This window comes from Ambystoma mexicanum, chromosome 8, assembly GCF_040938575.1.
Source record: "Ambystoma mexicanum isolate Mex_15411 chromosome 8, UKY_AmexF1_1, whole genome shotgun sequence".
Classification (NCBI taxonomy): domain Eukaryota; kingdom Metazoa; phylum Chordata; class Amphibia; order Caudata; family Ambystomatidae; genus Ambystoma; species Ambystoma mexicanum.
Window position 1 is genome coordinate 1,471,399,197 of NC_090929.1, and position 72,089 is coordinate 1,471,471,285.

Here is a 72,089-nt window from a genome sequence, read left to right on the forward strand (position 1 = left end):
GGAGAGCTGCGCTTTGGCGATATAGTACATCCGCTTTTGGTGTATCCAGGAGCGGCTCTTAAGCCTGACATTCCAGAGTTTTAATCGCGGATGGGTCTTTTCAGCTCTTCGTCCTTATTAGGTTGTTTTAGGTCATGCATATTATTAATTGGGTAATAATAGCAGCGATTATCACAGCACATAGAAGTGGGAGGAACCTGCCATCAAGCACTATATAAAACCCTAACATTATACGCGTACATAACGAGAGTACATGTTCATAAAATGCATGATTGCTTATATCATAATAAGCAGCATCCCAAATTGCACCAGACATGCAGCTTGGTCCTGCTGAGACCATGTGCCAACAGTGTGCAAACCCTACACTGGCCATGCACTCTCAAGATCCAATCTGCACGCCAAACCGCTCCTCTGTGGGTCTTCGATGTCCTACCCATCATCATCCCCGCCTGAGTTTATAGGCTCGGCTGTGAATATGTCCCCTAATGGATAAATGTTGTGGCCCGTTTAGCCTCTGATAAGGACTGTGATAGATGAGGTAGTTATCCTAGTACTGATTGCACCTTCGTAGTCCACACTATTACACATATATTAGAAACATGAAACAATGAAATGACTCTTCTTTCATCACATATTTCAGTGCCCTTTTAATTTGGTATGTCTTCTTTAATGAGCGTTAACAATGGGCAGGCATTGTTGGCCATTGCATTTCGGACCAGTCGAGTCCTCTGTCAGGGCACTGTCTGTGAACAACATAACACATACATACATAATAGTAGTGATAAACCTCAGAAGAGTTTTCTGTGTACAATCATGAATATAAGCAAGTAGTATGGTACCCCGTGAACAACTTAAACATGATTATAGGTTGGACCAGAAGATTGAATCTGTATGAATTCAAAGGCAAGAACCATAAAGGATAAGCCAAGGATATATGCATGAAAAAAAGAAGGAGTCACTTTGCAAAAGAGAAAACAGAAAACACGTACCTGGCCAGAGGTCGTGCTAGAGAGCACTTGAAACAGATTACAGCTATGTGCTTGTGTCCAAAATCTGTACACAAGCCATAATGCACATATATAAAGGTAGCTTATAATGTTTGAGGCCTATGGGAGAATGGCACTATATAAGAAACAATATAGATAGATAGATAGATAGATAGATAGATAGATAGATAGATAGATAGATAGATAGATAGATAGATAGATTGCATATTTAGTTTATTTAGTTTAAAATGTTAAATGAAAGAAGAATATGCAGAGGGATTGTGTGACGGGATTTGGATATGGGTTCTTGCAACAACAGAAAAACACTGTGGGAACAGAGAGAACAATTACAGAATATCTAAAAAAAGAAGATCTTGGGGTGGACAAAACCAGTAAAACAATTATAAAATTTAAAAAAAATAACAAATCATGGTAAAGTCACCAACACAAAATTCGAGCTGAGACGGCTCAACACGAGCAGAATGGTCTACCAAACAAAGCCTTTGTAAAAAAAATGGCCATTATCAAAATTAATGTCTATTGGCTATTGCCACTATCAATGTTAATGCATTATGGCGTCATCACGCACACTGAATGCGATAACGTCCTCATATTAGAAATAAACAAAAAAAGAGGACCGAGAGAAGAAAACATTTAGTCAAAGTACTATTTTAAAAAATATGAATAGAAAATATTAGTTATTTGAAAAAAGGTTGTAATGGGAGAGAAGAGTAAGCGATCCGGAGGGAATGGGGAGAACAAGAAAGAGGGTAAAAGGGGTGAGGGACGGGACTAATGGGAAAAAAGGGAGGAAACATGAACAATAGGAGAAATGCAGAAACGGGGATAGAGGGAGAAATTAAGCAATAGTGTATTAAATAGGGTAAAGGCTGATTATTAAATCCCATAAATACAGTTAATTCCATTCAATAGTCTCAATGATAATAGGAACCAGATTTCATCAAAGTCTATGAAAGTAGCAAAACACATGACTCCTGTACACAATGTAATCGATAATGTCAGGCATAGATGCATATTAGACAATTGGCGTGTATATAAACCTAAATTACATCAATCCGAAACACAGTTCATCCAGTGATTGAAGTGAGCTGGAACGGTCGGGACCAGTGTTCCACTACTTTTATTGTTTTCTGTTTACCATTCCTGGACTTGTTACAACCATATTCACCATTCTATATAGATGATATATCCATTCATGTCCCTGTGCAAGTGTAAAGTTGTAATAGGAGCCTTAGTTATTGGTCACTTAGACTATTGCAAAGCCCCGGCTGCAACACCTTGTCACATGTTGCACTGTGCTTCTGCCTACCCTCTCACCCTCTGAGGCTACAGTTCCACTACTTTTTTCGGTACACTTCTACCACTGAGTTCATCAGATATACAGTGTGGTGCCAGAATTTCATATGCGAAAATGAGAATATAGAGAAAATGTTAACAACACGTGTATATAGCCATACTGGGGGCATAATCCATCAAAGTTATAACTCACAGCATATTAGTATAGAGTCATATCAATAATGTAGGAACACTCATGTGCGGTCACTCTACACATTCTCCCAATGATATAAAAATGAGTCCATTGTATATCCGGAGCAACCTCCTGGTTATCTTCATAAGCAAGTCCCAGTTTGTTGTACATGTTATTCATATTGTGCTACTAATTTATATGTGGCCATACACCAAAACTGGAATAAGAGGAAGGGAAGAATTACTCCATTACATTACCCAGAAATACATTCTAGGCAGAATGCCCAAAAGCCGATACATCTTTGCAGATATATTCACAGCTAAACACTAATACGGTCAATAATCTATGGCAGAATACATATCTTATAAAAAAAACAGTGTAGGTTGACTTCTTCATGCATACCTCCTGGAATCACGCTGTTTGATCTATGTATCCAACATGCTTCTTTTGCTCTAGTTTTCTACGTATGCAGCAGAAGTGATTTCTGATATCAGTGGCATCCAGAATCTGAAACTGTTATTGACTAGTAACAATATTTTTTAAAGTGTCTGGCTACTGAGGTATCACGATTATTTTGCTTTAGGGCAGTCACGCATACAATATAAATAAGAACTGTGATGTAAATCTCAGAACTGATTATTAGACGACTTGTAAATGACGAGAAAATGCAAATAAATTGATTCACTCACTTTTTTAGGTAATCAAATGCTGGTTTATTCCTTAGTTTGCCTCTGTATCCATAATGTAGACCCTAATCAAAACAATAGCCAACATTTGTTTAGACCCTTTGGGGTCTTTTTTCAAGGCTGGTGGCATTGGTAATTGTTGTGAAAATCAAACAAAAATATTTTTAAAAATATGGACATATTAAAATAATTATCAAATACAAGAGGAAAACCATAATTCAAAGCATGGGCATACATATAGAGAAGAGAGACAACAAGGTGAGAAACACAAGAGAATTATTATGAGCAATATTGTGGCACAATCAATCTAGCAAAAAGATAATTCATCGAAAGTCATTAGCCTGATGTGCAGTTCTTACCCAAATGTGGATCTGTTATCTTTAAACACCTGTGTGGTTTCCAGTAGCAAGTCATGGAATAACATTAATATATATCCATAGTTGATCCTAATGGCACAGGATCTAAAAATGGATGAGAAAGGTATTATCTGTAGAACAAGCTCATATGATTGGTCCATTTTGCATGAAATCGCATGGATAATTTACCTGTTATGGTGTTGGTTGGATAATTGTCCTCTTCAATACGATGCTGCTCTGAAAGATAATTGTCCAAGGAGAACGTACAAAGTGCAGAGCCAAGTGCAGTTTGACTGTAAACAGGCTACAGAGAAGATTGCTTACCCGGCGTTCTTTCAAGCTGTTCAGTGCTTGTGAGGAAGAGGAGGAGTCATGGTACAAAAGAGCCGTGTGGTGGGCAGCACCAGCGTGGAGTGCGTAGTCAAGTGCAGTTTGACTGCAGACAGACTACAGAGAAGATTGCTTTCCCAGTTTTCTTTCAAGTTCTTCTGTGCTTGTGTGGAAGAGGAGGAGTCACAGCGCAAAAAAGCCATGTGGTGCGCATCGCCGGTGCGAAGTGTGCAGCCAAGTACAGTTTGTCTGTAGACAGGCTACACAGAAGATTGCTTACCTAGCATTTGTTCAAGTTGTTCCGTGCTTGTGAGGGAGAGGAGGAGTCACAGTACAAAAGAGCCATGTGGCAGGCAACACCAGCGGGAAGTATGGAGCGAAGTGCAGTTTATCTGCAGTTTGACAAGGGATGATTGGAAGAGAGGAGTGCTCAGCTGGTTTCAGCATCAGGCAAACCAAATCACATCAAGCATACTTTCATAGATTCAATCAGTGGTATCACAACAGCTTCATAGTTCTTAGCACCGGCAAGGTAGGATTCTACTCCAGCCTACATTAGACTTGCACTATTCCTTATGCTACTTGATCCATAATCTAATGAACAGACATTTTATGAGTCTCTTAGTAATTTTGTAAAACAGATCCAAGAAAGAGGAGCATTAAGAACTTGGCATTATTGACTAAGAGGTGGAACGCATTTGAAAGGAGAGGATTTCAACAAGTGACTGGCTGGTCTTTTGCCTTGCTTATCGTGTTACTTTGGAACTGGCTGGCAGAGTTGTGTCGTGTGGATTCTGCTCCCTAAGTTATAGGAGTGAGTCCACCATACGAAAGGACTATGTTGTTGCTGCCCTTGGATCATCCTTGTTGTTCTTCTAGCTTACAGTCCACAATGAAGGACTCTGGGAAATGCTACAATTTAAGAAGAAACGATGTTACTCCTCTAGACAGACAGAGAGGTGGGCCATAACTTAGAAGAGGCTGGGTCATTGACCATAGAGCAGGTTCCTCCTCATTCCAATATTACTTGATTTTTTCCAGAACAAAATATCCACACTCTATAGTCAAGTACTGCAGGATCCTCTTGAGGTTGAGCATCACACGGGTCTTGTAAGTGGGCCCCCTGTTATGCCTTCAGGCACTTTGCTGGTAAATGAACTGCACAATAAACCTAATGGATCCTTATTTGATGCGTGCCTGACTTTGGAGTAGGAAATCTTGGAGTTGGGAATACCCTCCACCAATCTAAGTGCCTCTCCATGCCTTTTCATGCATTCCGAAAACCCCCTAAAAGAATCAGTGGAGGAACTGAGTGGAAGAGAACCGGAAAGGTCTAACTTGGGCACAGGATCCTCAATACATTTCAGTGGTGAAGATTCAGTCCACCCGAATCTTCCATCTTGGGGAGAAGTTTGTTAACTCCCTTGAATCTTATTCTTCAAGCCCTTGTATGATTATATGACAATGTAAGCTTGGAAGTGAGGTTCCAGTCGCTAATGCTGATGGAAATGAAGGCAATGACTTGATTAGCCAGCCTGTCGATACTGATCAAGTAACGGAGCACCCGGACAACAATGCTAGTACCAGGCTACCTGATGTCACCTGCATGGTTATGCACCACTGTGAGAAACCTGAAGTTGTCTCCCTGGCTAGTCACTGGGGATCTGAACACGAAGATCACACAGTGCACTCCCAGTGTAACAATTGGTAATGAAGTCTAATCTTAATATTTAGAGCTATAATTAGATGGAACTTAAGTTGCTGGTGAGAATAGATTGATCCTGGCACATGTACCAAAAGTACAAAAGCAACAAATAAAGTTCCCAATAGTTAGGGAACTCCCGTCCCCTGCACACTATCACTAGCTTATCAAAAAGCCAAACAATTGTGTATCAAATTTGTGTCAAATTAGTAGCAACAATTTCATGCATATATCAGACATGCGTTAAACAAATCATTTAACATAATATTTATTTTATTAGTAGTTGGTGACCCAACGCGTTTGAGATAAATTCTATTCATCAGGGATCTTCAAATAATGAATGATCTAAGAAATACTCAATTCAGGTCATTAATATTTTCTAAGAAGAATACATTTCCCAACATTTTAATTGTTACAATACCATATTAATCATTCAATGTGAGGACATGCTCCTTAATTAGTAAATCATCAGATGTCAAACACAATTGTATAGGTAAACAATTGCATGCATCCATATTTCATAATATACCCAGTGAGCTAATAGGTCATCAGTAAATGTTAAAATGGTGGAGACTTGTATCACCAACATTTAGGTCATCAGTTTACCCAATATGGATATATGTACCCAATCTGTCCCTCTGTCCACAGTATGATATCAATACTGACTGAGTCAAGTACCTTTCCAGATGTCGATCATAAGGGAGATAGTGGCACATTAAGTTCTGTTTAGATGTCCAGTGCCAGCAATCTTCTAATTCCATAGAACTATCCTATAGTTGTGTATGAAAATAATGTTACTCCAAAGTATGCCCATGGAGTGTCTGGGCAATGCAAATCAAAGCAGTTAAAACTTACCTCGAGGTGTAAATGAACTTTCCCCTGAAATCCCATGAGTTAGAGACTGATTATGAGTTGAGAACCGTCTTCTCTCTGTTGATGAGAGATGGTGTATGGTGTAAGGAAGACATTCTCTAATATGGAGATTGTATCTCTAAACCAAATAGCATAGATTAAATAGCACCATAGTAGTGCTTCCACTAATGTTAGCGCTGTGGTAGTGGAATGCAAGCCGATGTCCCAATATTGTCATCAGCCACAAGTGTTCTTCTGTAACAACAGAGAACGTTCCTCAAATAAGAATGCATTCAAATATATTGAAAAATAGTCTTTCTACACTTAGAGTAAGTGCAATCTCCCCAGTCCGGTCTTACCTATAAGGAATAATATTCCTCGCAAAGTCAGCATCAGCGGAAGGGACCGCTGCTGGATTGGCTGCTGTGTTTATCAGCGTCACCGAAGAGCATGATGATGTCACGCCACAGTCACGGCCGTAATGTCATGTATGTCAACAAAGCCGTGTTATGGTGTGGTTTTGAAAATGTTACCCAGCATGTATGCTGTGATAAGAGCAAGAGTGATTACATGATGCTCCCCAACGGAAAGCATTCCCAACTCCACTGTAATGTGGGAATAACTACCAGCTGCTTTGAAAATGGTACACAGCATGCATGCTGTAATAGGAAATAGAGAGAATACATGATGCTCCCAAATAGAAAGCAATCCCAACTCCATTGAAATGTGGGAAAGTCTAAACATTTTAAAAAATAACCAGTTGTAGCCTGGTGAAGGAATCACATATTGGGCAGTTCCGTGGTACTTAAATAGTGGATCAATCACTCGGGTATGAAGATGTTAAGATGCTAAGGAGCATATCAGCTAGCAAGCATGCCTTTCTTACACATGATAGTCCTCCAAAGTAGGATACTACCACATAGAGATGTCATGGGGTTCTTGCTGAAAGGCATGTCAAGAAGGTGAGGGAAAGTCGAGGATGAGGATACAACAGCGACGTTGCTGTGTCTTAAAATCAGAGATTAGTAATGAGTCAATATTGTCTTATTGGCGTAAAGGTCTGTCATACTAGTATGATCCACTATTTAAGTACCACTATTTAAGTACCACGAAACTGGCCAACATGTGATTGCGGTGTGACGTCATCAGGGGGCAAATTCTATTATTTGTGAACACTTCTTTCTTTTCTCGAAAACTATCCAAAATCTTTTTTGTATTAGTTGTACGGTTTGACAATAAGTTTCTTAGTATAGGCCCTTTTTATTTGACACAACACAACTAGGCGGCCTTATTTTCATTTGATGGTCGACGCTTGCTCCCATCTTAGATGTAGGTTTAGATTAGGCATTTTTCCAACCGGCAAACAGTTTAATAAACACACTTGAACTGTGATCACTTGTGTCTGTCTTTACCGTTGCCACCATGAGTTCCTTATAACCACTCTCTGGAAAAGGGTTTAACTCTACAACATAACCAGGCCTCTCAGAAAGCCTGGGAAGATCTGGAAGGGGATTTGTCCTGTATAAAAAAAGGGAAATGAAAAAATAACTGGCTGTTCAAAACACAGTCCAAAAAAACAGAAGACATGAACTACCCTAGAGACGATCAGAATCAAGAACATTTTTAAGGACCATATTAAGAGCCTCTCATTCTCTAGTTTATCAGAATTTTAAAGCTGACTCTAATATTTGCTCAGAACAGGAAGTGGTGATTATTCCGAATACCCAGAATGAGTCTTGGGTGACTTCCCAACTGCCGTAGTCTGTCGAAGTGACAAAATTAGTTACTAGCCCAGCCCAAGGATGAAACAGAGAAATGGGCCTAGGAGAAGGAAAACAACTACACATGCTAAGGATATAAGGAGCCACTTTCAACCTAGTATGTTGGAAACATGACAAGGCACTTCTGAATCTGACCAAGCAACTTTGGGGTCCAATTAGGCATTAGAGGGGGAAGACAGGTCTCTAATGGATGATCAAATGAAAGAACTGTTTGAAGAGGGGTCTGGTATTAGTTTGAGGGATGACGTGAAGCAAGTGGAAGAGGAGGCGATACAAAGAAAGAGGGAAAAAGCACCTAAGATTGCTCAACAAGGTCATGTGTCCTGGGGGTGAAGTCTCTCACTCACACACTTTTAGTATTAAGTCTGAATACATTTTTCAGGATGATCAGGACTATCCCATAAACAGATCAAGAATCTTGGCTGTACTTAGAGGTGTTCCTCCCTTGCCTGTTCCCTCCTCAGCAGATTTGGAACTGATTGAATTTCTTGAGGCTGGATGTTTTAGCAGATGCACAAAGCACTGCTTGGGGGTTACTGTGCTCTGCTCACAAACCTTTATTGCAAAGTGGATACCAAACATACATGTTTGGGTTATACAAAAATATTCCCTCAACTGTTTGATTCAGGGATAAAAAAGAAGAAGCGAGGACTAACCTACTTCTAAATGTTTCAATGTGAGATGTAAAATCAAAGCGAGAGTCAAAGGCTGGCCTCCTCATCAATCCCAGACAACGGATGTGTTGGTGACTGGACATGGCTCCCAGTAACTTTGTCATCCCACGTTAGTGTCCATCCAGGATGCTAATTTTGAAAACATTATCGCTGTTATGTTGGAACACACAAGGTTTAATAGTTTATTAAATACCAACTTGATAGAGTATTTTAACGAGTTTGATATATTATTCTTGCAAAAAATATGGCTACTAGAAATTCCTATAATTCATGGTTACAAAACCATAACAAAGAATGCTAAAAAGGGCTCAGAGGGCATACCCTCAAAAGGGCTATTGATTTCTATAACTAATAATCTGGATGTGGGCTTGGAATTTTGATAACTCAGATTCCACTTTGGTTGCAAAAGTGAGTAATCAATCAGGGAACAGAGTGAACAACATGTTATATATTAATATGTATTGTAACCCTGGCACGGAAAGTTAAGACCATATAAGATCTGACCTGGATACAATTGTACTTCTATGGGTCTCAATGGGTCTTCAATGGGTCTCAACCTGCACATTACCGTTGACTATCTGTGCAGTTAATTTTAATTGTTTTTTCCCCGACATATTCGTTGCAACTGAAGACCTAAGTGGCATCCGCACTTCGAGCCAACCAATTCCAGCGGCACCACTCAATAAGATGGAGGGCAGGGACCATACGTGGGCAAGGTTTTGTAAGTGAGTGGAACCTTACCAAAAGTAATGGGAATGTGCAAAGGAATTGCCCTACCCACCCTACTTGGTTTGGACCAATGTCTAGTTCAACCATTGACTTCATATCTGTTTCGAATTCCTTCCTAAGCAGTATTAGTTCTGTTATAGAATCAAAAAGTGATAATATTGATGTTGTCCTTAGGAATTAGGCTCAACTCAGAGTGTACTAGACTGGTGAGTTCAACATGTAGAAAAATTGTGGTTAATAATTCTGGGAACAGGCTCAGATGTTTAAAAACAAAAAAGGTTTACATTTGAGGGTAAGCATGGGCTGGAGAAGTTGGTCACCAGTACAGAGATTCAATAGATGTTCTCTTAAAACCTTCTCAGAGACTCTAAAGAATTGGCAACTACACACTTTAACTCTTAAGTGGTAGAAGTAGCGCCCGTTCACCACTGTACATAAACACTCATTTGATATATTGGTAAGAAATTGTAAAAGAGAAATTATATGATATGATATGATGTGGCATTTATAACACACCTATTCACAAGTGTTTAAAGGTGCGACAAGGCAAGGGAGGGGAAACAGAGGGAAGATAGACAACAATCCTACTAGGCCAGGTGACATTGAGATTGTGCAAGTGCAGGGGAGTGGGAAGGGGAAAAGTGCGGGGGGAAAGGGTCGAGGGCAGTGCAGTACATAGGATAACAGTGAAATAAATAAGACAATAAATAAAAGGGAGGTCAGCTGATGGCAAGTGCAAGGGTAAGTGCAGACAACAGGGGTCAAGTGCTAGAAAGGGCTGTAGGGATACAGAAACAGTCCCTGAGTGCAAGGGTTGCCAGGAGAGCAGTGCAGGTGTGCAACTGGTGGGGAGGGAACTTGGGCCCTAGATCAGAGGGTAGCCAGCTAACTAGTGTAGTTTCAGATTCAGTCAGGAAATCAGCAGGGGAGAGGAGTAGAGAAAGCAGAAGCAAAGAGGAAGGTCTTGAGGTGCTTCTGGAACCGGAGATGGCTCTCAGAGAGGTTGGGAGTCTGTTCCAGAGGGAGACCCCAGCAGAGAAAGAGATCTAACACCAACTTGCTGCTTGGAAAAGCGACTTATTCTGAGGGAGTTGTAGGTGGATGAGCGAAGGGCTCGAGAAGGAAGATATTTAGGAAGAGAGAGTTGAAGGTACCGAGGTCCCAGGCCCGAGAAAGCCTTATGACAATGCAGAGGGTTTTGAACTTAATCCTCGCAGCCACTGGGAGTCAATGCAGAGATTTCAGTCCTGGAGAGATACGATTCCTGGGCTTAAAGCCAAGGACAAGTCTCGCAGTCCTGTTCTGGATGAGTTGCAGAGTGCGGAGAGTGGAGGCGGGCAGATCTAGAAAGAGGCTGTTGTAGTAGTTCATCCTAGAGAGAACCAGAGCTCTGGCGACAGTGAGCTTCTGGGGGAAGGAGAAGAAAGGAAGAATACCTCTAAGGCGGTGCGGCTTGTAGTGTGACTTTTTAGAGAGGAGAGTGTGGAGTTGAAGATGACCCCAAGGTTTTTAGCCTCACAGGTGGGAGCAGGAAGAGGGCCAAGAGAGGCTGGCCAGTGAGTGACAGGAAAGGAATGAGCAAGTGTGCTAATGAGGAGAATCTCGGTCTTACTGGCATTAAGAAAGAGATCATTGGCGGCACACCACTCCTGGATGGTGGACAGACATTCAGAGATGAGGGAAGGAGAAGAGGTGGTGGAGGGGAGTCTGAGTTAAGTGTCTGCATAGCACTGAAAGTTGGGGCAGAGAACGGCAATGCTGTGGGCAAGAAGTGCCAGGTATTGGTTGAACAGCCAGGGAGAGAGGTTAGACCCATTGGGAGCAGCACAGGTAGCGATAGAGATAGAGGAGAGGAAGGATGCAAGTTGGACCTGGGAGGGTCGATCGGAGAGGAAAGCCAAGCCAGGGCCTGATCGTTGATGCCCAGGTTATCATGGAGACGGTTGAGCAGGATGGCATGGTTGACCATGTCAAAGGCAGAAGAGAGATCAAGTAAGATAAGGACACAGGGGGTGTTGGAATCAAGGTTGGAGAACAGGCCTTCACGGATGTTCAGGAGAGCAGTTTCCGTGCTTCTGGTGGCACTGAAGCCAGACTGATGGTCATGGAGACAACCAACAGATTCAATGTAATGATTAAGCTGGGAGATGGCCAGCTTTTCCAGGAGTTTGCCAAAGAAAGTTAGCTGTGCAAGAAGGGTTGGCAGAAGGTTTTCTAAGCAGAGAGTGCACAAGAGAGTGTTTCAGGGGGAGGGGAAAACTCCAGTGGTGAAGGAGTGGTTGCAGAAATCAGCCAAAGCCAGAGTCAGGGTGTCAATGTGGTCCTTGATGGTTTTGGAGGAACAGGGGTGAACCTGTTTTGATGAGAGTTTCATAGATCGGAAATTCTCTAGAAACATTGTCTGAGGAGAACAGGGGAAAGGCAGAGAAGGCAGAGAAGGAGAGAGGAGAGATGGCCGAAGAAGGGCCAGAGGAAGAGCAGGGAGTAGAGGGGAGGATAGGGAGAGGAAGAGAGAGAGGATAGGATGTCCTGAGTTTTAGAGATGAAATGAGAAGCCAGGGCCATGCATAGGGTCTAGCAGGGCACAGGAGAGGTAGAGATTGCAGCAGGGTTGGCCAGCTCCCTACAGATTTTAAAGAGTTCAGCCGAGTTGTTAGATGCCGCAGAGATGCAGGCTTGGATGAGGGCTCTCTTCCTGGTGAAGACAGAGAGCCAGTATTGTGAATTGTGCTTGAAGCTGAGTAAATTGACTTGGGATAGGACACCACTCATAGAGCAAAGAGTCGCAGAATGCAGGCAGATTAAACAAAATCATAAGAATTGGCATGAATTGCATAAAATACAAAACTACATAGTTGATCAAAAGATGATGAAATGATTCATTCAAAATGACAATAGAGGAATCTGGCGAATATTGAATGTACACGAAAACAGTCAAGTCAATTGTATTTTGGAATAACCTTGGTTTCTTCACTTTCATAATCTCTATACCAAAGTGTCTCATGCACCAATTTCGATATATATCCTCAGTTCATTGGGTAATTAATTTTTATTTAGAGGACCTGGACTTAGCCTTAACGATTTAAAGAATTCAAGGGCTTGTGATTCCAACAGTATTTCCTATATGGTTCTAAAAGAAAACATACCTTTTTGGGCAGACATATTGCTAACATTGTTTGCACAGGTTTAGCCATTCCTGACTCTTGGTATGGAGCAATTATTGTGCCTATTTTGAAAAAAGGGTCACCCTCAAGCTATAGACCAATATCCTTTCTCCTGCCTTGTTTTCTCGTTCAATAACAGGTCTGTCCCTTTATTTTTTGTTCACAGGGCGTGTGTGTTAGAAACAGGACTATAGTATATGGAGAGAACAATTAACACACACTACCATCTCCTCCTGTTTTTAATTTGATTTCAAACAGTGACCTCATAGCTATTCCAGTTTCTTAATATTTTGTAGCTGCACATGGAACACTCCAACCAGTTTTTTAGAAAAACATACATAGATTTTTAATATTCATTCTTATTTCAACATATTTCCAAATTCATTATAAAAGTACCATAAGGCCTTCAGTCATACAAAAGTGTGTGCAAATAAAAGGGGGTTAGCAAAGTGCTTTTTCATATAATGCTGTTACAGGGAGTATGATATGTTGTAGATATTCCACTTTTAATCTTTTTATACATGAGATTCCCTTATTTTTTCCTGTTTAAACAAAAGTATTAAAATAATTCAGTCTCGTGATTCAGTCTCTTTCTGTAATGTCATATCTTTCAACTTTCTTAGAGATTTGTTACTGCATCCTATCTCTTTGCTTTATTAGAACAATTTCAAAACATTAATCGGATAAAAAAACATGTCGACACCCAAAGCGTTTCGGTCCATAATTAGAAAATCAGTTCATCCACTACGGTTTCTGTTAGTTGATACTTAGGCCTTCGTCAGGACAGTGATTATTTGTATCTAGATCCAATCACTCAGGCCCTAGGCATCTTGTCTCTAACTATCATAGCAGTTTCTTATTACTAATGTTGTCAACAGTTTGGAGTGTTCAATGTGCAGCTGTAAAATATTGAGAAACTGTAATCGCTATGTGGCCACTATTTGAAATCAAATCAAAAACAGGAGGAGAGGGTAGCGTGTGTTAATTGTTTTCTGCAACGAAACTGATGCCCGAAGGTAAGCCTAGCAGCAGGGCTACAATGTTATTCTATGAGGTCTTTACCATCAGAAAATGACCGCTGCTTGTACTATTGGTTATCCTTCCCTCTAGAATGAGACAGCCCTGATTCTCCTTATGAAAGGCAGGAATGAGATATAGCTATTTGGGCACAGGAAGTCAGAATATCAAGCCAAAATACATGGACTCTTAACCGTGTTTACACTGAAGTTAAAGTATTCTGAAGAAGCTTGAAAGTACCAACAACGAAAGGATAAAATAACAACAAAGGATGGTTAGAATGGAAGCTAGACCGAAGCGGAATGAGGAGCGCTCTAGTGCCGGGGTGGTGCACATACTTCAGAGCATTCGAATGTGCACCTAGGTGTCCAATAATACTCCAGTAGTGATGCAAGGAATTGTGGTAGGAGTAGTATGCACGTTTTCTTCATATGTCCACAATACTCAGCTAGAAATCCCAAAACCAGAGTAAAGAGTTAGAAAGCAGTCCATGTTATTATCCGGGGTTCGATACACAGGAAATAGTATGAATTAGAGCAGTCCGTGTTAAGCAGCCATGGTGCGGTACACAGTAGGTCAATAATAAACACAAGGGCAGGTCCAGCGCAGTCTGTGTTCAAAAGCAGCAGTTCGGTACACGAAATATCAATGGGAAGCAAAGCGCAAAAAAAAGACTCTCTGCCTCTCTCTGATCAACAAATACAACCGCCCTTTCAGCACAATACCATTCTGCCTTTCAGTTTCAAAACCATCTCAATCATTGATACTGAAAAGGTCCTTCTCTCCTTAAAACCCTCCAATTGCAAGGGCGACAGTTGCCCAGCGCAAATAATAAAGGATGCAGCCAGAGACTTAGCCCCTTTCATCTTGAAGCTTATTAACTCTTCCTTTAAATCAAACACAGTACCTACCAACCTGAAAGAATCCTGGGTCCTCCCCTTACTCAAAAAACAAACCCTCGATCCCTCCATCCCCACTAACTATAGACCCATCACTATCGTAACTTTTCTACTCAAAATTATTGATAGAGTAGCCTACCTACAAATTCAAGATTACCTGGAAGCTAATCATCTGCTAGGCTCTCGGCAATCAGGATTCCGCCCTCTCCATGGTACCGAAACAGCCTTGGTAGATCTTAAGACAAAAAGTGAGGAGTTAAAGGATAGTGGCAAAACAGCTCTGCTACTTCTACTGGACTTGTCAGAAGCCTTTAACTTAGTGGACCATGCAGTTTTGTGCAACCACCTCAGGCTCGCTGCCAACTTCACGGGAGATGCCATAGCCTGGGTCCAATCCTTTCTAGCCAACCGGACTATGAGAGTTTTCTCTACTTCCACCTGCGCTTATCCTATCCAAATAACATGTGGAGTCCCACAGGGATCCTGTGTCTCACCCACCATGTATAACATTTTCACTAAGCCACTATTCGACAAGTTGGACAGACTGGGCGTCACCTACACTAATTATGCAGATGACACCGAGATCCTCATACCCCTTTTGGGCAACTATGAAGTGGACCTGGCCTTGGTGAATAAGATATACACCCTCATTCAGGCATGGATGGCGACCCACAGCCTCTGCCTGAATGACGAAAAAACTGAGATTCTCCTCCTCGGATCTGACCCCAACCTAAAAAAACTAACCTCAAACTATGCATCCTTCAACATTGACAACAATGTCATTAAGGTTATGCCGGAGGTAAAAACTCTAGGATTCTATCTGGACTCCTCCCTCACCCTGAAAAGCAAGTCAACTCTCTCTCCTCTACAACAGCCTACACCTGTAAATTAATCCGAGCTGCCAGACCCTTCCTCTCTAGTGCCAGCTGCATCACCTTGGCTAACGCTCTTATCATGTCTAGACTAGACTATTGCAACGCCCTGTATTCAGGAGCTAACAAGTATGTCACTGACAAACTCCAAAGATTGCAAAACAACGCCTTAAGAGCAGCGTTGAACATCCCACAAGGAGAGCACATCTCTAAATTCCAGAAAGAAGCCCATTGGCTAAAGTAAAGGACAGAATCCTCCTTAAAACCCTATCCATTACGCCTAAATGTCTCAACAAATTAGCACCTCCTTACCTATCGGAAAAAATCATCAGGAAATCCACAACCCGACCTCTGAGATCTGCCAACAAATTCTTGCTCGATATCCCTAGATTTAAACTTACCACGGCTGGAGGAACCAGCTTCTCTGTCAAAGCTGCGCAAGCATGGAATACACTCCCAATAGACCTTAGAAGTCCCTTACCTTACGTCAGATTCAGAACCAATGCTCTCAAATGGCTTCGCTCTAATGACCCTTAACTACTGCACCCTGACAACCACTGCACCTGACATTACTACTGCAACTTACACGTCGGCCTTGCCTGTCCATAACTACAGCCGTAGGCACTCACTAACTTACGCAATGTTAAGCCGGACCGGTGTCTTGTATCTAACTAACTATATCTTTCCATGCTCCATAAATGCTAATGTTTATACTACGTCATCTACTGTATTCATATTGTAATTACTTGTATCCACGTATGACAAATGTCTGTACTGTTTCATTTACTGTACTACACACTGTATCCACATGTATGCAAAAGCCTGCGACAGGCAATGTAACTAAGCTTTGAGAATTATTGTACTGCTGCACCCAGCTGCCCAAGGCCTTGGTGTGCATTATCAAATTAATAAACAAACAAACAAACAATGTAATTGCAGTCCAAGTCCAGAGCTGAGGTTTGGTACATGGAAAAACAAGGAAGCACAATCGCTGTGTCAAAGCAGTCCGTGTTCAGCAGCTGAGGTTCGGTACATGGGAAGCAAAGGTAGCACAAGGGTAGATTCAAAGCAGTCTGGGTGCAGATCAGAGGTTCGGTACACGGACGTATGATTTAAGTGATTGTAAGATATGTATGAAGACGGGACTTCAGAATGCCGGTAACAACATTAATCAGAAGCAGCGCTTGGAAGAAGTGCAACTTATTTGTCTTGATGGGGACAAAGGTCTAATTGGACATTGGCTGCTCCAGACATGTGGCATGGGCATGATGGGAAATGTAGGTAGAGTCGTTGTGACAGGCGGCCTCTTCAGCCCGTTTCCATGGCAATCTTCAATACCTAAGGAATGGGGCTGAGAAGCACTGCAAGCCGCGTCGGACATGCGATTGCAATCCTTTGTTGCTGAGTCTGATGGCAGTGTATCTACCTGCATGCACCCTGCGGGTTCTTGCCATAGCCAGCCTCTGAGTCATAACATTATGTGTCTTCAATTGAGCCTGCCCCACTATGCTGCCATTGTCCTTACCAAGATCCATAGGACCAATCCGCAGAGCCGGCCGGCAAAGATCACTGCCTCAAAGATCACTCTTAGGGCCCTTTCCTATCCTTTCTGGCCTTTCTATGCTTTTCCACTTCGGAGGAAGACGGAGGTCCTCATAACTGCTTTATACATCTCTTGCCTGCCTTGTTTTCTGCAACAAAGCTGATGCCCCAGGTAAGCCCAGCAGGGCTACAATGTTATGCTATGAGGCCTTTGCCATCAGAAAATGGCTGCTGCCATACCCTGCATTGCAGGCTTCGTGTGTCTTCAGTTGAGTCCAACCCGCTCTGCTGCCATTGGACTTAGCAAGGTTGAAAGGGCCAATCCGTGGGGCTGGCAGGCAAAGCCGGCTCCTCCCTCAAGGCCCACACATAAGGCCCTTTTCTGTCCTGTCTGGCCTGTCCCATTGTCGGTGTGCCGGTTTGCTGACCAGCTCCTTTTTCAGTTCGTTCCATCTTCACTCACAGCAAAATCGGCTCCTCTTCCACCTGATGATCACAGTGCATTTACTGGCTCTTCCTGGGAAGTGTTGCATCTGGGGCCTAAACCTACAAGGTGGGTAAGATTACTTTCTTCATCTTGCCCGTTCTCGCCTCTCCACCCTGTGCACCCTCATTCACCATTCCTGCCTTCACCGGTTTGTGCAGCTGCATAATGTCACACCTGAAGCCCCTGAGGTTTCACCACCGTCATGCATCAGTAACATGTGCTAAACCCAGCTGGCCTCCTGCTCCTCCTTGTATTTGACCCTACCTCAGCCTTACAACTCGCTGGTCACTTTGCTTCATAGTACTGTGCGCAACTCCTTAGGCATGTTCTACAGCTGGCTGACTAACTCTGTTACATGGTGGAGCCCTCTGATCCTCGGGTTGCTGCTCTCCACCCTGCAATCTCAACTACTGGAATCAATGCTGCTCACCCTGCTGTATCAACTGCGTCTGAACATTACTTCCTTCCAACTCCAGACAGATACTCTCATCCCTGCACTGCTTTTTTGTAACCTACCTGAGTTCAACTGTTGTCATTCTTGCCTTTACTTGTACGACTCATCCGTAGCCTCATATCTCATGTTGCCCCCCAGCTTTGGCAGTCCTTCTACAATTGTCCTCATAATTTTTACTTCTGCTGCCCTGTCGGGTCATTGCCACTCTGTCTCATCCAACGTTTTTGCTACTGTTCTTGCCTTTGTATGCTGCCTACTGTATTCCCTGTGAAGCCTGTAGACCTCTCTGTGCAAGTCATGGTGGTGAATTATTTGTTGCAATATCTGCCCAACATTAGGTATGCCGTCTCAGACTTACTCTGCTCTATCACAGTCTTTTGCTGCCTATCCGCTGCTGCTTATTGTTGCTATAATGTGCTTCTTGGCTAGTACCCTCCTTCATGGCCTTAGCCCAGTCACTTTTTGCTGCTTAGTCTTAACTCTTGTCTGCTTGCCTGATGTAGCCCCTCATTACATGAGGCAGGGATTTTTCCAGTCTGCGGTCACTCATACCTGACTGCCATAACTCCACATCTGTTTTTTTCTTAATGCATTTTACCTTCTTTCCTGCACTAGTATCTTGTTTTGCTTGTATCACCTCTCACCTTCTTCTCCGCTGGACTTTCTCTCCCTCCTCCTCTCCCTCTCTACCCTTTTTCATGTTTTAGCACTTGCACATTCCACATCGTATCTTGACCTAGTCAGAGCGTTTTGTTTGTTTTATCTCCCTTATACCCCCTCCTGCACTTCCCCTCCTCGCCCTCTCCCCTGCTGTCATTCTATAGAACTTGCACATTCTGAATGTTTCAAGACCTTTTAAGAAAGTTTTGTTTTTGTTTTATACATTTCTTCCTCATCCCTATTTCCCCCAAACACAATTTGCTGTATAGTGAGCAGTACAAATAACCAATAAATAAATAAAATAAATACATCTCTAACAGCACATCTAGTAAGGTGCTAGCAGGTTTTGTCTTAAAAGACTTGACCAAATGGATAGAAAAAACAAAGAGACTGAGAATTTATCAAACCGGTTTCCATATGGGTATGGGAACCACATTGAATGGCCTAGTATATACATTCTGACAACTCAAAGCATGTAGATCGAAGCGGCAGCCTCTATTCGGTTTAGTTCAGACATGTCTGCCGCATTTGATAAGTTTGAAAGAGATCTTCCATTGTTAAATCTATCAAAGTGGGATATCCTGCAGGCTCTCTTAAATATGCTAATGCTATTCCATACAGATAATAGCTTGAGAATTCAACTAAACTCAGACGGGGCACTTTCTAGGGATGTACCGGTTGAATTAGGTTTAAGACAAGGGTTTGTCTTAGCTACTTCCCTATTCAACCTGTAAATCCCGGAACTTCAGCAAACACTTCAGATATCCAATCGCTTTCCATCAAAGTTAGTACTACTTGAGGTTGGTTGGCTGGCTTACGGCGACAATGTGATCCTACTTGATTCCACCTCTATTGGGTTACAAAGAGGATTGGATTATGTGGTAAATTATGCCATGGAAAATAGATTAGAGATCAACCCAATCCTTTCTCGTCTCATCTTGTCCTGGAATGAGTTTCTTATTACTCAAATGAAGATCAGCTGGGCCAAGTTTTGGTGTTACTCCTTGGGGCCCTTAGTAGAATTTTAAAAAGCTAAAGTGGTGCCTACTATTACACATGGCCTGGAGCTGTTACTGGTCAAGAAGAGGAGTTGGATGAATATATTTGAGGGAAAGATTTGGTGTACAGTTTTGGGACTCCCTCCCTCACTGCATATAGCGATTATAAGCTTAGACCTTACACTAGAGTCACAGTGATCCCCGTATGGATGGAGCGAATTGATTCTACATGCAAAGATTAAGGAGTAAGGGGAATCTCTAGTTACTAGACATGGGGAAGTTTTTCATTTAGGTGGTGATTTTTTCCTGAATGAGTTTATGTGGACGTGTGAGAGCTTTTTAGTTAAGGCAGGCATTGATCCAGAGTCTAACCCCCTCATTGATCAGGAAGAAGTTAAGAGACTAGGATCATATTAAAAATAGAGAAAGTCTCCCAAATTTGAAACTCTACGAAGAGTATATTAGTATGTCTCAAGGTATCAAGTTGCCAATGGCATGTACTTACAAATCTCCTTCTCATGGCCATACAATGTGGTTTCTTAGATTTAAATACAATTGTCTCCATACTCTTGAGGTTGTTGGACTACCTGCGGAAAGGCATACATGTAGACTTTGTAGATAAGATAAATTGGAAATGCTTTGCCATTTGAACTTGGAATGTGGTCAACTATTACATATAAGATTGTTCTACATTGAAAGATTCATTAATTCAATTTTGGCTGTTATTGCGCAAAATCTTTGGGGGAGGCTGATGAACAGCAAGCAGCTATCCCTTACAATTGTACTCATTGGGGAAGTTTTTCATTTAGGCATTGACTTCTTTCCGAATGCGTTTATGAGGACATGTGAGAGCTTTATAGTTGAGGCAGTCATTGATCCAGAGTCTCACCCGTCATTAATCAGGAAAAAGTTAAGAGACTGGGATCATATTGAAAATAGAGAAAGTCTCACACATTTGAAACTCTACAAATAGCATATTAATACATTTCAAGGGATCAAGTTTCTGATGGCATATGTTAACGAATCTCCTTTTCCTAGCCATAGAATGCGGTTTCTTAGATGTAGATGCAATTGTCTCCATACTCTTGAGATTGTAGGACTACCTGCTGAAATGCATGCCTGTAGAGTTTGTAAAAAAGATAAATTGGAAGCTCTTCGCCATTTGATCTTGGAATGTCCTCAACTATTACATAGAAGATTGTTTTACTTTGAAAGATTAATTAATTCGATTTTGGCTGTTATTGCGCAAGATCTTTGGGGAGACTGATGAACGGCAAGCAGCTATCCCTTACAATTTCACTCATTGCATTTTTAAAGGGGATCTTCTCCCAAATATGGGATATTTCCAGGTTAGCTGACCTTTTATTGAGTTCACAGTATTGATAATGCCATGCTAGGAATTAGTATTCTGGTACTGAGCATATACTCTGGAACCTGCACCATTGAATTTTCATGCTTAATGTAAACAGTGTGCATCAGGCAGAAATATTATAGTGCTAGGTAGTATTAACTATTAAATTGGGATGTATGAATTTTGTGAAATTAACTTAAGTAGCAATAAAATGAATTCCTTAGCTGTGCCAATAGCACTGAAGGAATAGCCACTCCAAAGCTTCTAAGCCCAAATAGGATATTGAGGTACATAAGCTATTCACATCAATGGTGATGTATTTAATTTAATGTAACTGTCATTTGTTAAGCACCTTTTCCTATTTGTATGGTCTCAAAGTGCTGTAGAGGAATGCCCTTGAAGGACTGAAGTTAGATATCGGAAATATTGGAATGTGTCAGAGGAGTTTAGAATGCGTTTGTGCATTTCAGCCAACAAGAAGATAGGTAGGGGTGGCCAAGTCCCTGCTAGAAATCCATGTCTACCTGGCATGTGGATGGGGGCTGTGAGATAGTATGGAGAGTATGCAAGAGCAGGAAACACATAATGTGTGCAGATAGACCGAATTTGGGTTGTTTGGGACAGCTACATTGTTATGGCAGAGGTGTTGTGCAAAGTGTCTTCTTGGAGTAGTGTATGATAGCAGATGCCTGCGGGTGGGTGGCCATAGGTGTTATCTTCCATAAGTATGCAGTGAGATACATACCCTTGTGTCCTGGCTCGTTTCGTGTTTCATAAATGCAGCTGACTTTAGAAGGGTTTGAATTCCGAGTGCAGATAGTTCTAAATAGTGGCTATATTCAAACTGCGACTGATATAAACTCAGTGTCTATACTCAGAAATGCAGCTACATTTCACAGTGGCTATACTAAGGAATACAGCTAAATATAACCCTGTGGCTGTTCTAAAAGCAGATAAGTATAACACAATGGCTAAAGTCAAAAGGCAGCTGAATGTGATAAAGGAGACAGCTGAATATAACACAGTAGCCATACTCAAAAGTGCAGCTAAATGGAACACAGTGGCTATACTCAGAGGCAGCTAAATATGACACAGTGGATGTACTAAAAAAATGTAGCTTAATATAACAGTGTCCAAACTGAAACATACAGCTAAATGTGACATAGTGGATGCACTCTAAAAGCAGATAAATGTAACACACAGGCTATACTAAAAAATGCAGCTAAATATGACACCGCTGATGTACTCCAACATGCAGCGAAAGATGACACAGGGGCTAAACAAAACAAAATGCACCTAAATATGGCACAGTGGTTCTACTCTAAAAGACTGCTGAAGTTAACAGTGGCTATACGAAACAAATGCAGCTAAATGTAACACAGTGGCTATAATCCGAGGCATCTAGGTAAAAATGGCGGTGAGCATTAAGCGAGGTTAGATCATAATCATTGGCTACACTCAATATGCCACTAAATATAACAAGGTTGTACAAAAAAAATGCAGCTAAATATCACACAGTCGATGCACTCTAAACCGCCACTGAATGTAGCACAGTGGCTATACTCAAAAGTGCAGCTAGGAATACATGGGTGTAAGTTTTAAGCGAGGAAAGATTGTACTCAGTTGCTATACTCAAAATGCAGCTAAATATATCAGTGGCTAAACAAAAAATAAAGCAGCTAAATATGACACTTTGGATGTACTCATAACGCAGCTAAATCTGACACTGTGGATGTACTAAAAATGCAGCTAAATATGACACAGTGATTTTACGGAAAAAAAGACAGCTAAATATGACACAGTGGATGTACTAAAAAGCAGCTATATATGACACAGTGGATGCACTCAAATGCAGCTAAATATAACACAGTGGTTATCCTAAAAAATGCAGCTAAATATGACACAGTCACTATACTCGAAATGCAGCTAAATATAACACAGTGGCATCTGATTGTAAATGTTGTGAGCATTAAGGGAGGTTAGATTCTACTGAGTGGCTAAACTCAAAAAAAGCAGCTAGATTTGACACGGGGGGTATCATCAAAATGCTGCTGAGTTTGACACAAGGGCTGTTCTCAAAAATATTGAATAGTGGCTATCCTCAAAAGTGTATGAATTCAACATAAGGGCTGTACTCAAAATACAGCTAGATGTAACAAAATGGAAAAACTGAAGGGTGCAGCAAGAGATAAAAACATGCTAGCACAATAGTCTAGGTAAATACAAGGCATTGACTGTGGGTATACAGAAGATTATGTATAACTCATTTTTACTTTTACTTAGCATGAATCCCTCTTGTATCTTTTTGATATTATTTCTCTGCATTATTGGTTGTATCCATATTCTTCTAATTGGAAGGTGTAGCGGGCTTAAGAATCAAGAATGTACCTGATCTTCCAGAATGAGTAAAGAATAAGAGAATAAGAACGAAAATGATAAACACATTTAAAAAAAAGATACTGAGGGAGGAGGAAGCGAAAATGAGAGTAGAACGACACCAGAGAGGAGAGGTAAGCCAGTGCTAAGGCATAGAGACATTTGAAAACAATACAAAGAAAGTTGAAGAGCTAGCAGGATTCAAATGACAGCAAATGTAGAGAGTGCAAAGCAATAGAGATGGAAGCGCAAGGAGATAGACTACATAAGGCAGAAACCAAAGAGTAATAGATTGAGCAGAGAATAGCAAGTTGAAATGCAGGAAGAAGGTTAGAACAGTAGAAAAGACGAGAACAAAATAAAGAGGAGATAAGAAGTTTAGAAGCCTCAAAAGTAAGAAACCAACGAGCCTTGTAGATGTTAAATAGTAGCAAGCAACAGTAGCAATAGATTAATGAAAAGTGAGGGAAGAATCGAAGATTACTTGCAGATTGCCAGCAGGAGAAATTGAAATGGCTAAGGGGGGAAATGAGATGGAAAAAGGTGGAATATGGAGGGGAATCATTGAGGCAGGGAAGAAAAGAACATCAGCCTTGGAAGGATTGTGGTGCAAGTAATGATTAGACATTCAACATTGGATAGAATGCAAGGAAGCTGAAAGAATGGAGTGAATAGAATCAGAGAAGGAAGAAAAGGAAAGACGAATCTGGGGAGTAGTCTGCATAAAAATGGTCAGAAATGCCAAAAGGGGAAATAATAGATGCCTGACTCTGTTCTTGCTAACATCCACCTCTATATGTCCAACACTCTGGACATCCTTGCACATGTCATGAGGATCCGCATGAAGCCTACCTTCAAATGCAACTCTTGGTACGACTCCGACTTGGCCGCTTTGAAAGGCAAGTGCAAAGCTGCTGCAGAACAGAAGTGTCTGGCCTCTAGCTCATCCTCTGACAAACTGGCCTGCCGCCTACTTCAAAGGCAATATAGCCTACCCATCTGCTCCAAGAAGAGGGCTCATGTCCAAGCCGGTATCTCTAGAGCCACCAACAACATGGCTGAACTCTTTAAAATTTGCAAGGAACTTGCCAATACTACCACAGTCTCCTCTTCCCCTCCCCCTCCCAGGCCTTCTGCCCTGCGCTTGTGTCCACATCTCCTCCAAAACTTTGAACCTCCCATCCTCCCTGTGGTCTGCTCCCCTTCTAAACCCGCTCACCACCTCTTTTGCCCCCTTGAACCTCCCTGCCCCATACTCTCCTCTTTCTCTCCCATTGTGCCACATTAGATCTCTAGAGTGGTCTGCTCTATGAATGTCTCCTCTTAACAGGTGCTCCCATGCTCCTCCAGAACCTTCATGGCTAACATCGCCTCTCTCGTTCCAGCCTTGGCTGACCTCTGTAACCACTCATTTGCTACTGGCCTCTTCCCGCAACCCCTCAAGCACTCTCTTGTGCACTCTCCCCTAAAAAAGCTGTCTGCTGACCCTTCTTGTCCAGCTAAATATCACCCTATCTCCATCACTCCTTTCTTGGGAAAACTCATGGAGAAACTGCTCATCCCCCAACTTACCCTCCACACCAAAATGGCTGCCTACCTCCATGGGGCACTGGCGTGGCTTACCTGCTTCCTTTCAAAGAGACCCTCCCAAGTACAAATTGGTCTATTTCTCTCCTCCACCACACTCTCTACCTGTGGCATTCCCCAGGGCTCATTTCTGTCTCCAGTGCTCTTCAAAATCTACCTGGTCCCTCTGGCCTACCTGATCTCCACTTTCACACTTCATTTCCAGGGTTATGCAGATGACACACAGCTCTCCTTCAATCAGCCATCCTCTACCTCCTCCTCAAACCTTACTGCCTGACTGCAATTCAGTCATGGTGCTCTGCCAATGATCTCTACCTAATGCCAGTAAGACAGAGATCCTACTTATTGGGACGCCTGCTTCATGTTTTCCCCCTCTCTGTGGCTACACTCCTTGGGTCCCATCTCCTCACCCACCTGTGAGGCAGAAAACCATGGGATTCTCTTTGGCCCCTCTCTCTAACTTTTAGCTCCACCTCCTCAGGGGCAATCTGTCTTTCCTCACCTTCCCCCAGAAGCTCAATATCTCCAGAGTCTTGGTTCTCTCTAGGCTTAACTACTGCAACATCCTCTTCCTCAATCTCCCTCTCTCCTCCCTTCGCCCCCTCCTACTAATCCAGAATAGGGCTGCAGGACTTATCCTTGGCCTCAAGCCCAGGGACCGCATCTCTCCTGCTATAAAGAAATCTCTCCAATGGCTCCCAGAAGAAAAGGGGACCCTGCGACGTCAGATCCGACATGTGTTAGAGGGACACATCTGACACTGCAGGGGTGCAGGGAACGTGAAGGCAAGCAAGCAGGTAAGTAGGGGGGGCAGGTGGGGGCAGGCAGGTTTTGGTTGAATGTGAACAGGGATTGGGGTTGTTCCTTCATCTGGTAATTGTTTGAATGTGAGAAGATTTATTTTGAATAGTTCACCGCAAACAATTATCAAATGAACAAACAACCCCAAACCCCAGAACCATGTTCATTCTGTTTGTTGAAATAGTAGTTGTTGTTGAAGTGGGTGCACTTTGGCCTTTGGACATCAGAGGGCAACCTAACACTGATAAAGTGCATCCATATGTTGAAATGATAGCAGTTGTTGAAGTGGGTGCACTTTGCCATTTGGACATCAGAGGCCAACCTAACACTGAGAAACTGCATCAGCTGAGTACAGGAACATACATAAGCATTTTATATTTATATAGATATATAACAATAGAAATTGTAAAAACTACACATATTGCAAGAGAGTCTCAAACAATTTAACATAAGGATTATATTAAAATCTCAACATATGCTTTGAGGGAAAGTGAATGCATACAAACCAAATATTGCACATTCATGTTAAAATATATTCGTACACCACTTACGGCACTTACTAACGTCCCAAGTGGCACAATCCTTCTATGTGTCAGGTTTGTCCAGCATATTAGTGAGCTCCTCAATATGCTTCAAGGTCTTATAAAGTGCTAGCCGTGCAGATAGACTTTCGCTGCTCAGATGGTAGATCCAGAAACTCTTTGTTTATCACATCATTGACTAAATGGCCAAGGTTTCTGTTATAAACATCCCCCAGTTCTTCACATAGAGTTAGCACATGCCTATTTATTTCAGTTATCCCTTTGATCTTACATATCCTGCACATGCGCTTCTCCCTGGTTAGACCCATGCCAGGGCCACGCACGACCAAGAGTGGAAAGTTGTCCTAAACTTAATAACAACACAAATCAAGGCCCTGGGTAAGATCTCAGTGTTAGCACACAAACGATCTAAAGGTCTGGGGAGAGCATTGCCAGTGTTAGCAGCACAAAAATGGAACAACCTCCCCTTACTACTTAGACTGGAATCCAACTATAGGGCTTTCAGGAAAAGCTTGAAAACACACCTCTTCAAGTGAAGGGTAGATGCTCCCAGTCCAGGTAGGTGTCATCAGGTAGGGCCTGCTCTGTCCCGTTGACTACATGTGTGTATTCTGTGTTTGTGTCTTGCGGCCCGATGCCTGCGGGCTGTTGGTGCATTATAAATCAATGAATAAATACATCTTCCTAGGTGCTGATTCAGGCCTATTACAAGATATCTCTGCAACCCATACCTCACATGTGACATCCCTGCAAACTCAGTGTAGGATTTTAATGTTGTCAAATTGTCATCATTTTGACACCAATCGTGAGCTCTCACTTTCCTTATGAAGCTTAGTTTAAGGCTATGTGCATCCATTGACCAATCGGCCTCCCAATCGACTTATTCAAACAACTTTTCAGTTGAGTCTTGGTATGTTCTACTTACTGCCTGGCGGGTATTGCACAGCATCAAGCCCAGCGCTTTAACGGTTCCATGTCATTTCACTGCCTGTAATTTCATCCCCTGTCATTTTAACGTGCACATTCCATCAAAAATGCTCTTCGTTTAGTTCTTTTTATTTAGGGGGGTCACCCCCCAAAACCACCTCCGACACTTATTTTTGCTATTGCCTACCCACGCAAACCCTTATCTGCCCTTTCCCACCCCCCCCAAAAATTTGATGAGCACATTCGATGGAATGTGCACGTTAAAATGCCTGGGGTTGAAAATGCAGGCGATGAAAGGACGTCGTACCCTTTTAACAATGGGCATAAGGGATTGTTCATGATTTTTAAATATATTAGCCCTAGACTATCCCAAACTCTACCCGCGAATATTCCCAATTCCAGCCTTAGGGCGGCCATGGGTGTACTGCTTGGCATCCCAAGGATTCTTTCCCAATCTTTCCCCTCTAAAGCATTCAGCCATTGAAACTGATTTTTATCAAAGGGATTTTCCTCCAAGCCGTATAATAAAGCAGCGCAATAGGACTGCTCGTATACCATCATGAGTCCCTTCATGCTATACCCAGCAGTGCACTGAGTAATATTCTGTGCAATGTTTGCAATTATCATTGCCTTGGGTGTTTTACACGCTCTCACATATTCATGTCTTTTCATGGTGCTAATAGGCACGCCCCTGTCACAATAACTGTCAACCTGATCAAAAGAAATGATCAAAATATCGAAGTTTTTCTTCAGTACATGAATAGAAAAAACATTTTTTTCTCCCAATTCAGATAATGAATTGATATATGATTCAATATAAACTGATGGGCAATTTCAAAAAATGAATTGTATAAAATGTAAACAATAATTGCTATTGCTTCTTTCACTAGTTATGTATGTAATAACATTGTAATAACATTCAGACACGTATTTCAAATACAGAGCTAGATGTAGACCAGTAATCAAAATAGCCATGACCTGGCCTCATGATGTCACTGTGGAAAATGTTTGTGCAACGACGTCATAGACATCAAAATAAATAGATGCCATTTTTAATCAGAATAGCATGACAATACAACGTAGACCGAACGCCGCTAAGGCAGGACAATTATATCCAGTTCCATCCAAGCCACCATTCAGATAATGTTTACTCAGGCTATATAATATGCTTAATTAAAACATTAACTTCAATCCTACACACATACATATGCATCTCAATTGTTATCTACTCTCAATACTTCATGAATATCTGAAGTATGCAGTAGAGTCTGTGACTGTGAGCCCTGTTTTATGAAACTACGTGGTTAACAAAGAGCATTGCCTTCAGCTCCGATCAACCATACTGGCAGCCATAGCGCAATTCTGTGCTGGGCTACACTTCTGCTGTGATATCATGGAGCTATGGTGTGGAGGCATCGGGGTGACAAAGGAGTGTCATTAGAGTCTGAAGTGGCGGTCTGGGTACATCCATTATGTTGAAGAGAGCATGGTCCAAGCAGAGATACTGAATATTGCAAATACCAGTATGTGTACCATAAAATGAGCACTGCTGGTATCCCTCTATCCCCTGTGGATACTAAAACACTGTTTGTGAATGTGCAAAATGTATTTGTGTTTCCACATATTTACTGTAATCTTGACTTTCCCTGATGAAGGTAACTCCATTTTATTGGTGACTTTCAAAGTACTGCTTCTGGTTCTAGTCACACCATGGGGTGTTATATGACTGGTCATCGCGATCACAATTCGACCGGGACATATTTACGTTGAACGCACCATCTTAAGAGCATTTCAGGTTATCTCTTTCCGGTAAATGATTGGTTTATGTGTTGTAGTTAATTATTGTTTGGCGAAAGATCCTAAGAGAGGACCTGTGACCCATCATCAACAGGTCAAGTCCTTGCAGTTATATTCAGTGGACGGGCCCACATTGTAGAGTGCCCAACAATTGAAGAGGAAGTGTCAAGTATCGCACCTACTCCAGTTGCCTCCCTCGTCGTGCCCAGTACTTTCACACCAAAATATGTTACGTATGATGAACAGATAAACCAGAAGAGCAGCACATGGACTCTGCCCAATACCTATCAGAATAACATCACCTATTGAAGTACCGAAACATAAGAAAACATGGACAGTTAGGTATACATAGAGAAAGCCATATTTACAGTCTAGACAAAATGACGGTTGCCAGAATGGAGTATCCGAAGAAGCCAAGAAGATAATGAAGGAAGATCAATGGTGACATCATAAGATATCGTACTCCCGCACATATAGAAAATATTATGACCTGAGAATGCTGACAAGAGAAGAGAGACTATGAATGATTGACATTTTCCAGCTCGCGATGAAGTAGTTGATGTTAAAATGAAGAAACTCATGCCACATACATGATGAAAGATATTCAGTCAGTTTAAAAGTGTACAGATGCAAATAACCGCAAATAGCAAATAAATTGTGACGCTTGTTTATGCTTAATAGTAAATAGACTGCGGCAAGCACCAACATGTACAAGTATATATCTCAAAAGCACTTTGTGTATAAATATAATTCCACTATGCACATGAACAGAATTGAACAAAAGGTTACTAAAGGCCTCAAAAGGAGTTTGTCGCAGTTAGAAAATCAAGAATCAAGGCAGCACGAAAAACGGAGGTCTTATGTGGCTAGAAAAGGCCGACATTGGATACAATTAAGGAGAAAAGAACAGAAAGATCCTGTTCAGAAAGGTCAAGATAAGCCACAGGTGGCGGAGTACTGGTAGAATTAAATCAAATATACAAAAAGACACAGAGAAAAAGCAAATTTCACGATGTCCAGTCACGTGACAGGGCAGGCTGTAAGAGTGAGACTTTCACACCTACGCATGGATCTCTGCAATGCCCATACTCCTTAAAAGTTCTCAAGACCATAGAGCAGACTCAAGGCCAAAATACAAAGCAGTAATTGACACATGGTTACTGAAGTGATGATCGATTGTAACATAATTTAGTGGGGAGCTGGGGTGAAGGCGAGCTCCACTGCACCTGGATTTTCTGTCTGTATGCTACTAAATGTAGATGGAAAAGTATGAGTGGGGTTGATGCCAACCCAATCAAAGTGGACCATGTAATCTAGGGTCCTATAGTGAGTAGAGTCAATGGGACTTCATACTTGTAGTGATGTTCGTAGGGGCCCTTTTGAAGGGAGGGCTTAGTTGCCCCACCTGACATTGGTTATCCAATCCCCTTTCCCCGTTACCACATACAGATATGGCAATCACATTGCATGTTAGGTTTTTATGAATTGCCACATAGAATGATGTCAGCAATGACAAATTATTGCTATAAATACTGTGTTTTTTCTAAAAGTGATGAGAGCGAGAAGATTGAGCGGTTGCTGATTTTCGTTGTAATCCCCGTTTTATGAACTTGTTATTAAACGGATTCCCTTTGCCAAACTATTGAGTTGTCATAGTTATTTGATGCATGAGTATGAATGCGAATCCCCATCGATCTCAAGGGTACTGCTACTCATCTTAAAGGGCTGTTTGAGAGATCAGCCAGTTCACTTGGTAGCAGAGATTGATGGTTAGATTAGATAAGATACCCATCGGCCGTCGATATAAGCAACTTCGGGTCATCAGCAATATCACAAGTCCTTTGCCATCCCGCTGATAGAATGAGAAGCTCCCCGTAGACAGTGGTTAGATTAATTGAAAACCCTGCAGGTTAGGTGCGACGGGACCTTACTTTCTCCCAAAAACCCCTCCCACATCTATGAGTAGCGGATCGGACGAGCAGCATGGAGAGGCGGTAACAAAGGCGGTGATCCTGATTGTCCGTAGAACAAAAACATGCGAACAGTGAGTAAAAAAGACTAAATGTTTTGGCAAAGCTTGCATTCCTTAAAGAACAAGTAAAGGGAAGTTAACGGAGGCAGACGGGACAAAATATAATGACAGAGTAAGAATGTAACGTAATATATATATAAGGGAAAAATATTGACTTGAGCATGGCCCAGCAATATAAAGAGCTATCGTGAGTGTGGCCGCGATAAGAGTATACGCCCAGTGCCTAGGTTTTAAAGAGCGCTAGCAGAAGCCTACATCTAAGGTCCCATAAAAGGGATGATGTAGGAGACCTGAATCGATTAAAGACGATCCAAAAGAGATGGACTTAACTTCCAATTCTGGAATAGATATAGGGGCATGATGCATCTGAGGAAGCAGACGGCATAAAATGTCTGTGGCTGGCCAGAGTCCTTGTGATGTTACAATTGAAAACGGTTTTTGTGTAAAAAAAGAGCATGAAAATTGCACGATAGTAAAGGGAAAATGTTGCACGGCATGGATTGATGGTTGTTTTTTAGCAAGATTAAAATTAAAATATTGTCAAAATAACGGGATTGGAGCTTGCGATGATTGGTGCTCGCTCATTCTGTTGATTTTTTAAACGCAAATACAATAAAGTGATATATAAAGAGGGGGTAAAAAGGTTAAACATGTAAGACATTACTCCACTGATACACTTGTGCAAACAGCTGCCGAAACATGCACCAAAACTTAAACAGTACAGTGCGGAATGGGTTAAAGGGACCGCAGACAAAATGTTTATGCCCTGGCCTCAAGGAGGATCGCTATCTAAAACGGTCCTACAGCACATGACGACATATTTACATGCTACATACACTGGCAAAAAGTTAGACAAGCGCCTGGCTAGTTTAGAACTTTGGAAGATGTACCAAGAAGAAAAGGAGGAGGAGCCGCTGTTAGATTGGATACTGAGTATATGCAAAGAGGGGGGTGAAGACCCCTTTCGCAACCCACCCCGTCTGAAATAAAAAACGAAGCTAGTAAAGACGAATGATTGCACCCACTGAGGGAACTTAAAGCAGCAATGGGATATAGCCATCATTTGAGTTACCTACGCAAAGTAGTGACGAAAGCCCAGAGAAGGACGAGGCAAGAAATATCACCTCCAAAGTCCCGAGGGACAAGGAGAGACGTGAAAAGGAAAAAGGTGATCAAGCGCATGCAAATACATCTTTAGGTACAGGATGAGAGGTAAAGAGATGGAAAAGAGATGAGGATAGAACTGATGAGATGGCATTCACACAGAATTAATGGATGGGAGGTCAGATTTTATTGAAACTCGATGGTAAAGGCATTGTGGACATGAGACAAAGGGGAGAACAAGACAAATTAAAAGGAAAAGTAAAGGCGATTACAAGGCAATGGGGCATGGAAAAAAGATAGGCAGAAACGAGAGCATTTATATCACGATGAGCCAGTCAGAAAACAGGAAAAGGCAGAAGAATAAAGAAAACGTGATAATAAGCAGAGAACAGCTGATGATCAGGATAAAATAGAACAAAGGAGAATAGAAGAAGAAGAACAAAAGATACAAGAGAAGAGAATAAAAAGATAGAGGGATGAGAAAATGCAAAGGGCAAATGAACGAAGAGATGCGAGAAAACAAGAGGAAGATAGGGTTAGAGAGGAAGCAAGGAAGCGTAGAGAATCTCATGACGACATAGAATGTAGGTGAAGACAGAGAGCGCAGAATATCGAATATCTGGAAAGAGAGGTTAAAAAACCTGATCCAGTAGCAGAATGGGAAAATATAGAAGAATTATTTCCTGAATACGATTCCGTACCAGGCACATCTAGAGTAAATCTCGAAGATGACTTTGACACCAAAAGTATCGGAGAGACAATTGATAGAATATAGGAGATGGGACTAGAAATTATACCCCAAGTGAAAGGAGAGGATGAGCGTCTTGAAAGCACACAGTTGTACGATACTGAGGATGCTTCCCGAAGCAGCAGACATAGAGAGCTGTCCTTAGATAGGCTGACTCTAAATAGAAATGAGGAGGATGAGAGACACTGCACGAGTTGGGCACAGACAATATCAGATGCAGAGAGAGAAGAAAGTGAAGAAAGAGAAGAAGAGAGAAGTCGAGAGAAACGCTTCTCTAGGGGAAAGGGCATAAGATGGTCGGATTCTACTGGGTCAGCACCTAAAGCACCGGAGTCTGTAATACAATTAGATTGGCATGAAGGATTGTCACACAGTCAGAGGGGGGGTCTCCACCGCCATATGTAAGCAGGTTAAGGACATTGCCAGGTAGATGGTGATGTGGGAATATTACCCCTGCGGTAGACAGAAAAATGATGAGCGAAGTAAATGAGTTTAGTTTGTCACAGTTCCACTTATTAGAGAAAGGAGGAACAAGGCCACAATATATAACGTGACAACAGATGGATAGAGAAAACCTAAAAAACAAGCTCCCAATGTTGACATCTAGAGCTGGAAAATGGATACACGAGTTAGAAAAAATGATGGGAGGAAACACATTGGCTATAGGGGATATTAAGGGTCTTTTGATCGCCATACTTGGTGATAGATCTGACGATGTTTGGACGCATGCAGGTTACCCTGGTGTGACTGCAGTTAATACTGCGCATGACGGAGCGCTGTTTCACAATTGCAGAACCGCGGTATGGAAAGCGCTTCGAGTGCTATACCCGGACACTTCTGATATGGGAGCTAGAATGACACACAAGATGAAAGAGGGAGATGATCCGTTGCTTTACATTTAGAATTTCCAAGACGCATGGTGCTGGAAATGCGTGAATCTTGGGGGAAATCTATACCAGTGTTTTACCATATATTATGTCAAAGGCTGCCAGAACAGGTGCAGAAGCAGCTCAAGAAACTAGTAGGAATCGAAGCTAAACCCTGGTCAGAAATACAACTGACTATTGTGCATTATTGCAGGCTGCTGCAAGAGAGAAATTGCAAAAAGGATGCTGTAAGAAAGGGAGAAGAGGCTAAATGAGTGCAGAAAAAATTATCGAAATATGCCCTTGAAGGGGCAATGATAACTAGCACAGACGGATCAAATACACAGCAGGTCAATAATCCAAGACAGTTCGATCAAAGCCATAATGGGTTTAACCCAAGAGGAAGAGGCTTCCGAGGAAGGGGATGGCAAAATAATCAGTGAGGCTTTCAAAATATGCAAGCCGAAAATCAGAAAATGCAAAAAGGGAAAATAATCAGACCACCACCAACGTGTTGGATGTGTGGGATGACAGGGTATCTAGCACGTATGTGCAGAAGTCAAAGAATGGTGCAAAAGGACCAATTCACAAAAGGGGGGATGATTAATCCACCTGTGTTCTCGGGGCAGGGTGGAAATAGAGTTGCACAGAATCACACTGTGCAGCAACAAGCTGCAGGAGTACAGCAAAGCTTGCAGCCGCAGCAGAATGTGACCAATTTTCCGCAAGGACAGTCTGAACAGTCTCCAATGCAACTTCTACGAATGACAGGCACAGGACAGGTACTGAATTCTGGAATAGGAAATACCACTGGTGATGGAGGAAATCCATTTACTAATTGGGGGACGAGATTATATATGGACTAGGAAAGCTCACTGGGACACCTGAGGTGTTCCATCGTATCAGTGACACCGAACCCTCACGAGGATCCAAGGGTGTATGTCTCTATAGGGGGTAAAGAATATTTGTTCTTAGTCGACACAGGTGCGACACGCTCGTGTATACATGAAGGTAAGTTTTCTTTGTCTGGTGATGCTATGAATACTCAGGGCTTTACAGGAGCAACAAACCGTGTTCCTTTCACAAAAGAACTTCCAGTTTTTATAGGAGAGTGTGACATGAAAGTGCCACTGCTCTATTTGAGACAGACTCCTGTAAATATATTGGGACGAGACTTGATGACAAAGTTAAATATGACAATCTTGTTCACGGAGAAGGGCATAGTATGTTCAACTCCAGGAATGCATTATTTAAATGTGTGCAAAATGATTAGAGCATACGCACGACGAATTACTTACTATGAGAGCTATTCCATTGGAACCTGAGATAGTCGCATATGGAGTGCGCATATTAATATCAGGGCTACCAGGTCTTGCAGACAGAATAATGAGAACACCAGATGAGGTTCTGTTCAGACCAAGAATACCTATGCATGAGTAAAATGGACGAGTGTTTCCCTTAGCAATACAAGCAGTCATAGTGCGAGGTCAAATGGCTTTGCTTGACGGATATGAAGATGAAGGCAATGGTGTACAATAATCGCCATTGGGGAAGGTTACAGATTGACTGACATCACTGATGACGATCTGTTTGAAGAACAAATAGGTGAGGATAAGATGACTTTTGAGGTAAATCTCATTTATTGGGTGGAAATGATAAAAAGAGAGGTGCCTCAGAGAATAATGCTGGCACAAAAAGGTCCAGAATATTTTGATGACGACATGGCAAAGGTGCCAGTCTCAGTGTGGACTACAGGTCCGTATGACGTAGGCTTACTGAAAGGAGTCGGAGAAGTGAAAACTAAATTGAAACCAGGAGCAATTTTATCAAAAGCCCAACAGTATCCCATGTCTAGGGAGGCAGATGAAGGGATTTTTAAGACAATTTTGCCCTGATGGATCAGGACATCTTAGTGACATCAGAATCGTCATGTAATACTGCGGTTTATCCGATTAAAAAATCAAAGAGAGGGTCTTGACATTTAATACAAGATTTAAGACCAATAAACCAGATAGTCGAGACTGAGTTCCCTCTAGTCCCTAACCCATCTACAATTCTATGTAACCTACCTGTTGAGGCACAGTATTTCACGGTGATTGATTTGAACAATTCGTTTTTCTCAATCCCATTGCAAAAAGATTTGCAGGATTTTACATCATTTACGTTCAGGCAAGTTCATCTGAAAAGTACAAGATTGCCTCAAGGATATTGTGAGTCCCCTTCAATTTTCAATAGGGTCCTGCAGATGGACCTGAGCAACATTGCATTAGAGAGTGTTGTCTTGCAATATGTGGATGACATTCTGATTTGCAGCACAACAGAGGAAGAGTGCAGAGGCGATTCCATTCAGCTATTGATTATACTTGCTGAGAAAGGATATAAAGTTGACAAGGAGAAGTTACATTATTGTCAACAAGACGTGTTGTACATAGGCCAACTGATTTCGCATGAATGGAAAAAGGTCTCCCCGGAAAGAGCTGAGGCTATTTCGAAAACAGCTAAGCCACACACAATAAAACAAATGTAGAGTTTTCTAGGATTATGTAATTATGTCAGGGCATGGGTCTTTGATTATAGCTCTTATACCAGGCCCTTATTACAGGCCTTAAAGAAAGCACAGGCAATGAAAGAGAAAATCGTGTGGACTAAGGCCATGGGGGAAGGGTTTGATGAACGTAAAAAGCCCATTTGCACGGTACCAGTCTTAGGGATTCCCCATTATGCAGAGGAATTCTACCTGTTTTCACACACAGAGGGTACTGTTATGACAGCAGTCCTTACACATAACACCACGTTGGGGTACAAGCCCCTGGCATACTACAGTGGGATTTTAGATCCAGTGATGAGAGGTTATTTCCTGTGAGAACAAAGGCTGCCACAGCGTTCGCCATAGAGAAAGCTACAACCATTGTAATGGGGGGCCCAATGACGTTATTCGTCGAGCATGCATTATTTGCTATTTTAGAGAAGCTGAAAGGCACATTAACATCACAAAGAGCTTCCGCTTATGAGGTGGTCATATCAAACCCAATGATTAAAATAGTTTGATGCAGGATAGTGAACCCAGCTATGTTTATAGCAGAGTCAGTCACTGAAGGAGAGCCAATACATGATTGTGCGAACTATGAAGAATTCTATGATGAGATCCCCAGAGTAAAAGAAATGCATTGACAGAAGGAGAAATCATTGATGGTTCCTCCAAAATCGATCAAAATGATGGAAAAAAGATACACAAGTGCCGCTGTAATGAAACACACAGCAAATGGGGAATTTCAAGTGCTTATCAGTGCACGTATACCCTCTCATTATTCAGTACAGGTTGCAGAATTATTGGCACTGATACTCGCACTCAAGAATCACGCAGACCAGGAAGTAACGGTGTACAGTGACTCTGCCCATGTGATGTCGACGTACACGCAGGCTTAGCGCACTGGAAAAGGAGGAGCTACCTCCGAGCGGATGGCACACCAGTGCAGCATACCACCTTCACGGACAGGCTCATTAAGGCACTATAACTCCCAGTGGGCATAGCAGTTGTGAAGTGCGCAGCCCACATGAAAGGGACAGATTTTATCTCACGCAGAAATCAAGCAGCAGACGCTGAAGCCAAGCATGTGGCAACTGAAGACGAAATAATGATGGATGTGGAGGTGCCTGATGTGTATGAGAAAATGATTGTTGTACGAAGTGAGCCGGAAGGCTATAGCAATATGTCAAACACTCAGTTAATGGAGCTCCAAGGAGAGGCACTGCAGGAAGAAAAGAAGCTTTGGAAGTGAAGAGGGTGTTCTTTAAACCCTTCCAAGGCTTTGTGGTGACAAGACAGCACCGGTAAATCTGTGATGCCTATAGCCTTATTGAAGATAGCATTGGAACAGTTACACTAGCCAGCGCACATAACAAGAGAGAATCTAGCAGCAACAATTGCTGAAGACTGGTTTATATCAAACTTGGCGGAACATGTTGCATTTTTCATGATAAATTGCATGATCTGTCAGAAATTCATGGCTGGGCATACACTATGTGTAATCAGGGGAGTCATCCCAAGGCCTAATGGGCCTTTTCAGCACTTGTATATCGATTATGGTGATATGATTCAAGTATGTAACGGGTACAGGTACTTATTTGTTGTGGTGTGTCCATTCTCTAGATGGATAGAAGCAGGTCCATGTACACACCCAGACTCTACCTGTATGGCCAAATTCCTGGTGAGGGAGGTGTCTCCCAGATGGGGAGTGTGTGAAGTGATGAGGTCAGATAACGGTCCTCATTTTGTTAATGCAGTGTTTGAACAGATCAGCTTGTTGCTTGGTATAAAGCACAAGTTTTCATCGGCGTATCATCTGCAAGGGAATGGGATATGCGAGAAGCTCAATGGCTTGTAAACAAAAAGGATAGCCAAGTTTAAAGCTTAATCTGAAGAAGGGATGGTTGCACTGTCTTCCACTCGCATTGTATGCACTCAGAAACCAGTCTGGTTCTTATCACCATCTTACACCACACAAAATTGTGACAGGCAGAAGGTTGCGGATGTCTTTAACACCTCGAACTAGAGCTAGATGTGATGCTCAGCCAACAGGAGAAGTGTTAGGATTGGAAATGCAAAACTATCTGAACTGATTGACTTCCAGTTTTTCTGTAATTTCAGGACAGCTGCAGTGACAACAAGAAGGGCGTAGGGCAGTACAGAACACCGAAGGAGATGCTACAACAGATAAGGTTCCAGAATTACGTGTATCTCAACTATTCTCTAGGTACACTGTCTTAGTTCGGAATCACACAAGGAAAAGGTGGGACAAGCCAAGGTTCCACGGCCCGTTTATAGTGGAGGACATTACACCATCTGCAGTCACGTTGCAGGGAAGAAGAGCTTGGATCTTCCTGGGAGATATCAAGCCATATATCGGAGAGACCCCTCTGCCTGCACCCCACTGTGAAGAGACTACAGACAATGGGGAATAATCACAGCACGTGCTGGCGAGATCTATGATGAGGAAGAAGGACGCATGACCAGTCAAGTGACAAGCAAGGAACCTTTGTGTTAGGTTGTGGCTTAAGTTCTGGACATTTCCTTTGAGAAAAATAAGGGAAAAGGGGCTCAAATATGAACACTCTGTGCATCCTAGATGCGGGGTGAAATAAAGAGAATTATGTGCATAAGCCACAAATAGCTGTTGACTTTGGACTAAGGCACACGAAAGCCTTGATAAGAAAAGCTATGCCAAATTTTGATCGAGGATATATAAACTGGAAAAGAATACAGTATCCTGAGTCCTTTAACACAGAATCTTTGTTTGGACTTACTTATGGTGTCACGCAATAGTGACCTCCCAAAGACATACTGATCTATTTCAGATTGGTATTGAGGTCTTACCCATCGTTGGTGGGAAGGCTCAAAAACATAACAGAGTTTCTTCAAGATCGTGAGAACGAAAGGACGATAAAGAGGTTGCTCACAGTGATTACAGAACAGTTTCTTTTACTTCCGGAGAACAGCGAGGACAAGACAAATGTCCCTATCACAAGAGAATCATAGACTAGCAAATGCGGTGTTCTTTCTCTTAATCGAAGACTTTCCAGAGCTTGTGGGGAGACATGCCAATGTTGACGTCCTCACTTTCATCCGAGACCGAGCTAACACTATGCATCTGAGTATGCTTTTGCACAGTATCGTGATACAGGTTGCACTTTCTGATCACCATCAAAATCACAGAAGAGTGTAGAAACTTTCATTCGAGGGACAGATCATGAAGGTGTTGCAAAAGACTTCACTTTTGTTCATGTGGACAAGGAATCAACATGTCATCTGGAGTGAAGCAGATCCGAGGTATTTACTGGGAACTAGTGTACATGGAGTATGCAGTATAAGACTTGCTGAACCTTTGCCTTTTTTGGAACTTTCGTTTGTGGAAAACAAACTGTTTCCAGAGACAAGAGACAGGGCCTCATTATGAGCTTGGGGGTAGCCGTGCCTGTTTGACAGGCACGGCTACCGCCAAACTCGCTACCCGCACGCCACTCGCAAATGGGCAATTACTTGCCCATTACAAGTTGAATGGGCCCAGTAATTGCCCATTCGCGGGTGGCAGTATTGCCGGGCTCCCCATCCCCATTCTGCCACATAGGGCAGAATGGGGGTGGGGAGCATGGATGCATGGGCACTGTGTCGGTGCAATTACGAGTTATCCTCACGGGTGCCACACAGCCCGCCAGGTCAGATCTGGCGGGCTGTCAAGAACCCGCGAGCAGAACCCGTAATTCTGTGGTACGGTATGAACAGTGCCAGTGCCTTCCTGGCACCGTTCACACCATACCACCAGCATTATAATGAGGCCCACAGTCTATCATTCAGAACAAGAGGACAATTGGTCCAGCATTATTGATCTACAAGCAGAGACAGCAGAGTCCAGAAAAAGTGAAAATGATAAAAATGTATTAAAGAACCAATTTTTGCTTCCGTAGATGATCGAGATGGGAAGCCAGAACAGCAGCATCATTATCCCCCATGAGGAGAGACATTCATATTGCCCAAGGAACAAATGCTGCAAACTCACCTACAGGTGTATACCTGCATTGTATTCATTAGCATACTGTTGTCATTAACGATTAGAACTGCATTTTTTATAGGTGCACAAAGTGTTCAGACCCCCATGCATCCACTTAAGGATATGAGCATAAAACCTACAAAGGTGCCCAGACCTTACATAGTCATTCCTGTTCCTAGTAAGAATGAGAGAGTGACTGAGCTTGAGATGGATGTGATAATCAATAATACACATACGACACTTGTGTTAACAAATGAGTTGAAACACCGGAGACAGGGTCGGCAAAGCAAATCAGATAAGGGATTGATGAAAGTTACACCTACGCATAGAATGAGTGAAACCAAGCCTGGCCCAGTATCAATTATTTCAAAATCACATTTCAGAGAATGGGGAAAGCCTGGACAAACCATAATGAGAAGTTTTACGCCAAAAGAAGTTGAGAGGCAAAAAATGAAAGCTGAACTTTTAAAGAGTCAAAAGGCTGTAGAGAGTGAACAAAGATGACACCTACAAGCACACCCGATCCTGTGAGACATGATATCAGGATAATTCCTGGGAAGACAAGAGTAGAAATTATGAGAGACATTTTCATGCCAGATTTGTATGTTGAAAAGATGAAGCTTATTGCACTTTCTCCTACTAAAATAATACAGACGAAAATACCCAGATCAGTGATGGAGATGCCTGAGAATCCTCCAGCAAGAAGAAGCTATGCAGAAGTATTACGCATATGCTGGTGAAAGCTCATATCAAAAGGATAAGAGCCAGAAGGAGCAGACAATAACGAACTGAATGATTACCTGGATAGCACAGCACATTTGGGAAACAACATATGGCACCAACATATGAAGGAAGTTGAAAGGCGACCTTCAGATGAAGAATGTTTCATTTGTGCACTCCTACCATACAGCATGGGGAAGTTAAAACTATTCGTAGCTGTTGAAATAGATGTTAAGACAGCACACTGTCTGTCACATATAGCAATCTGCACGACCAGAGTTCAGATTATGGGAAGTGATGCTTCGCTCAAATGGGTGACAGAAGCAACTGATCCAAATGAAGATGATTATGCCCAAGACATAAAAAACGAGGAATAATGGCAAAACTAAGAATAGTGTGATCAGATATGAGAAGCCTGGAGTAAAAGGAGCAGAGATCAGAAGAGAAGCAAACAAAAAACTGGACATCAAAGGAAAAACTACAGAAGACGCTTGCAGATGGAAGAACAGAGGACAAATGCAAATCTGGAGAACAGTATTGTCGCCAGACGGTTGGGAGAAAGCAGTGGTGATCTGCAGAGCATGGATGATCATTGGATACCACAAAGAAACAATCGGAAATGCGCAAATGATATGGCCGAAGCTTGCAAGACTGCTAACATGGGTCGAAGACAGAGGAGGACCCTTGCAGATAGTGCCATTGGATAATTCCAAGCTATGCTTCAGAAACAATGGTACAAGACAAATGGGAGGGAATCAGAACTGTGGACGAATATTAGATGCAACAGGAATGATGCATGGAACTGCACTGATCATGGATCACTATTGGGCATGTGGAGCCAAAGCATATATCAGATTGTCAAAGAATTGGGAGGTATATGTACATTGGTGAACATCCATGTACCAGCATTGGTGATTCCAAAGAGTGATCTGAATATTGACAACTTCCCGAAAGCAGATGCTCAACTGAGAAGGAAGAGATCTGTGGAACTGATCAACTGAATGAAGAGAGAAAATTACTTCTCTCCCAAATCGATAGAAGCAGCCTTTGATGCAATGATATGATATGATATGATATGGCATTTGTAACGCGCCTATACACAAGTGTTTCAAGGCGCGACGAGGCAGGGAGGGGGGAACAAAGGGAAGACAGACAACGATCCTACTAGGCCAGGTGTCATTCAGACCGCGCAAGTGCAGGGGTAGGGGGAAGGGGAAAATGCAAGGGGAAGGGGGAGGGGGGGAGTGCAATACAAATAGTAGAATAGAAATAAAATAATAAATAAATAGGGCCAGCTGGTGGCAAGTGCAAGGTAAGTGCAGACAAGTGCTGGGGAGGGGGTGGGGGGGCTGTAGTGATACAGAGACAGTCCCGCAGTGCAGGGGTTGCCAGGGAGGCAGTGCAAGTGAAGAGTGACTGGGTTCAGGACCGAGGTCGGTGAGAGTGGCCCAGTTGCAGGATCAGTGCAGTTTTGGTGAAGAATTTAGCAGGGGAGAGGGAGAGAGAAAGCAGAAGCGAAGAGGAAGGTTTTGAGGTGCTTCCGGAACCGGAGATGGTTCTCCTCAAGTTTCAGGGAGGCAGGAAGGCTGTTCCAGAGGGAGGCACCTGCCGCGGAGAGAGATCTACCCCCAGCTCGTTGCTTCGAGAAGCGGCTGACCCTGAGGGATTTGGAGACGGATGAGCGTAGGGCTCGGGAAGGAAGATATTTAGGAAGAGAGAGTTGAAGGTATTTAGGCCCCAGGCCCCATATGAACATAGGTTATTCAGCTTGACCTCATCGGTGTTCACGACAATCCTGATGCCAAGAATTCAGGTCAGAGCAAATACTAAATGGTTGCAGATAACCAGATGGGAGTTACTGCAGACCATCAACATGACCATAAAATGATTCAATGTAGTTAGAGAAGAGTTGAGAGCAATCCGACTGATGACACTGCAGAACAGATATGTCTTAGACATGATCACAGCTATGGATGGAGGTGCAAAAATCTGAGAATCATGTTGCACATTTATACCTTCACCTGATGACAAGAATGGAACCTTAACAGAAGCCATAGGCATGCTGACAAGACTACAGAATCCAATAATAGATGAAGTTGATGAAGTTGACTATGACAGTTGGTTTGGAGCACTGTTTTCACGGGTTCCACAATGGATGGCAGATGCATTCAAGTTTTTAGGATCCCCATTGGTGATGATATTGCTTGGATTTAGTGTGATCAAGCTAATAATCTCACAATGACAGGAGACTGCAAAGAAAGCCATCGGGATGAAGATTATTATAGATGTTGTGTCAGGATCGAAGCCCAAGCATCTGACTGATGAAGAAATAAGAGACTTGTGAAAGCCAGCATTTATGCACCAGAAGGAACAAAGTTCCTTTATAGAATGTCAACTGATGACATGGAACAAAGATGAGCACGGAAGAACAGCAGCATGCTTGAAGGGAGTCATAAGGATATGGAACCCAAAGAAGCATTTCTTCAGACCAAAATGTCTGGATCCAGAGGATGAAGTAAAAATAGATACAAAGAAAGAAGCAAGAGTGGTTGATGAATTGTCCAGAGGGTGGACTGAAGAGGAAGTATCAAGTATTGGCCCCACTCCAGTTGCCCCCCTCGTAGTGCCTGGTACTTTCACACCAAAATATGTGATGTATGATGAACAGATAAACCAGCAGAGAGTAGCACATCAGAATAATAGCACCTTTTGAAGTACCGACAGCTAAGAAAACATGGACAGTAAGATATCCATTGAGAAAGCCATATTTACAGTCGAGACAAAATGACGGTTGTCAGAATGGAGTATTCGAAGAAGCCAAGAAGATAATGAAGGAAGATGAATGGTGACGTCATAAGATATCGTACTGACACACATATAGAAGATATAATGACCTTAGAATGCTGACAAGAGACGAGAGACTATGAATGAATGACATTTTTGAGCCCGGGATAAAGAAGTTGATGTTAAAATGAAGAAACTCATGCCACATACATGATGAAAGATATTCAGCCAGTTTAAACGTGTACAGATGCAAATAACTGCAAGAAGCAAATAAATTGAGAAGCTTGCTTATGCTTAATAGTAAATAGACTGTGGCAAGCGCCAACATGTACAAGTATATACCTCAAAGCCATTTTATGTATAAATAAAATTTCACTACGCACATGAACAGAATTGAACAAAAGGTTACTAAAGGCCTCAAAAGGAGTGTGTCGCAGTAAGAAAATCAATTATCAAGGCAGCACGAAACCCAGCTGAGGATGATCATGCCAAAAAATGGAGGTCTTATCTGGCTGGAAAAGGCCGACTTGGATACAATTAAGGAGAAAAGAACAGAAGATCCTGTTCAGAAAGGTCAAGATAAACCACAGATGGTGGAGGACTGGTAGAATTAAATCAAATATACAAAAATACAAAAAGACACACAGAAAAAGCAAATTTCACAGTGTCCAGTCATGTGAAAAGGCAGGCTGCAAGAGTGAGACTTTCATACCTACGCATGGATCTCCGCCATGCCCATACTCCTTAAAGGTTCTCAAGACCACAGAGCAGACTCAAGGCCAACATACAAAGCAGTAATTGACACATGGCTACTGAAGTGATGATTGATTGTAACATAATTGGTGGGGAGCTGGGGTGAAGGCGAGCTCCTCTGCACCTGGATGTTCTGTCTGCATGCTACTAGACGTAGATGGAAAAGTATGAGTGGGGTTGATGCCAACCCAATAATAGTGGACCATGTAATCTAGGGTCCTATAGTGAGTAGAGCCAATGGGACGTCATACTTTTAGTGACTTTCATAGGGGCCATTTTGAAAGGAGGGCTTAGTTGCCCCACCTGACATTGATTATCCAATCCCCTTTCCCCGTTACCACATACAGATATAGCACCTATGTTAAAGTTACCTTCCTATAACCAATCACGTTGCTTGTTAGGTTACGTAGAATGATGTAAGCAATGACGAATTATTGCTATAAATACTGTGTTTTTTCTTAAAATGAAGAGAGCGAGAAGATCGAGCGGTTGCTGATATTCGTTGTACTCCCCATTTTATGAACTTGTCATTAAACGGATTCCCTTTGCCAAACTATTGAGTTGTCATAGTTATTTGAAGCATGAGGATGAATCTGCATCCCCATCTATCTCGAGGGTACTGCTACTCATCTTAAAGGGCTGTTTGAGAGATCATCCAGTTAAAAATCATGCGTGTTCCAGCCTGGGCAGGAAATGAGAGATGTTTAGAGAACTACGGAGGATTAGTATAGGTGAAGGTGTATTATCCTTATGCATGTTGACCAGAAATGTAGCAAGGAAACATGTAGCAAGGAAACAGAAAGCAAGGAAACATGCACAATCAATCCCCAAATTGATAGAAATTTGATTTGATAAAAGTCATAAATGTATCCCAGGTTTTTCCAAGCAGCTTGTAAGTGCATATTCGCGGTGATATGATTTAATAAACTTTTCAACCAGCGCATTTGAAAGTAAGGGGCTGTGCATGGTCTATTGCTACATAAGAGATTTTCCTGCACACTCGCTCACTCTGATTGTTCGTTAAACTAACCGCAAACCCACGATTCTGGATGAAAAAACAAAATCCTTGCACATCTTCAAAGACAAACATCCTTTCGCGTTGGAACATAGGCTCCAATTCGACAATGCTTCCCCCAAATCCAATAAATCTGCGTGATCCACTCCACCAATCCCTGCAAGGGCACTAAACATTGTTATACGAGTGCCCATTCATCTCATGGCCAGCTCCAGGCTGAACATGTTCTGGGAAGCTAATCTCTCCTCATAACTTTTACCAGCCGAGCCACGAATCGCTTTCTGTTGCCTTGAGCTGTCCCTTCTCAAACCACTCCATATATCTTCTATATTGAGCAGGTCAGAAATGAGCGCAGTCGCGCACTCAAAGACACAGCTGTCTTGAGAGCAGTCCACTATGGGTGCAGTGCCTGACTGTATTTTCTGAACAGCCAATGTTTGGTATTGTGATGTTGTTATGATTAGCACTGATTCTATACACGCTGTAAATGAAATGGTGGTTTGACCATTTAAGTTAATATTGTTGATAATACTTGCATTAGATTTGTTATTTCTATTCTTAGAGCTGGCTGTTATGAGCAATACAAATACCTGAGCTGTATTGAGCAGTGGAAAACAGTCAATTTAAGTTTATTTTAGGTTCCTGTGATTGTTTTCCATTCATCCATGCCTTATAAATCCAGATGAATGATTTCCAAAGAATTAAAACATGAGCTTCTTTGGCATCCTGAAGGATAGTTTTGCATAGTGAACACTTTCAAAAGCACATTAAAAATATGATGAAAAAGATGATCATTACAAGTTTGGCTGTGCAGTAAAAATGTGGTGGTAATTCCATAGCTCCCCCGCCCCTTTTTTTGGCAGTAACAGAATTTGTGCCACTTTTACCACACTTCTGAATTCTGAGTTTTACCTTAAAGTGAAGATTTACCTGAAGCATGATGCTGGATGGAAATCCTCAATTTAAAGGCCAAATATTGGTGCATTTACCACAATGGAATTACCACGTGTGGTAATTCTGAAAGAATCCTCTGAAAAATATGGATTTAGACTGAATTACCATGACACATATTCTGGCAGTATTTGAGCTCGACTGAGTGGTGGTAACGGTAAACAATGTTGGCAGCAATTTCACAGAATTACCAAAGTATTAGGACCATAGAAAAAGCTCCACATAAACCAGACATAATAAATCAGCAGAGATAAGTTCAACAATTTCTTGTCTGAGGCACGAACCATTGTACATTCAGTTAAGGGCTTTGCAAATATGAAAAGCCTTTCAAAGCTCTGGACAGAAAAACAGTCCATAATGTACAGCAGCACAACAAAGCCGAACCTCGCAAAACGTAGCCTTTGTCCAACTGTGATGTGATGCAGATGGATAAGAAGTGACGTCCAAAAGTGGATATTTCAGATTGAGCCCGAATATTAAATAATACTGCAGCGCCTCCGAAAGACCGATGAAACTTGCCATTCCCAGGAGGGCCCTAGACAATGGAAACGTACATTATTAATCTGTTTTAAGCACCGAAAAATGGCGCGAGTGATGTTGCAGCAACAGGCTCCATCGATTGTGCATTCCTTATCGATGGTGCAGGAATACCCATTTTAGAGTGAGTAGTAACACCCTACATTAATGGTGCAGTAGCATCCTTCACCTAGGGTGCAGCAACACCCACCATCAATGGTGCAGTAATGCCCATTACAGGTGGAGCAGTAACACCCTCCATTGATTTGGCGGTTTGGAAGGCAGAGTGGGAGACGGAGGAGAAATATATTCCCGCCACATGCTTCCCACTGCGCCAGAACATCCTCTCTGCTTTAAGTTAGCGTTTGATTTTTTTTATGCCGGCATAAAACCATAGGTTTCCAATGAAATCTACCTGCAATTAGCACTTGATAAAACCAGGCAGATTCCATAGGAAATCATTAGTAAATGTTTTCTGGAAAGTGTAATTTGGAGACGGCATTTACTTTTTTACAAATAAAAGTGAAGGGTAAAGGTGATTTCACCCAGTTTTACTCTTCACTTTTGCACTCTGCTTTGCAAATGTTGACATTTGCATACAGGGGACTCAGCAGCACATAAGAGCTAATGTTAGCGGCCCCATGCATGCAATTCGCTTTTTTTTTTTATTTTATATAAGGCACTTCTTTGAGTTCCCCTTATGTAACTGGCTATACAAGTATTCTTCACAATGGTCTTTCTGAATGCAAGGTGTGCCCCCTGGATCAACGTTTTGATTTATGTGTGGGAAATGAATGCTTCAAATGTATGTGTAACCCTATATATCCTTCCCTTTTTTGGGAATGACTAGGCTGTGAGATTGAACATGGTGTGTGCGTAATGCTTAACTTTCCATGTGCTTAAAAATCCCTGGAACAATAAATGTTGGCCAGTTTTAAACTTGCCAGAGAGAATATAGTCTCTGCCCAACATACATTTCTCTTTTCGGTTTTGATAACAGATACATATTCTCCAGCCATAGACAGGCAGTTGAGAAGGTGCTAGGTGTTCAAGACAAATTATGGAATTTTGAAATAGCAAATGAAAAACATATGGCTACCTTCAAGAATTGTGGAAACAGAAAAATAATATGAGGCCGGGAAGCCCAAAAAGAAAAACACCAACACAGGTTACAAAGAACATACAAGTGCTTTATTTAAAAGCTACAACAGTTACCAAGTCAATTGACAAACGGAAAGCTATTCGGCTCTCAGAGTAACATAATGAACTTCAACGAGGGTTCGATGTGTTAGTGAGAGAGACCGCACATTGGAATACCTGGGCCTTTTATACAGTTTGTCCAGCCCTTGGCCACCCCTCTTGCGGGTTAACCATTCTGTGAATCAGGCCTATGGGTTCCTTGCCAGGTCAATCCTTTAATATATGTATTTCGATTAGTTTCACTGATATAGTTGTACATTTACATACAGGTCAACGGTAGGACAAGGTCTCAGTTCGCGACCCCGACAAGTGGCCTGCAGGCATATTAATTATTCATGTGTACGGAGGTCACAACGGCCAGAATCTTACTCAGAATGCCATTCGGCCTCCATTTTGATGTTCGGGGTGACTTCCATATAACAAGAGAACCTAAAATGGCGGCTTAATCCAAGATGGCGACTTACATTACTTTCTCTAAGGTCAAGACCTTGCCGTGGAGTTTGTTTGCATATGATGTTTAGACAACTTGGCGTAGGCCAATACACATACAATTGTTACGATAGGAGGCATAATATTGTTTCAATTCCGACAGAATGTTTTCAATAATTAATTATTTTGGTATATTGGCATTATCCAAAATGCGCAAGTTTAAGGGTAAGTGTATTCACTGCATAAGACAGCACATACATCCTTGACTGGAGGAATAAAATGGCTCGCAACCAAAACTAAATGAATAAATAAAAAAAGAATACTTAACTAACAGCAGTGTGTCCAGGTGCTTAAATAATTTAAATCACTTGGGCATCCTTGTGTGGTGCTAGGTTTTGCTAACCAGTGCCTTTTCTATTTTTGAACTACCCAAAAGCTACCGCAAATTCTTACTGGGTATTTTGAAGCTGTCATGATGGGACCGCAGGCCTTAGCTTGCCTGCTTGCCGCAAGTGGTCCCACGCCTCACATCTGGTGGATGGATGGTTGTAGCCGAGATTGTTTTGCCCCATACTTAAAGGTTAAAGACCCATTGCTGGATGCTTAGTACATCCCGGACCTGGTATGGGGCATATGTCGTTTACCCTAGAAATTCATGTGTCAAGATTCTCTACTATGCCACCAGACCCAGTCATTTTTGGGACCATCAAAGATTACTTTATTCAGACAGATAAGTATCCCGCACCCCATTTGATAGCCCCCCCATGCACTTTACATCACTTTACCCATAGTGTGCATTAGGGAACTTGCCCCTCACTTGGGGACCATGCATGACTAGATCTTGCAAGGTCTGGTTCATCTATTCTTCCCTCTTCCTGCCTCTTCTTTGTGCTCCCCACCATCCCTTTAGCACCATCAATACTTGTCTCTGTCACTTCTAACAGTTGTCTTGGCAGTCCCAGTCTATTGCCCTGGACATTGGAAGAGGACTGCTAAAAATGTCGCCTGCCATTCAAGCCTCTACATTTTAAGGGTACAGTGGAATACATCTGAAGTCCACCACACAACCATACCCTGTCCCTGACTAATTCTAGTGCCACCCCCCAAATACTGGGCAGTGCCCTCACTGGCACATGCTTGCTGCCAGAGGATCTTTTATTTTACCACTCACTCCACCTGCCACTGGCAATTACAATGCATGTTATTCTGCTATTACACTCACATATACATTCCCTTGAGCTTTTATCCCACCCTTGCTTTTATTATCCTCTCCCTCTTTTCTCTATTTCCTTCCTGCATAGCTCATGCTCTGCTGACCCAAGGTAGGCGCTAACACTATGTCGCTTTCTGGACAAGTATCGTTGGTGTGAAACCTCCACGGTGGTGATTGGCACAGTGCAAAAGCCTATTAACATAACATAAGATAATATAACACAAGACAACAAACCGGTGTAGCTGCTTCCACCTCCCTCTCTGTAATAGGGAATGCGCAGATGAACTTTGAAGCCACTCATTGCAAAAGGGGCACTCCCCCATTTGAATGCATTTCAGTAAAGATTAATAGTGGTTTGTGTTAGGGCACAACTGCAAAAAACAAGAACTCTGCTCCCATTTTCTCAATGCAGGCCAACGATTCGAAATGCTTTGCAGCTGTAACAGGTGGGTAAGTGTATCTAACATACATTCATGGCATTACAATACGTCTGAATGCAGTGAATGTTTACTTGCTGATCATAAATTGTAGCGCCCTGATGACTGAGGGCTTGTGTGCGCGCTGAATAAATGCAATAAATAAATAAATCATGCCTTCATTGTCTATTGAGACATTTTCTTTGTATTTGCATTTAGTGAGCATGAGGAAGAGAATTTAGATTAAAGAAGCTGTAAATGAGAATAAAAACAGAGGGTGTGGCCACAGGTGTGATGGCTGCGTGTACCGTGAGCTCCTGCTCTTTCCCAGCAGTTTTTGTCTTCTGCACATGGCGAGGGCACCGGCTGCGACTGGAACCCGAGGCTTTGTGCCCCATTGAGGGGTCTGCGGAAGAACTGGAGTAGATGAAAGTGGGGGTAGGAGAGTGTTGCCGATACTAGGCGGTTTGGCCAAATGCATGCTGGTGAGTCGGTGTTAGCTCCTCACATATGTAGTGCTAAGCATCGTGTAAAGAAAGAGAGGGTTCTCCGGGCGATTTCTGACCATCTAAGCTGCCAACACTCACCCTGGAGCTCTGCAAAGAGAATGGCCAGAGCGTCACTCATAGAGCTGTGACATTAAACTCCTTGTCGTCATAGCGCAATTCCAGTCCCTTGCAGACTATGCCCAGCTGACAATGCTAGGAATATGGAAGCTGGCTATAGCTGGTTTTGACATACCACTTAATACCAATGTAAATTGGGTCTGTATATTTAAATTGCAGTGGGGCGCAGACCTTCGCACACCATGGTAGCAAAACACCCAGGGGCTAATTTTCCTCAGAGCTGTAACTTCAATGAAAAATGCATAAGGCTGTTACTGATTCCATTGACGCCTCGGCTCATTTTCATTCATTTGTACGGCGGTGAGCTGGGGCAGAACATAACTTCCATTTCCGCCACCTCCCTTCCCTCCGTCATACAAATTCGCAGGCATTTGCGGCAGCATGCATTTTCATGCCGGCACAAACGCTAGGGGTCCCTATGGAGTCCGCCAGCTTTATGCCCCATAGCGATCCGTTTACTCATTTGCATGGTGGAGTGCAAATGCGCAGGGCTAAAGGTGACGTGCAAATGACCAGAATTGTATGTGTACGTCGACACGTAAGGGCTCCCCACCGCCAAATAACGACATGGAGAAAGATGATCTGCCTAGTGCCCATTTGCCTTTGGGAATCCCATTTTCCGATGCCCAGCAGCGTGTGATGGTCTTTGGGCTTACCCTACAACTCCATATTTTGAGCACCTGCCAGGATTTAACTTTCACAGGTGTCAAGGTCTGAGCACGCAAAAGGCCCAGAAGAATAGAACTGTGAGATTGGAGGTTTACAGTTCCACGGGGATGGAAGTACCAGAAAAACCAATAGCACGCTAAAACACCAACATTTGATGATGATGCCTAGATAAATTAGGGAACTGAAGCAGTCCCCCTACACAGATGTATACTTTATATATGGGCAAGGACATTTAATCCATCAAAATGAAGGGGCAAGGAAAAAATGCCACTCTTAGTTCTGTCATTCAAATTATTTCCAAACACCTTATCCTGTATGGGGGTTCCAGAGAGAGCCAGTGTGGGCTCGCAGTCCTTTTCGTATTTAAACTGGGTAGCATAGACTGCGAAAAACAAGAACCAACCATTAGCTGGAATCAATGGGACTCACCAGACACAGCATTCCTTGGGCCTACTTCATAATTGTATGCATCCCTTTGGCACCGTTCAGCAGGGGTGTTGCTAGGTCTGGAAAAGACCAGGGGCTACGCTCATGTCATGTCGGAAGTGTCGGAACTGGGGGCTTGCTAGCCTTTTGGTTGTAGCTCCTGAGATTCTATCCGGGGCTACAACCAAAAGATCAGGCTCTATAGCCCCATTAGCCCCCTCCCCCCCAGCAACGCCTCTGCCGTTCAGTGGCAGGAAGTGTTTGCACTGGATTGCTATGGATTCCGGCAGCTTTTTCTGGTGTAAAAAGCCAGCGGCAGATTCCACAGAGAGCCACACTATTTACGCTAGAAAGAAAATATAATTCTTCCACAAATTCTGTGACATTTGTATGGCGGAGAGGATGGAGGAAAAGAAACAAGATTAGTTCCCTATTTAAATTGCAGATTTAATAGCCAGAAATAGATATTCTCCCTCATACAATGCAAATGGATTTTAGGCATGAATATTACATTATGCCACAGAGGCGCATAAACGATAGCAAAATGAGCGTAAATGCAGTTGGACCAAACTGCGCCCTGTGCAGCGACGCTGCTGTCAAACATTACTTGCTGGATTTCCACAAATTCATAGAGAGTGGCAGCAGAAAAAGCACACCAGGGCCATCTTTTCTACCTATTCTCAGATAACCTTAGAAACGGATGGCCCTTGGCCGAAGAGTAAAGATGTGCATACTACACAGCCACAAGTGGCATCTGTACCCACCTTTCAACAAACGTATTTTTAACCCATAAATGCGGTTACGCTGAGAACACAGACAGTGGGGGCAGATTCACATGGCTAATGTACTCTGAGACCCCCGACCGGCCCATAGAGTCGGAGTTTGCTAAGAAGCACTTTAAGACAATATAGCAGCACCCGTGAGATGGATGGGGGTGCAGATTTATTACTCCAACAACAATCAATAAGGGCAACTCAAACGGTTTGGGAAAGGGTGTCCGTTTAATGACATGTACAGAAAACGGGGAGTTATGAATATCAGCAATGATGCGATTTTCCTTCTCGCTTCAACTCCAACAAACTTCATACAAGTTGTAACATTTATACTCAAAACTCGTCATCATTGACGTATAACACTGAAAAGTTAAAATGCAATTCTATTGGTTAGGAAAAGGTAACTTTACTATAGGTATTATATCTGTATATGGTAACGGAGTGAGGGGATTTGGTAAACACTGTCAGGTGGGCATCTTTGCCCTTCCTTCAAAAATGACTACTGCAGACGTCACTAAAAGTGCAACGTCCTATTGGTTCTACTAACTATAGGACCATAGATTATTTGGTCCATTGTGATTGGGTTGGCACCAACCCCATGCATACTTTTCTACTTTGCTTAGCAGCATGCAGAATGGTCTGCCAGGTGCGAGGTGCCCCTTAGTTACCGAGCCGTCCTCCAGTCCTTGCTACAATCAATCATAACTTTAGTAGCCATGTGTCAATTATTTCACTGCGGTTGGCCTTGTGACTGCATCTTCTGTCTGGAAAAGGGTCTGATATCTTCATCTGGCCTGGTGCCATGTGTAGGTGTGAGCTCTCGTCTCTTCTCTATTGGCTGGTCACGTGATTCAGACACCGTGAATTTGCCTCCTTTCCATCAATTAGTGTATTTGATTTTCGTTTCACCCGCCACCTGCCTTCGCCTTTTTATCTTGAACTTTCAGAGGCAGGATATTCTGTTCTTAGTTTTAATTAGATGTAGCTACTGTTTGTTTCTTCTATTGGTATGACCTTGGTTCTCTGGGCACGGGTTGCCTCTGTTGAGTTTCATTTCAGCCGTCTCTTCTCGTTTTTGCTAAATGTGAAGCTTTTCTCGTATGGCCTTTAGTAACCTGGGTTGATTCTGCTTCTTGTGCAAAGTGGAATTATACTTATAATAAGGTGCTTCGTTTGAGGTAGATTATGTATATTGGCACTTGCCGCACTATTCTTCTACTAAGCATAGCAAGCTGCACTGTTTTCTTAGCTTTCTTGCGGTTCCAATCATATTTACAGGTGTAAACTGGTCAAATATGTTTGCCACGCTTACAGCTTAAGCTTCTTGCATTTTGACATTGTCCTTTCACTTTAGGTTCACGATATCCTTGTTCATGGCATTTCGTCTCTTTGCATCATTCTCTGGTTGTCATTTCTTCTATCTGTGAGTCAGTCCGGGCCCTCGTGACGTTACCATTCGTCTTCTATTAAGGCCTTTTTGGTTTCTTCAGCGACTGTACACAAACGTTCTTTATTTTGTTTCATTTGTTGATAAGGTTTTCTCAATGGGTACCTTACTGTTCATGCTTTCCTTGGTATTGGTACGTCAATAGGTGCTGTTCTTCTAATAGGTACTGGGCAGAGCCCTACTGTGGCTCTCTGCTGGTTTATTTGCTCATCATACATCACATATCTCGGTGTGAACGTTCCTGGAACTTCAAAATGGATGATTGGAGTGCAGGCTTTATTTGGGACCTCCTCTACACTAACTATTTAGAGCAGTTACATGATATGATATGATATGATATTTTATTTGTAGCGCGCCCATACACAAGTGTTTCAAGGCATGACGAGGCACGGGAGGGGGACAAGGGAGGACAAGACAGCGATCTTACTAGGCACAGTAACCTTGAGATTGCACAAGTGCAGGGGAGAGGGAAGGGGGAAGTGCAAGGGGCAGGGGAGGAGTGGAATGTGCTGAACACAGGATCAAAAAAACAACAAGTAGTGCGGCCAGCAGGTGCCAAGTGCAAGAATTAATCTCAGACAACGGGTGTCTAATAAGTGCCGGTATAGGTGCTGTTCTTCTAATAGGTACTGGGCAGAGCCATACTGCGGCTCCCTGATGGTTTATTTGCTCATCACACGTCACATATCTCGGTGTGAAGGTTCCTGGAACTTCAAAATGGACTGGACGATTGGAGTGCAGGCTTTATTTGGGACCTCCTCTACACTCCCCCCTCTGGGCGATTTTTCGACCACTTTCACTTCTGTCTTTGGATTCATTTTACTTGGTTCTTCTGTATTCACCTTCACTTCATCACCTGGGTTCATTCCTTCTTCATCTTCTGGATCTATACATGATGGTCTGAAGAAGTGTCTCTTTGGAGTCCATATCTACATGACTCCTTTCAGGGTTCCTGCTGTTCTCACATGTTCATCCTTATTCCATGTCATCAGTTGACATTGTCCATTTGGGCTGCAGTAAAGCCATCTACCCACACAGTTTTGATGTTTCCTGGGATAGAGAAATGTTGTTCCCTCAGGTACACGGATGCTAGATTTCACAAAGTCTCTTATTTTCTCATCAGTCAGGTCTTTGGGCTTCCATCCTGGCTTGACGTCAATCATGATCTTCATCCCTATGGCTTTCTGGCACTGGGATATTATTATCTGAATAACACAAACTCCTAGCAATATCATCACAAGCAGGGCTCCCAGGAACTTAAATGCATCTGCCATCCATTGTGGAACCCATGAGAATAGTGATCGAAACCAACTGTCATCATCAACTTCGTCTGTCTCGTCAATCATTTGGTTCTGCAGTTTTGTCAGCATACCTATGGCTTCTTGTTAGAGTTCCATTTTCTGCATCATGAGAAGGTTTAAATGTGCAACATGATTCTCCGATTTTTGCACAAACTCCTCCATCCATAGCTGTGATCATGTCAAGAAAGTATCTGTTCTGGAGAGTCATTAATCAAATTGCTCTCAACTATTCCTTGATTGCATTGAATCCCTTTATGGTGGTGTTGATGGTCTGCAGCAACTCCCATCTGGTTATCTGTAACCATTTAGTATTTGCTCCAACTTGGAATCTTGGCACGAGGATTGTCGCGAACACTGATGAGGTGAGGCTAAACAGTCTGTGTTCACATGGGATCGCATGAAAGTCTTCTTCAGATTTGGCAGTGAAGTAATTTTCCCTCTTCAATCGAGTCATCAGTTTCACAGATCTCTTCTTTCTCAAGTGAGCATCTGCTTTTGGGAAACTGTCAAAATTCAAGTCGCCTTTCGGGATCACCAAAGCTGGAACATGGACATTCACTATTGTGCATATACCTTCCCAGTTTTTCGGCAGTCTAATGTATGCTTTGAATCCACATGCCCAATAATGATCCATAATCACTGCAGTTCCGTGTTCCATGCCTGGTGCATCAAAGATTCATCCACAATTCTGATTCTCTCGCATTTTTCTTGTGCCATTGTTCCTGAAGCACAATTTTGAGCTTTCCAGTGGTACTATCTGCAAGGGTCCTCCTCTGTCTTTGACCCATGTCAGTAGTTTTGCAAGCTTTGACCACAATGGTTGGCATAGCCCTTGTGACTTTTCAATTGCTTCTTTGCAGGCTCCAAGGACCATCCATGCCCTGCAAATCACTACTCCTTTTTCCCATCCAACTGGTGAAAGCAGTGTTCCCCAAATCTGCATTTGGCCTCTGTTCTTCCAACTTCGAGCCTCTTCTGGAGTTTTTCCTTGGACATTTAGCTTCTGATTTACTTCCCATCTAATTTTAGCTAATTTTACTCCAGGTTTCTTGTACCTGATCACGTGATTTCTAGTTTGAGCTCTATTCTTGTCTTAATGTCTTGAACATAATCATCTTCATCGGGATAGGCTGTTTCAGTTGCCCATTTTAGTGAGGCATCACTACCCATGAACTGGCCTCTAGGTTTGCACATGGCTACGTGTGAAAGGCAGTGTGCTGTCTGGACATCAATTTCTACAGCTACAAAGATCTTGGACTTTCCCATGCTGTATGGTAGGAGTGCACAAACAATGCATTCCCCTACTGAACTTCGTCTTCCAACTTCTTTCATGTGCTGGTACGAAATGTTGTTTCCCAAATGTGCTGTGCTGTCCAAGTAATCATTTAGTTCACTGTCATCTCCATGCATGCTTCTCTTGATTCTTAATGTTTTCTGGTAGTTTGCTATAACTATCCCTGAATGCATCTATATGGCTCTTTCTTACTGGAGGATCCTCATGTATCCTGGTCCACGGTGCAGGCCTTCTCACCTGCGCCGTTTGTGTAGACAAGAGTCTGGCAGCTTTTTCCTTGTCCTCGTATATATTTTTTTTCTTTCTGGTTAGCAGTGCCCATATCCACGCTGGCATTGGTCCTGTATATGGTTGTATTGTGGAGCTTGTACTTGTCCCTTTCACTGGAACATATGTGCTCAGCAATGTTGTCTCTGTGGGTTTATTCTTCAGCTCTTCTAGTCTTTTCCTTTCTTTGGCCATGAATGGCCAGTTGTGCTCATGCAGAAATTTTCTCTGAGTTTGCTCTTGTCTTCCTTGGTGTTGGCTCAAGGGTTTCTGATACAGCTGTTTCTGTTGGCTTCCTTTCCAACTCTTCTTGTCTTTCCACGACATCTGCTTCCTTCATGTGGCTCTTTGCTTTAATTGTAGTAGGATTTCCCATAGTAGGCAGTCTTTTCTTCTCTACCGCTTGGGATTGTGGTTCTGCAGTCATTGACACTAGGCCTGGTGCATGTGCATTCAATGTTTACATGTGTGTGGTCGTCAGTAAACTTTTCACATTCATACTTTGCCGACCCTGTGTCCGGCTTTTTGATTCGTCTGTTACCACAAGTGTGTGTGTGTGTCATTGCTAATCACATCCATCTCAAGTTCATTCACTTCACCATCGGACCTTCTAGGGACTGGAATGACTATGTAAGGTCTGGGTGCCTTTGTAGGCTTCATGTGTGCATTGTTAGGTGGGTGATAGGAACATTTTGTGTACCAATAAAGAATGCAGTTATAATCGTTAATGACAGTAAAACAATGATGAATATGATACATAAATACATTATGCCCCTGTAGGTCAGGGGGCAGCATTTACTTCCAGAAAAACGTGGGCGTCTTTCCTCCTGTGGGAGGACTAGATTGCTGCTCTGGATCCCCATCTCGATCATTCGTCAAACTGTTAGCTTTTAATCTTGAAGCAATTGTCCTCCTTTGTTTGAATAATGAATTGTCTATTATCTTGGGATACAGTTCTCTTTACTGTGCATGTTCAAAATAGGTCAGCTCCCAGTCTATGCCTCTTATCTGCTTCATTCCCGAAGACATGTTGTGCTCTGGTCAATATAAAAATAAGAAGTAAAATCTCTGGCAATGTTCTCTCGATCTGTCCCTCGGCGGAAAGTCTAAAATCATCTCAAATAGTTCTGCTGATGGTTGGGGAGTTCCACTTGCATTACTATTCCATGCAAGAGCATGCCCATCTGTGTAGCATTAGCTGGGTCTCTGATGAATGGACATCAACATCTACAGGTCTCCGCACTAGCTCTGGAAAATCAGTGATTTAATGAAAGAAAACGTTGCTGGTCAACCTGCTGTCTTCTGGTGACAGGAACATTTGTCCTGTCTTGCTGAGGTTCGGCATTGTATGTTTTCACTTCACTATGAACAATGTCTGCACGTTCCGTTTGCATGGAGTGCAACTAAGATCACAATGTTATTTAGGAGTATGCTCAGACGTTCTGTATTTGCTGGATCTCGAAGAAACATCAGTACGTCTGTTGTTCTCCCGACAAGATTTGGACAGTCTTTGATTATACGAAAGAACAATGTGTTGACAAGCTCATTTACTTCCTTCTTTGCTTGGGACCATTGGCTTTTCCTCGCTGTATTCAGGAAGCAGTAGGAATTGCTTAGTTATCACAGTAAGCAATCTCCTTATGATCTTTCCATTTTCAGGATCTTGAAGAAAGTCAGTGACACTTGTGAGCCTCCCCACCAGTGACGGGTATGATGTTAGCACTAGATCGAAGTTGTCACCATGTCTTTGGTGATGCTGCTACTGTGGGACACCATAGATAATTCCGAACAAAGTCTCTGTGTGGAAGGAATCGGGGTACTGTATTTTCTTCCAATTTATGTGTCCTCGATCAAAAGCTCATCATGGTGTCAGTGTGCCTCAGTCCAAAGTTCAAAATCAACAGACTATGTTGTGGTTTATAAATGCAAATTTCTTCTTCACCCTGCAACTAGGATACACAGAGTGTCCGTTTTATATGTCCTTATCCTCTTTTTTGCTCAGAGGAATGTCCAAAGTGAAACCACAACTATCTCACAAAAGTTCCTTTGTCTTTACTTTGCTGCTGTCCTTCTTTGCCATGGATCTCGTCTACATGTGCTGTGGTTCTTCCCCATCGCTCGTAGTCTCCTCGTGCTGGGGTGCAGGCAGGGGACCTTCTCCGATGTAGGGTTTGATGTCGCCCAGAAAAATCCAAGCTCTTCTGCCTTGTAGTTTCACTGCGGAAGGAGTACAGTCTTCCAATGTAAAGGGACCGTTAAACCTCGGCTTGTCCCACCTTTTTCTCGTATGGTTCTTTACCAGGACGGTATCTCCAGGGAAAACAGATGGTACACAAAGTCCTTGAGCTGTGCCTGAAGTAGTATCTCCTTCTGTGTTTTGTGCTGCCCTGCACCCTTTTCGTCATCGCTGCAGCTGGTCTGAAATTACAGTAAGGCAAGATGTCATGCAATTCAGGTAATTTTGCATTTCAGACCCTAAAATTTCTCCTGTTGACTGGGCATCACATCTAGCTCTGTCTCTGGCTGTCAGGGGAGTGTGCATTCTTCTTTCTGTGGCTATTTCCTGCAGCGTGAGATGATGTTCGGAACCGGGTTGATTCCTGAGTGCATACAGTGCCAAAAGAAGGCAGTTCAACCATCCCTTCCTTAGAGTAAGCTTAAACGTGGCTATCCTTTCCTTTAATAAGCGTTTGAGCTCCTCACAGATCCCGTTACCTTGCAGATGATACGCCAACGAGAACTTCTGCTTTATACCAAGCAGCAAGCTAATCTGTTCATAAACTTCATTTACAATATGAGTCCTGTTATCTGATCTCATGACTTCACATACCCCCACCTGGAAAATACCTCCCTCGCTAGAAATTTGGCCACACAGGTAGAGTCTGGGTGTGTACATGGACCTGCTTCTATCCATCTAGAGAATGGACACTCCACAGCAATTAGGTACCTGTACCCGTTACATACTTGAATCATTTCGAAGTAATCGACATGTAAGTGCTGAAAAGGCCCATTTGGCCTTGGGATGACTCCTCTCATTACTTTTAATGTGTGCCCAGCTGTGAATTGTTGGCAGATTATACAGTTCACTATGAAAAATGCAACATGCTCGGTTAAGTTCAGTATGAACCAGTCTTCTGCGAGCGTTGCCGCTAGATTCTCTTTTTTCATGTGAGCTGGGTAATGTATCTGCTCCAGCGCTAATTTTAACAGGGCTATAGGCATTACTGGTTTACCAGTGCTGTCTTGTCGCCACAAGCTGTCAGAGGGGTTTAAAGAACACCCTTGCCGCTTCCAAAGATTTTTCTCTTCCTGTGGTGCCTCCCCTTGGAGTTCCATCAACTGTGTTTGTCCTAGATTGTTATACCTTTCAGGTGTAATCTGTGCAACCATCATTCTCTCATTTGTATGGGCAACTTCCACTTCCATGATCGTCTCACTCTTGGATGCCATACGTTTGGCTTCCGTGTCGGCTGCTTGATTTCCACGTGAGATAAAATCTGTCCCCTTTGTGTGTGCGGCACATTTCACGACCGCTATGCCCACTGGGAGCTGTAGTTCCTTGATCAGCCTGTCCAATAAGGCTGCGTGCTGCACTGTCATGCCATCTGCTCGGAGGTAGCCCCTTCTTTTCCAGCGCCCTAAGCCTGCGTGCACTGTGGACGTCACATAGGCGGAGTCTCTGTACACAGTTACTTCCTGGTCTGTGTGATTCTCAATGGCGAGTATAAATGCCAATAATTCTGCAGCCTGTGCTGAACAATTAGATGGTATTCGCGCACTAAGGAGTACTCGAAATTCTCCATTTGCTGTGCGCTTCATTGTGATGCTGGAAATGCATTGGAGGGACATGGCCTCCCTGTCCTTGTCCTGTAGTCCTTTTTCACTTGTTTCCTGTACTGTTTTCTGCCCATGAGTCCATATGGGACTCCTGGCAGTGCAGCTCTTCCTGTTTTTGGTTTGGTGTACAGACCCATGGGATACCCTTATGGCACCCATGGTTGGGGGTGCAACCCTGTGCCCCTAGTGTATGTTTTTGGGCACCTGTGTTTTGATCGATTCTCGAATAACCATCAATAAAAACACTTTCTCCTTCTGCCAATGCATTTTCTTTCACTCTGGGAATTTCATTATAGAATTCTTCATAATTTGCACAGTCATGTATTGGCTCTCCTTCAGTGACTGGCTCTGCTATTAACATAGCTGGGTTCACTATCTTGCATCAGACTATTTTAATCGATGGATTCGATATGATCACTTCATAAGCAGAAGCTCTCTGAGATGTAAGTGTGCCCTTTGGTTTTTCTAGGATAGCAAATAGCGAGTGCTCAATGTACAATGTCATGGAGCATCCCATTACAATGGTGGTAGCCTTCTCGATGGCGAACGCTGAGGCAGCCAAACTTTGCTCCACAAGAAATGGCCCCTCATTATAGGGTCCAAATTTTCACTATAGTATGCCAGGGGCTTGTACCCCAATGTGGTTCTCTGTGTGAGCACTGCCGTCATAACGCTGCCATTCATGTGTGAAAACAGGTAAAATTCCTCTGCATACTTGGGGATTCCTAAAACTGGTGCTGTGCAAATTGCTCTTTTGAGTTCAGCAAATCCTTTCTCCAAGGTCTCAGACCATTCAATCTTTTCTTTCATCACCTGGGCCTTCTTTAAGTCCTGATGCAAAGGCTTGGTGTAAGAGTGTAGTCAAAGACCCATGCCCTGACATAGTTGCACAGGCCTAAGAAGCTCTGCATCTGTTTTATCATGTGTGGCTTAGCCGTGTTCAGTATGGCTTCAGCCCTTTCTGGGGTCACTCTTTTTCCTTCATACGAGATCAGCTGGCCTATGTACAGCACTTCTTGTTGGCAATATTGTAGCTTTTCCTTGTCAACCTTATATCTTAACTCAGCCAGTATAGTCAATAGCTGAACAGAATCGTGTCTGCATTGCTCCTCTGTCATGCTGCAAATTAAGATGTCGTCCACATATTGCAGGACAACACTTTCTAATGCAATATTGCTTAGGTCCATCTGCAGGGCTCTGTTAAAAAAAGAAGGAGACTCACAGTACCCCTGGGGTAGCCTTGTGCTTTTCAGACGCAACTGTCTAAATGTGAATGACGTCGGATCTTGTGAGTCACGGTGCAGCAAGATTGAGAAAAATGCATTTTTCAAGCCAATCACCGTGAAATATTTTGCCTCAACAGGTATATTACATAAAATTGTAGCCAGGTTCGGGACTAAAGGGAACTCGGCCTCAACAATATAATTTATGGGGCGTTAATCCTGAATTAGCCTCCAAGACCCTTCCTTTGATTTCTTGATCGGATAAACCACAGTATTGCATGACGACTCTGACGTTACTAGGATGCCCTGTTCCATCATAGCCGAAATTGTCTTAAAAATTCTTTCATTTGCCTCCCTGGACATGGGGTACTGTCGTGCTTTTGGAAGAATTGCTCCTGGCTTTAGTTTGATTCTCACCTCTGCAACTCCTTTCAATAAGCCTACGTCATAGGGGCCTGTAGTCCATACTGAGACAGACACTTGGGCCATGTTGTCATCAAAATATTCAGGACGGTTTAGTGCCAACATCATTCTCTGAGGCACTTCCCTTTTAATCATTTTCACCCAAAAGGTGAGACTCACCTCCACTGTTATCTCTCCCATATCTGCTTGCTCTTCAAACAGATCATCATCAGTGACATCAGTCAATCGGTATCCTTCTTCAAAGGCAATTACTGCGCACCATTGCCAGCCTTCATCGTCATAACCGTCAATGAAAGCAATTTTTCCTCGTACTGCAGCTGTGTGTATTACCAAGGGAAATACTTGTCCCTTTTCCTCGTGCATAGGTATTCTTGGCCTGAATAAAAATTCATCTGGGGTTCTCATGATCTTGTCTGCAAGGCCTGGCAGCCCTGCCATTAGCACACGTATTCCATACGTGAATATTTCGGCCTCTAATGGTGTAGCCCTCATAGCTGTGTGTCCTGCATATGCTCTAATCATTTCACATATGTTTGAATAGTGCATTCCTGGAGTTGAACATATATGCCCTCCTCCGTGAATGAGATTGTCATATTTAACTTTGTCATTAGATCTCGACCTAAAATGTTTACTGGGGTCTGCCGTGAATATAATAAAGGTACATTCATTTCACATTCTCCTATAGAGACTGGAAGTGTGTTTGTGAAGGAAACACGACTTGTAGCTCCTGTGAAACTTTGAGTATTCATGGCCTCGACAGACAAGGAAAACTTGCCTTCATGTATACACGAACGTGTTGCACCCGTGTCAACTAAGAAGAAATATTATTTATCCCCTATAACAACATCCACCCTAGCTTCCCAGTGAGGGTCTGGTGTCACTGATAGGATAGAACACATCAGTGTTCCCAGTGAGCTGTCCTAGTCCATATATAGTTTTGGCCTACCATGTGCTGATGGAGATCCCCCATTACTAGTGTTACCTCCCACTTCAGGGTTCGCAGTTTGCCCTGTGCTCATCGTCTGTGAAAGTTGCATCAGTGACTTTTGGGACTGTCCTTCTGCAAAACTCACTACATTTTGAGGTTGTGGGCTTTGCTGTGCTCCTGGCATTTTCTGTTGCACTGTGTGATTCTGTGCAACTCCCTGTTGAAAAAATGCTGGTGGATTCACCATGCCTGCTCCTATTCCTGGTTTGCACCATGCCTTGATTTCTGCATGTGCGCGCCAAATGCCCTGTCATCCCACACAACCAACATACTGGCGGTGGTCGGATCACTTGCCCATTTGACATATCTTGATTGCCATATTGCATATTTTGAAAACCTCCTTGATTCATTTGGAAACCTACCTGATTATTCTGCCATCCTCTTCCTTTAAATCCTCTTCTCCTAGGGTAAAATCCTGTGTTGCCCTGATTACTCTGCTGTGTATTATTCACCTGTTGCATATTCGATCCGTCTGTGCTAGTTATCATTGCTCCTTCGAGAGCATATTTTGATCATTTCTTCTGCACTAGTTTTGCCTAACTGCGTGGCTAATTCTGATGCCCTTGGTGCAGACTCACTAGTGTCTGACCATCTTATCCCTTTTCCTCTTGGTAATCGTCTTGCGCCCATTCTTGCTTCCTCCTTCTCCTCGCACTCCTCCCTTTCTGTGTCGGACATGATCTGTCCCCAACTTGTGCAACTTCTTCCGTCTTCTTTGTTTCTACTTATTTCTAATCTATTCAGGGGTAGTTCTCTATTCCCACTACTTCGGGAGACATCCTCAGTGTCATAAAGCTGAATGCTCTCCAGGTGCTCGTCTTCCCCCTCCCCTTGGGGTTTTTGTTCTAAGCCCATTTAGTCATATATTCTATGGATTGTTTCTCCGATGCTTCTGGTGTCAAAGTCATCTTCAATATTTGCCCTAGACATGCTGGTACTGAATCGTACTCAGGAAAGAATTCTTCTATGTCTGCCCAATTTACTACTGGCTCAGGTTTCTTAACCTCTCTATCCAGATATTGAAGATCGCGTGCTCTCTGTCTTCGCTTACGTTCTACATCGTCATCGAATTCTCTACGCTTCCTCGCCTCTTCTCTGACCCTATCTTCTTCCTCTTTCTTTGCGTCTCTACGTTCATTTGCCCTTTGAATTTCCTCATCCCTTCGTCTCTTTATTCTTTTCTCTCGTATTCTTTGCTCTTCCTCTAACCTACGCTGCTCCTGTCTGTCTTGATCATTGGCTGCTCCCTGTTTGCGATCGTGCTGCCTTTCTTGCTCTTAAAGATGCCCTTGTCTGTGTCTGGTCCCTTCTCTCTTCATCGCATCTCTCCTTGTCCCTTGGGACTGGGGAGGTGATATCCTTATCTTTATCTTTACCTTGATTTTCATCACTACTTTGCGTAGGTGACTCATAAACTGAGTTGCTATACCCTGTGGCTGCTTTAAGTTCTCTCAGTGGGTATAACCCCTCGTCCTTATTGTTTTCAATTTCCGTTTCAGATGGGGTAGGTGGCGCGGTAGGCGTCTCACCCCCCCTCTGTACATACATTAAGTATCAAATCTATTGGCGGCTCCTCTTCATTTCCCTTTTCATACATTTTCCAAAGTTCTAGAATAGCCAGGCATGTGTCCATCTTTTTGCCCATGTATGTGGCATGCAAGTATGTCATCATGTGTTGCAAGACAGCTTTAGATAAGGACCTGGCCTGTGGGCAAGGCATACACATTTTGTGGGTGGTTCCTTTTACCCATTCTACACTGTATTTTTTCAGTTTTGGTGCATGTTTCAGCAACTGTTTGCACAGGTGTGCTAGTGGAGTTATGCCCTCCATTCTCAAATCTGTTCCCTTTCCTTTTATATAACACTTTGTCAAAGTTTCACGTGACTTAAACAATTCCAACAATATGAGCGAGCACCAATGACTGCAAGCTCCAATCCCAATTTTTTTTCACAACATTTTATATCTTCTGTTTTACTCAAAAACATCAGGTTATCTTCTACAACCTGCCAAATATGCAATCGCACAGTTTTTATGCTAGTTCCTAGAAGGAAACTTTTCCATCCTATGACGTCACAACAATCGACACATAAGACAGACGTTAACAGACTAGACGAACTCCAGCTGGTCACACGTATCTCTGCCTCTAAGATTACTCTGACATGGAGTTTAAACTTATCCCTTTCACGGCGCCTTTAATCGCAGTGGTAGTCTATTTGTTCCCCTTTATTTGGGACTCTGGATACAAGTTTCTTCTAGCCGCTATATTAAGAGTAGGCAGTGCTTTAAGTGGGCCGGGGCCTGCCGGGGCCGGGCCCCGCCAGTCTCCAAAAAGTGGGGCTGAGCCGGGGCCCTGCCGGGGCCCCCCGGTCCCACCACGCCATGGCAGGACGCATTATCCCGCCACGGCCGCAGCCGCGACGGGAGATGCGCCCGCCAGTGTAACGTTAGGCAAGTGGACAGAAGTGCCAGCCAGCCACAGCGTCGCTGAGGCTGGCTGGCACTTCTGTCAATCACTGTAACTTCCCTTATGACCCCCCATCTGAGGGGTCATCAGGGAAGTTACAGTTCCTTTGTTTGCCCTCGCCAGGTCACTGACCCTCTGTGAACCTGCAGGCTCCATGATCTGATTACATCACAGAGCCCGCGGGTTCCCAGAGGGTGAAAGACGCCTTGGGCTCTGTGATCTCTGCTCAGAGCAGCGATCACTGAGCCCGAGGTGCCTGTCTCCTTTGGCAAATCTTTATAAAAGATGCCTTGAAATGTGTACGTTTCAAGCCATCTTTTATAAACGTAGAAATATTTCTACGTTTATAACAGACGGCTTGAAACGTACACAATTCAAGGCATCTTTTATAAAGCTTTGTCGATGGACAAAACCACCTTGGGTTTTGTCCGTCCTCAACGCTTTATAAAAGATGGCTTGTACGTTTCAAGCCATCTTTTATGAACATAGAAATATGTTACAAATGTCTATGTTTATAAAAGGTGGCTTGAAAAGTACACAAACCATGGTAAGGTAAGCACACACGTGTGCGTAACTTACTATGGTTTGTACACTTTCAAGCCACCTTTTATAAACATAGAAATATGTAACATTGCTGTTTATAAAAGAACGCTTGAAAAATACACAAACCATACTAGTACGCATACAAATACATAAATGCTCTACTACATTTATATATTTGTTTGCGCACCCTACTATGATTTGTGCACTTTTAGGCCACGCCCCAAACGAGGGCCCCCCCTCAATTTCTTACCCCACTTAAAGCACTGAGAGTAGGAATAAGGCGAATCCTCTCTCTTCTTGGGTGTCCTCCCCGGTAACCTCTCTCTTCTCGGGTGTCCTCCCTGGTATCTTCCCTTTATCTACTTAATTTTTTCTTGAGTCATTATTCCCTTCCCCCTATATATATACATTCTTCTCTACTTCTAGTTATATTTTGTTTCCCCCCTCCCTCCGTTACCTTTTCCCTTACTTGTTTCTAAGGCATGCACTTTTGCCACAGTATTAGACTTTTTCACTCACTGTTCGCATGTTTCCTCTCTGGACCCTCAGTATCACCGCCTTTGTCACCGCCTTCTTTGGCTTTTCTCCTGCTCAGCTGCCCGTAGGAGTGGGAAGGGGTTAGGTGGGTAACACGGGTCCCTTCAGACCTCGTTCTGCAGATTTTTTATCTTTAATCTACCACTGTCTACGGGGAGCTTCACGGTCTACTCAGCTAAATGGCAAAGCACTTGTGATATTGCCGAGGACCTAGAGTTACTTTATGTCGACGATCGATGGGTGTCTTATTCGAATCGATAATCGATAACCATCAATCTCTGCTATCAAGTGCACTCTGAGACCCCGGACCGGCCCATAGAGTCGGAGTTTGCTCAGAAGCACTTTAAGACAAGATAGCAGCACCCGTGAGATGGATGGTGGTGCAGACTTATAACTCCAACACCAATCAATAAGGACAACTCAAACGGTTTGGCAAAGGGAGTCCATTTAATGACAAGTACAGAAAACGGGGAGTTATGAATATCAGCAATGATGCGATTTTCCTTCTTGCTTCAACTCCAATGAACTTCATACAAGTTGTAACATTTATACTCAAAACTCGTCATCATTGACATGTAACACTCAAAAGTTAACATGCAATTCTATATATTAGGAAAAGGTAAATTTACTATAGGTACTATATCTGTATATGGTAACGGAGTGAGGGGATTGGGTAAACTCTGTCAGGTGGGCATCTATAGCATCTATACCCTTCCTTCAAAAATGAATACTGCAGACGTCACTAAAAGTATGTCGTCCTATTGGTTCTACTAACTATAGGACCCTAGATTATTTGTTCCATTGTGATTGGGTTGGCAGCAACCCCATGCATACTTTTTGACTTTGCTTAGCAGCATGCAGAATGGTTGGCCAGGTGCAAGGTGCCCCTTAGTCACCCGGCCGTCTTCCAGTCCTTGCTACAATCAATCATAACTTTAGTAGTCATGTGTCAATTATTTCACTGCGGTTGGCCTCTTGACTGCATCTTCTATCTGGCAAAGGGTCTGATATCTTCATATGGCCTGGTGCCATGCGTAGGTGTGAGCTCTCGTCTCTTCTCTCTTGGCTGGTCACGTGATTCTGACACCGTGAATTTTCCTCTTTTCCGTCAATTTGTGTATTTGATTTTCATTTCACCAGCCACCTCCCTTTGCCTTCTTATCTCGACCTTTCAGAGGCAGGATATTCTGTTTTTAGTTTCAATTGGATGTAGCTACCGTTTGTTTTTTCTATTGGTATGACCCTGGTTCTCCTGGCACGGGTTGCCTCTGCTGAGTTTCGTTTCATCCATCTCGTCTCGTTTTTGCTAAATGTGAAGCTTTTCTCGTATGGCCTTTAGTAACCTGGGTTGATTCTGCTTCTTGTGCAAAGTGGAAATATGCTTATAATAAGGTGCTTCGTTTGAGCTAGATTATGTATAATGGCGCTTGCTGCACTATTCTTCTACTAAGCATAGCAAGCTGCACTGTTTTCTTAGCTTTCCTGCGGTTCCAAGCATATTTACAGGTGTAAACTGGTCAAATATGTTTGCCACGCTTTCAGCTTAAGCTTCTTGCATTTTGACATTGTCCTTTCACTTTAGGTTCACGATATCCTTGTTCATGGCATTTCGTCTCTTTGCATCATTCTCTGGTTGTCATTTCTTCTATCTGTGAGTCAGTCCGGGCCCTCGTGACGTTACCATTCGTCTTCTATTAAGGCCTTTTTGGTTTCTTCAGCGACTGTACACAAACGTTCTTTATTTTGTTTCATTTGTTGATAAGGTTTTCTCAATGGGTACCTTACTGTTCAAGCTTTCCTTGGTATTGGTACGTCAATAGGTGCTGTTCTTCTAATAGGTACTGGGCAGAGCCCTACTGCGGCTCTCTGCTGGTTTATTTGCTCATCATACATCACATATCTCGGTGTGAACGTTCCTGGAACTTCAAAATGGATGATTGGAGTGCAGGCTTTATTTGGGACCTCCTCTACACTAACTATTTAGAGCAGTTACATGATATGATATGATATGATATTTTATTTGTAGCGCGCCCATACACAAGTGTTTCAAGGCGCGACGAGGCACGGGAGGGGGACAAGGGAGGACAAGACAGCGATCATACTAGGCACAGTAACCTTGAGATTGCACAAATGCAGGGGAGAGGGAAGGGGGAAAGTGCAAGGGGCAGGGGAGGAGTGGAATGTGCTGAACACAGGATCAAAACAACAGCAAGTAGTGAGGCCAGCAGGTGCCAAGTGCAAGAATTAAGCACAGACAACGGGTGTCTAATAAGTGCCGGTAAGGGGACTGTAGGGTTGCAGAGACAGACCCAAGTGCAAGGGTTGCCAGAAGACAGTGTGGGTATGCAGCTCGTTGGGCAGGGACCTGGCTCGTATTCAGAGTTTAGCCAGGTGCCCAGTGGAGTAACAGACAGAGATCAGCAGGGGAGAGTAAGAGAGATGGCAGAAGCAAAGAGGAAGGTCTTGAGGTAATTCCAGAACCGAAGATGGTTCTCCTCAAGTTTGAGAAAGGCAGGGAGGCTGTTCCAGAGGGAGGCCCCAGCACCAGCATACTGGACGCACATATTCGATGCACTGTGTACAATATATGTGCATAGGTTTACAAAAACAGACCTTTACAAATGTTGATGCTTTGCATTTTTAATATTGGATAAAGTGTATTTGTCTGTTCTTCTTGTGCCTTTCTACATACATGCTACAAATAAGGCAACAATTAATACATGTTCTAAAATTCAATGCACTACTTAAGCCTAGATCATTCAGGTGTGCACATTCCCATTGCAGATAAATACAGGAAATCTGCTTGGAATTGTTTGTTACTAGCCATGTATGTTACAACCTTTTGGGGTATTCACTAACATTTCTGTTTTATTTCCCTTCCTCTACCCAAAGATACTCTACTTGAACACCCATCTGCGAAGATTTGGATGTAAATTGTGAGTAAGTAGAATATCAATTGGTAGATTGGGGCACCACAGAGGTGCAGCCACTGATAATATTGGAGAACACATGTATTCGGAATATGCTAACTACTTAACATTTTTTACATGAAGAACTTGTGCTGCCAAACACTGAGGACCGACTGAAATTTCTACCACTTATATTGTGGTGTTCAATTGGGGTGAATCCGGTATTTCATGTAACCAGATACATCATGGTGAACATTATGGAAAGTGAAAGAGCTGGACGCATGCCCTGGCTGTCGTGTCAGGAAAGGCTGGCCCAGGGTGGGTCTGGCTACTTGATACACAAACCAAAATCTTAGTCCACATAACTATACACTATTAATTAGAGAAAAACTCGTCTACCTACTACAGTCTGATGGGGATTGTTTCTGTCTCAGATAAAACACCATAAAGTGATTTTACTGACTAAAAACCATAAAGGGTACAAAACCTGAAATGGGCAAAATAAATGTTACCACAAGTACATTTAACCAAATTTAGGTTTAATATTCGGCCCTTAAATGCAGTAACAAATATCTGGAATGATGCCCCCAAAATAGAGGTTGATGTGCATTTGCTCCTTAGCAGCTCCTGAGGACGTGCTCCATTTTGCACTCTTTTGCTACAAATGCAACACAGTTTTATGAGGCACATTGTTGCCAGTTTAGAGAAAATGTGGGTTTAGACAGTGTTGTTCTGCTCTGACATTTTTACTATTATTAGACAAGGCCTTTTCTTTCTGTTAAGAAATGATTAATTTCTGCAACGAAAACAAATTTAGGTTGATGACTGTACATACAGTAACTTTTATATTTGAATCGATGCTTGTATTTATTTCATGATGCTATGGACTATGGGGGGTCATTTTAATGGTTCATGTTTATTTTACGAATTTTATGGAAAATTTACAATGCCAAAATAATGGGCCTCATCACAAGGTTGGCGCTAAAAATCTGGCCGTACCGGCATGGCGGTAATAACATGTCCGGCTTGGCACCAACCCGCAAATAGCGGACGATCAAGAGTGCGCGAGCGCGCGCATCCCTGCATGCCGGTAACGGCCATACCGGCATGCCGGTAACGACCCCCAGAGAGCGGCATCGACCAATACGCACAGAACGGCTCTGCCCTCGGCAACCCCTAAATACCGTTACCGTTATTAACATAGTGCAAATAACGGGTGTGTTAATACCGGACTCGTAAGTAACGTCATCGCGCCGGAACGGGAAATGTCATGGCGGCCATCTTTAAAAACACAATCCATTGCCATCCTCCACCTACAGGACCCTCTACACCCCAACTCCCAGGCCACCATGGACAACATGTTGAAGACCACCCGGAGAGGCACTGCCCGCCTGCGCAAACCACGTTTTACGGACGATGAGCTGAACATGTTGGCCGACACCCTTGTGGCAAATGCTGAAGTGGTGTTCTGCAACGACCTCAGGCGTCCAGCCCAGCTCAAGAAAAAGGCCATCTGGGAAGAAGTTGCCCAGAAAGTAAGTGCAGTCGGCACCACCGCACGCACAGTGTGTGATTGTAAAAAACGTTGGGACGACCTCAGGCTGAGAGTCCGGCACATATTGTCAGCTAATCGGAGCCAGGGGCTGGCAACAGGAGGAGGACCACACTCCCCACTGAAATTGGCCAGATGGGAGGAGACCTGCAGCACCATCATAGACGTGGAGTCCATCTAAGGAGTCGTTGAAGCAGAGTTTGGCGTGCCAACATCGGTAGATGAAGGTGAGTGTCTCTACTGAAACAGTAAAAATAATCAAAATCATCCTCCCCCAAATGTGGCTGCTACACCAGCCAACAAATGGGCCATCATGCACACCTACACATATCCATGTACACATTCTGGGTCTACCACCATCCCATCCCAATGCATGCTGCGGTCATACACGAATACACCCACAAGACACATTTTATGGGCATGTGCCACCCAGGACGACCCTCCCAAAACACATCAAT